Raw genomic sequence first — 72,089 nt, 5'->3', positions numbered from 1 at the left:
TTTATGAAAGGGGTAAATTTACACATCTAATTTGCATATTATGACGTCACTGGATGACAACCACCTCGAATTATGCACATTTCAGTAAATACTGGATGTTGAACATATATTTGAGCAGTTGTGCTTACTTTTTTGTCATTTCACCCACATAACACCTGAACAGGAAAGCAGTCACATGTAAACCAACAATAGTAAACTATTACTATTACCACAAACCTTATTCTACTATACAATAAAGTAGCCTGCAAATCAGTTCCTATCGCGGGTGACTTTGTAGTTCTTCAGAGCCCTATTCTTACTACCCCTGCTGTCTTTACTACGTCCATTGCGGACACTATCATCACCTTTACCACTGGCACCTTCAGCTACGTTTGGCAGAGGGTCGACATAAGCGTGGTATGCTTACCTAGCGTTCATGGGCTTCGTAAAAACCTTTCTCCGAGTGAAAACATCATCATTCCGCGTCATTCACGTCACTTAATGTGTGAGTCAGAGGTCGGAAACTGGGGCTAGATTTTGCTAACAGAGTTGCCCAGTTAGGGGCTCGTCATCACTTTTGTCGTCACGTTGTAGTTCGTTTGTAGTCCATGTGGCCTTTCATGTCCAACAGTTTTAATGTGAACTTGGGAATTTGCCCTTTTTATCACTTGAAAAGCTGCATATCTTTCTTTCACGAGCATCTTACACTATATTTTAAGCAAATATAGTTGTTTGTTTAGGATTAGTGAGTGTATGTTTTAACCTTGTGGCATCCGTGTTTGTCACGCATTCGATGGCAAAGCACTTGAACACTTGCTGTCGGAAAAACAAAGTAGCCATGGGGGCGGTCCTTGTCATTCCGAGGTGCTCTGAATGCACCCTTAGTGAACACTGTCGGAAAGACGCAAATGACGCACCTCCATTCACAGACGCAGCGTGACTAGACGATCGCTCATATTCTCCAAAAGGCAGATATTCTCCTTCAGAATCAGACTAGGTAAATAACAGACCCAAGACTTCATCACATGTTAACTTTTTCTTCAACATTTGGTGTATTTCTGCTTCAATTTGTGCAAAACTATGGCCTGCATTGCTTCCGTGTTATGGAGGAAATGCACGTCTTCTTATGTGTTTCTCGTGTGTAATCGCGTGTATCCTAGCGTTCATGAGCTTCGGAAAAACCTTTCTCCGAGTGAAAACATCATCATTCCGCGTCATTCACGTCACTTAATGTGTGAGTCAGAGGTCGGAAACTGGGGCTAGATTTCGCTAACAGAGTTGCCCAGTTAGGGGCTCGTCATCAGTTTTGTCGTCACGTTGTAGTTCGTTTGTAGTCCATGTGGCCTTGCATGTCCAACAGTTTTAATGTGAACTTGGGAATTTGCCGTTTTTGTCACTTGAAAGCTGCATATCTTTCTTTCACGAGCGTCTTACACTATATTTTAAGCAAATACAGTTGTTTGTTTAGGATTAGTGAGTGTATGTTTTAACCTTTGTTGTGGCATCCGTGTTTGTCACACATTCGATGGCAAAGCACTTGAACACACGGAAAAACAAAGTAGCCATGGGGGCGGTCCTTGTCATTCCGAGGTGCTCTGAATGCGCCCTAATACCACGTCAATTACGGACACTATCATCACTATTACCACTGGCACCTACAGCTATGTTGGGCAGAGGGTCGAAATAAGCATTGTATGCTTACTGAACACTGTCGGAAAGACGCAAATGACGCACCTCCATTCACAGACGCTCCGTGACTATCACTGCCAATAGACGATCGATCATATCCTCCAAAATGCAGATTTTATTCTTTAGAATCAGAATAGATTAATAAAAGACCCGAGACTTCATCACACGTGAATTTTTTTTTCAACATTTGATGTATTTCTGCTTCAATTTGTGCAAAACTATGGCCCGCATCGCTTCCGCGTTATGGAGGAAATGCACGTCTTCTTCGTGTGTTTCTCGCGTGTTTTTCACATGCCTCTTGAAAACTTTGAAAAAAAAGGTTGAGCTTGAATCGAAGCTCTGGGTGTCTGCCAACTAGTGGTCAAGAGTACAAATGTACTCGCGTCTATCGTCTGTTTTAATCAGTGACGTTGTCCACAAGCATTAGGCCTACTTTGCTAATGCAGTCAACTGGAGCGGGCGCTTCTAAGTTTAACTTGATGTTGCCTATCACCCAGCCTGCAATGATGGTTTCTTTCACTGTCGTAACAACAATTTGTGATTAAAATATACAAAATAAGCATTGTTCGCTGCCAAGACACGTCTTTTAAATGTATTTAAAGTGAAACTACGAAGTTGTATGGGTTCACCCGGCCCATTCTTCCCACATTTCATGGGAATTCGGCCAGGGATAGTACAATAATAATAAAAGCTGGATATTCACATTTGTTACTGCTTCAGGATTCTGTCACAATGTAAAAAATATTACAATGTCATAGGCTACGCCTAGCCAGTAATATTCAACAATATCAGTAATGTCCCTGCACGCATATTTAGGCAGCAACGCAACTTTTAAATTCTAAAAAACTGAAAATGATTTCTCTTTCATTATTGACTACAGTTAATCATTTTTATATAGGTCCCATGGCAAATGGAAGGGGTGGGACTTTGACTGAGCAAAATTTAAAATAGATTAACATAGGGCGCCCCAGCTCTCTGATAGTTTGAACAAAGCAGTGTGCTCAAATGAAATAATACTAATAACAAAATGTAGCTCAAATGAAATAATACTAATAAAAAAATAGCATTCCCAAAAGTATTAGCAGGGAGTCCCAAAAGTGTATTTTATTCAAAATGTGTGAACTCTAAATTCTGCGTCTTTGCATACACAGCTCAAGTTGTAAACAAGCAATATCCTACATATAATTTGAAGTTCTCAAACTATGAGAGTTTATGAAGTGCTGGCAAAAACATCTGAAATTACCACTTTCACTCACCTGATGAGAACTTTGTGAATTTGTATGAACATTTGAACGAGTGAATAAAAAATAGAAATAATTATCCCAGAAAGTCCCAGAAATATGACTTGAATAGAAGTTAGTTAGTTATTAACAATTAATTGATAAACTTTTAGAATACTTTGAGCACTGATGCTGTCAGCATAGGCCTCTTACATTGTTTGCAGGTAGGCCTACATTTCATTCCGTTTTCTATGGCAAACGCGAAACAGCGCCAAAACAACCACCAGTGGACAAAAAGAGTATTACATGTGTACTGTTAAGACTCGCCATTGAATGAATGGGGGAAATTACGGAGGTTATAGTTTGACGATGTCGTACTCCCATGCGGGCCAGATGCTATATACCACGGACATGTTTTGGGGGGCCACTCAAAATGAGTTGGCGGGCCGTAGTTTGGGGACCACTGCCCTAGGCCATAGTTACACTAAAAACTAAGCCAAGTCAGTCAGTCACACACTGCCATTTTTGTCTATAGGCAAAATATAGTTAATTGTTTATATCAGTGGGGATTTTTTATATACCGAAACCGTATCATTATCGTGGCCCACAAACCATGATACATAGGCCTACTGAACGGTGGGCACACTGTTCCGTTGTATCCTTGCTAACTGATGTTTAGAAACATTTCATTTTTCTCAGAGCCTTGCTGTTCTGTTATATTGCACTCTCACAGATCACAGTGTGTGCACACATTTTTGAACTTGTATGAGAAGCTAAGAAAACACTCTAAACTGGCTATAAGTACGGAGTTCCTCATAACTGATCTGTTGACAGTTTAAAGATAAAACTATGGAGGAAATTAGGGATGTGGGCAGCACTGAGAACAGTTGAATAAAAGTGTTTGGTCATGTGGAAAATGGCCCCTTGAAGGTTGAAGGCTTTTCCATTACCGAGTTCATTTCTGATCTTTTATTTATTTATTTGCTCATTCACTTATTGCTTGTGCTTCGTGCTGACTCAGGGAAGTGAGGATGTGATTACAGTTTATTTCACCTGCTCTGGACTGGCTCACTTCCAGAAGGTGTCAGATCCCCTCCAAAAGTTAGCCTGTGGTTAGGGGCAGAAATCACATTTGATCTGATAACATCTTATCTAATGACCTTATGAAGTAGTCTATACACTAAAGTAAGTCATGGGGTGTACTGTATTTAAAGAATGTAAAGGGTCATAGTCTGCTGGACTGCCCTGAAGATCTACTGCCCAATTACTGTCCATATTGGAGGTCTCTGGGAGAAGTGTGTGTGTGTGTGCGAGTGTGTGTGTGTATTCCCAGTGGGTGAAGGGTAAGTTAGGACACACTCTTACGAGTCCAGAACCAATACAGGCAAGCAGTTGTGAAAATAGAACCCACAGAGGAAATGGAACTCGGCAACAGCCAAACAAAACAATGGCACAGTTGATGACCTTCACTATCAGGGGAGAGGGACTAGTCAGTTGAATTGTAATGCCTTTTCAAAATTGGACCAGCCACCTGACCAAACCAAATCTGCCACAAGAAATGTAATGTAGAAGAAATGTTTTTATTACCATTACCATTTATTACCAAGAAATGAACCTGTCCTTTAAAGAAACCCCTGAAAATCTGAGTCGGATACATGCCATTTTCTTTGCCAGATCTGTCAGTAACAGTAATACCAGGCTGCTAGATTTGCCTTTGACAGAACAAAATTGCTACACTTGAGGAACACAAACAGCTCTCAGTAAATAGAACATCATGATTACATCTCTCCATGATCACTTCCTCTTAGCAACATGTTAGGCAAAACGTAAATGGGTAATCAAAGAGTAGTTAGTGTTACACCAAATAGCACCTGGAAAGAAAGAAATGATCCATAGTCCCTTGTACATTAAGAGTTTTTGCACTGGAGAGCTGTCATTTTCTTAGGGTTAAAGCAATGGTACAATCAGTATGAATTGACTCTATGAACATAACTGTTATTGGTTGGTAATCATCCAGACTATATTAGATATAACTTGACCAATCTAAAACCCACAAGGCTCAGTATATTAAGCTTCTCCAGCTCATTACCAAGTCTCATAGACTCCCTTTCAAAAGAAGAGAAGTAACTTCAGCTTTGCAATTATGCAGGCACAGAAATTGTGCAAGCACAATATAGTAATAACCAATGCTACTTCCAGCTTTTAAAAATATTGTGAACCCTTCAAGCATAACCAATCAGATAAATCCACCAAGAATCCTCTTGACCTCTCCTGATTTGCCAGTGAAACATCAGTGGGCTTCAGGTATTATTTTGATTAGTCATTGGCTAATCTCACCCGTCCTTCTTCTTCCTGACCCAATCACAGAGCTCATCAGGTTGTGATGATGGTTAGCATGACACCAACTCAGGATACCTGTTGCATGCCTTTATGTTTGGAGAAGGAAAACAAATACATTTGTTATAGACCGTGACCTACTGGTTAGCGCTTCGGACTTGTTACCGAAGGGTTGCTGGTTCGAACCCCGACCAGTAGGCACGGCTGAAGTGCCCTTGAGCAAGGCACCTAACCCCTCACTGCTCCCCTAGCACCACTGTTGTTGCAGGCAGCTCACTGCGCCGGGATTAGTGTGTGTTCACTGTGTGCTGAGTTTGTTTCACTAATTCACAGATTGGGATAAATGCAGAGAGCAAATTTCCCTCACGGGATCAAAAGAGTACTATACTTATTTATTTATAATGCTCAGCAATCACATTTGCATTAAACCTTACAGCCTCGCTCCAAGCATGACCATTAGAGTTGTGCTTGATGAGCATCAACTCGACTTTAAGGGAATGAAACAGTTGTAATCAATGAGGGCTGCTCAGCTGGGTGAACAGTGTCATGTCCAATAGCCGCATCAAATAGATTTTTTCAAAAATTGGTGCAAGCATTGCCGTGACATGGCAATGGGACACGGAGCATTACTGCAAGAGAAGCCTGGGGCTTTACACGGAGAGCCAGCTTACATCCTAGGATTATTTGAAGACAGCAGTTTAGATTGATACCTAGAAAAAACTAATTACAGCAAGACAATAACGAGTGAGATCACACTAATGAATGATTGATGATGCTGTTGCAACTTCTTGCAATTAGGGGCTCAGGTCATTTTTCTACAGTGATGATTCTTTGATATCATGAGCTAGGATAAATGGCTTGCAGAACTAAAATGGCTTTGGAATTAGAACTTCCCGGATGCCCTGACAACACAAAACAATTATGGTTTACCTTACAGTAATGGATGGTTTTGGAAGGGCATCCTTTACGAAGACACAATTATGTACCGTCAGACTAGTTACAGATATGCAATAGCATGCAATTATAAATATGAGGAACATGACTATGCATCCTTGGTTTGGCACACTACTATACTTTCTGAGCACATAATCTGCAGACTGTGTTCAAAAGCTCAGTTAGCGGCAAGCAGTGCACCATTGCCCCACTTGCCATTCTTCCTCTGAAACTGGTATAATAAATCTGACCTTGGTGGTGAAGTGGCTCCAAAGCTCAGCCTGAACTGATGAGATGAAGACTCCATTTTGCAAAACAGGTTTCAGTATCATCACATGTACTAAGTGCCAGTTTACGGGAGGGGTGGGCAGTGAGTGGTTGGTTGGGGTGGGGGGCAGGAGGAAGATGGTGGGAGAGAAGGAGGGACTGGGTTACCCAGATGCAGATCAAAGGCAGTGGGTGGGAATTTCTCAAAGATTAAAGTGAGGCCAAGGACAAACAAAAAACCCCCCCATGTGTTTTAATGAGAAAAAATAAAGGCCACGGATGAGTGGTGCGTCAGACGAATGCAAACAAACACAGTCCACTCCAGTCGCTGCTGCCACAACCAAAAAGCTCTTCAGTTCCACAACCAAAACCACCGAATTCAGACTGGGGGGTTTACCAGGCCCACCACAGGCTGCCGTTTTGGGGGCATTAGCGGGATGAGCACGTAGAGGATTGGACAGCGGGCCGCAGAAACTCCCGCAGATATACAGCTAACATCTGCTCCTGAAAGCAAATAGCTGTTTTTCAATGGTCAACTTCTCTTTGATCGTGTCTCTGTCTTTGATCAGATGGGTTAGCAGCGGGATTAGCAAATAAAGAAGATGCACGTTAGCAGTATTTAAAGAGTTCGGGAATGCCGACATAGCCTTGGAATCTTAAAGGGGTTCGCTTTCATCCTGTAAATGCGCTCCGACTGGAGGGAGGATTGACCAAAGCTCCACACAGCAGGGAGAGAGAGAGAGAGAGTGAGAGAGAGAGAGAGCCAAGGTCCCTCTGTCTGCTCCGTGAGACGAGTGAGAGCCAAAAGTGTGTGTGTTGACTTAACCACTCGAGTGTAGTTTAAAAAGCAATCCTCTCCTCGCACACCTGATCCCTCGCCACACACACACCCCCAGAATACACCAGGCCATGAGACGCAGAGCAGGAGCGTGAGAATGAAGCCAGTCTGAGGAGGAGCAGTCCAGCACAGCAGTGAAGATGACGGGTGGGTGGTTTTTGGGGGTGGGATCCTATTACTGTTGAGGCTCGTGTTTCTGTGCAATTCAGTCGATCTGTGAGATGATGATTAACACCCCACTCTTACACACACACACACACACACACACACACACACACACACACACACACACACAATCAAACACAATCACACACATGCGTAATGGAAATACACTGAAGCCTGATAATCTCCTTGTTAAGTCCTCCGTTAATCAGCCATATCATGTGCACAGAGCGTCTGCATTATCGATCTCTGCCGCTAAACATAGAGGACACAAGGCTACACGCACACACACACACACACTTACTCAATCACAGACACACACAGACACAGCAAACATGCTAGTAATCTCTTTTCATTACACAGGGTTTAGCCAGTTTAAAAAGGCTGTTGTGAGTTATCTGATTCGTTTGGGAGGAGGGCAAATTGAGGATTAATTTGAATGTTGAGTGTTAAGTATACTGTAGGTTTGCTGAGGCTGTTTTCTGCGAGTCTCAGGTTAGATAGAGATAGCAGTCACATTCGTTTACAGTAATGATCATTATAAAGTTCTCACCCAATCGTCTGTGACCTTTGACATGTACACTGACCACACAGAATCTCTGTTTTCCATCTCTCCTTGTCTTTATCTGCAGGGTCCCTTTTTTACGCTTTCTCTGTCTTCTTTTCAAGCTTTCTCTCCTACTTGTCCATCACCCTTCCACTTCTGCCCACTCTCTCTTTTGCTCTCTCACTCACACCATCCCCCCCCCCCCCCCCCCCCACACACACACACACACACACACACATACACCTGCAGGACAAAGGCTCTTGTATGGCACTCTCTTCCCCACGATCAGCCCGTGCTTGTCTGCTGCCACAGTGTAACAAAGGCTGCCCTTTAAAATAATGGCCGCTGCTCTACTCGCTCAGTCAGGTCAGCAGCGAGGGCTCTTCAGAGGTCACACTTGACGGACCCCCGTTGAGAGGCTGATTCATGCTCACCTTTAAAGCATGCACAAATCTACATAATATCCCCACCTGCCTAGTCTAATGGAAGCCATCAAGGCCACGCTGAAGTTTCATGGCACAATTGAGAGCTGCTGACCAGTGGGAGAATCTTCTGTATGTAGGTGTGTGTGTGTGTGCTAGTGTATGTGTATGCTGACTTAGTATAAATGTATTTGTGTATAAGTAAAGTAAGTAAGGGTCTATTCGCACTGACATGCTTTTTCACCTCTAAAATGCATATAATGTAGAGTATTCCAAAGTAGTGAGTGTTAAAAACATGCAATGTAGAAATTGTGTACATGTTGTTGCTGTAATATTTAGCTAAATAGCTAGCTTACTGGCTTAGCTAAGAAAGGCAGCTAAGCGAGCACTCATTGTTTAACTTTGTGCGTCTTGAAGCCTCACTTTTTCTGGTTGCACCTTGCTCGTTTAAAAGCAATGCAATGCAATGGTCAATCACATCGTTCTGTAGGGAAACAATTGAATTTGAACGCCTGGAAAGTTTGGGGTCACTTAGAAATTTCCACTCCACTCTATTACAGAATGGTTCTCCAAAAGGGTTCTCCAATGTTTTCTCAGTTAGCCTTTTAAAATTATATCAGATTAGTAAACAGAATGTGCCTTTGGAACATTGGATGAATGGTTGCTGATAATGGGTAATGTAGATATTGCGTTAAAAATCAGCCATTTCTTTTTACAACAGTCGAGAACCCTTTTGCAATTACAGTATGTAAGTACATAATGTAATCTGAAAACTGCTGCCCTGATTAAAATAGACAATGCAACTGATCTCAGCTGGTATTCTGTCTATAATAGAGTGGAATGTAAATTTCTAAGTGTGTAGCCTGTGTATTGGTCTGAGAGAGATAGAAATGTGTTTGTGTGTGTGTATTATTTTGTGTGTTTGCGTGTGTGTGTGTGTGTGTGTGTGTGGTAATTATACTTGAGCAGGACAAGCAGGCTCTTGACTGGCAGGCCGCGGGGGTGTACACTGTTACGCTGCCGTGGTCGAAAAGGCCAACAGAATGCTCTTCAGGCCTTTTGAGATTTGAATGTGCTGTTAAAAGTAGCCAGTGCGGACATTCCACAAATGACTGCAAGAGTGCCTATCAAGTGAGCACAGTGCCATGGACTCAGCATACAGCACGCTAATGAGCCACAGAGGTTGTGGTTTTACAATACAATACGTAAGATTAGCATTTTATGTAATCAAAATAGTTTTTCAGCTCTCGCTGCAAACGAGATGTCATACAAGTCACTTGTCTGCATTTATAGATAAGCCCATTCAATGAGAATATACCACAAATCCTTTCCTACTTTCAGAAAATACTCTTCAGACCAGGCTTTTAAGCCGTTCACAGTGGACGATCCACTAAAATTTGTCTGAATAATATAGCAAATGCTCGTGAAGGCTACTCTGTGTAGCTTTTATAAGGGCCTGTGGCATTTCAAAAGCCCTGTTGTGATCGCATTTGAGGGTCTAAAATGACTTACTTCTGGTCACACAATGAAAAAAAGCTCCCAATCCTACGCACTATTAACCCTGAAAGAGGTTTCATTGCTCTCGGGCAACTCCCTGAACTTAAAAAGAACAGCAGCCTCCCTAGATGCTCTTTGCACTGACCTCAAAATGAAGGGCTTCCTCATGGAGTCTGTCATGCTCAGTTTCTCTCGAGTGTTCACTTTCCCTCCCTGTCTTACCCACTTACTCTTTTTCTCTCTGCCTCTTTCTCTCTCCTATCTCCCTCCTTCTCTTGCTAACTCCATTTCCCCTCTCTCACTCTATCTCTTCCACTCCCTCACCTCTCTCTCTCACTCTGTCTCTTCCTCTCCCTCACCCCTCTCTCTCACTCTGTCTCTTCCTCACCCCTCTCTCTCTCACTCTATCTCTTCCACTCCCTCACCCCTCTCTCTCACTCTGTCTCTTCCTCACCCCTCTCTCTCTCACTCTATCTCTTCCTCACCCCTCTCTCACTCTGTCTCTTCCTCACCCCTCTCTCTCTCACTCTGTCTCTTCCTCACCCCTCTCTCTCACTCTCTCAGCCCCTTTTTGATGCTTTTCAGAGTAAGGTTGCCACTATATGTTGTCATCCATCGTCAATATCTGAGCCACTTATTTGTCAGCAGCAGATCTGCTGAGTTCAGGAAGGCGCTGATGAAATCACTCTTATCGTGTTCTTCAAGGCTGCCCTGACGTTCTAAACTACCCTGTTTGGCATGCAGCACCAACAGTGAGCTCGGGATATCCTCTGTGATTTTTTAAAACATCCCCAAACTGTTTGTTTATGAGGCAACTCAGCAAGAATTCCACCATCCGCAGAGGGCCTTGCATAGGAGTCTCACAAAGTTTACACCAGCGTGGGCTGGACTTGGCTTCTGTAGACAACAAATTGGGTTGGACATAAAACTGCCGCTCAGAGGTGTCTCTAAATCAGCATGGCTCAACTGGCCTCCCCAGTTTGTTTTGCTGGGATTATGCGCAGTGAGCAGTTTATATATAGCAGGTCAAAACAGGTCAGATATGCACTTTTCAAATAATAATTGATGGAGTTTTGCTACACATTTTATAATCACAGTCATATATATTCCTTTAGCAGCCAGTGCTATAACTTTTATACGTCTGGCTCTGAAAAGATTTAAAAGGTCTTGTTCCTATCTGATGCACCGGGTGTAAAAAAGTATAACTAACGTCTGAGGGTCTACAAGACGTTCTGTGCAAAGTAGGTTTACGAGTCCCCCTGGAACCACTGATGTTCCAGGCTCTTTTTAAAATCAATTTAATTCAGACCCAAATGAGCATTCGTCGAACGAACCGTTTCAGCGTTTGCTCAAAACACGGCAATATTTGTGTCTGACCCTGTAAAGTGCGTTCTAAAGTGCTTACACCACAGAAAGATCAAGTAGGCTTAAAGTGCTCCCTGGACAGGCCTAATGGATCCTGATTTTGCAGCTGTTGTTGTTTTGTTCCCTGGTTAAATGTGCAAATTGCTGAGAGAACATTTTGTTTGACACACAGGAAGAGATGATCATGCAAAGCGTGGCACAGGACCCATCAGTGCATTGGCAGAGTAGGCTGTGCCGTGTGTGCCCTGTGTGCTGGCAGTGCCATGAAACGAGGAAAGGGGAAAAAAACTCCTTAAAGACTTCACACTTCCTCATCACCACCTGCATTTAACAGATTTTGTGCTGTTTTTCTTTCTTTTTTTAAACTTTTTTTTTTTTTTGCAACACCCTGTATTTGCTCCTGAATGTTGTATGGCATGTTGAATTACTGGCAACACAGTACACAGCCCAATTAAAAAGAAACACATACGACTCTCACATGAAGTCTGTGTGTTTCAGCTAGTGTGAGTGAGCACTGATCAGAATATCCCACGGAGCTATAAAGCCTGCTGAGGAAAAAACACACACACACGCATGTACAGTATGCATGCATGCACACACACACCACACAGACACACACATATGCACACACACACAGACACACACACACACACACACAAACAGACTGAGAGCTGATTAAATTCTCACCTCACCTGGTGCTACTCTCCTCGTTATTTGTTCATTCTTTTTTTCTATTTCATTCAGTGTCTCTCTACATTCCTTCTTGCTTTGTTTCATGTTTTCTCCTTTCCATGGTTTTGTCTCCTCATTGTAACAGTGGTGTGCAGAAATAATTCTTTCTTTGAAACAACAAAACCTCTTCAGAGGTCAAACAGAAGTCCCATTCTGTGAGGTTCCTATGACGGGGGTCTGCTGGAAGGGTAATTGGCTAGTACACCCTCATCCTGATTCTTCTGACCCAGAACAAAGACTCGAAAGAGGACTCTGCTAGGCTTCATTCTCCCCCCGCTCAATCAGAGGAGGCTTAGCCGATGTTAGAGGACAGATCCCTGGCCAGATGAAATCTTTTGAATGTCAGTGACTCAACCACAGCTCAATGTCTCACGCGCCCCCGAAGACTCGGAAAGTGATCTGTTAGGATTTTCCTGGGATTTTGATTTCATTTTTTCTTTTTCGCCCCTTAAGTCAAATAGAAAATCAACTGCCTGAGATGAAACAGTGGGCCGGGTGCACATGTAATCCCTTGTGTATTCAGAAATGTATTCTGGGAATTTATCAGACCCTTAAAGAACCGTGTGACAATTGGCATAGACAGTTGGTGTTTTCTACACATTTCCAACAAAAAAGGCAGTGTTTCCCACAGAATTTAATTATATTTGTGGTGGTAGGTGTGCAGAATTAACTTGAATGCAAATGTTTTTAACAAATTAGCACAGCGGGGTTATGATGCTAACCAGATTTAAGCACAATTTAGCCTTCTAGTCGTCTTCTATGCCTTGCACAATTGTTAATGTTGCCTTTAAACATGCATGTAGGTTCGTTGAGAGACGACAGAAACAAGGAGAGGCTTTACAAACATGCACATAGCTCTACAATGAAAGAATTCTATCCAATTGAAATACGTAGTACAACATGGAAAATCATTGTGTGGTGGTCAATGTTGATATTGTGGTGGGCCGCCACAAATAAGTCAATGTATGGGAAACACTGAAAGGATAGTTTTTGGCCTCTTCTGTGGTTTACAGGGTTGTTATGTGTACCTTCAGTCATTTGGAAGGGACTTGCTTAGTTAAGAAACCCATGGTAGAGATAAATAGTAGGGCAAGACAAAGCTGTGCTAACAGAACTCAAGGACATTGAACAAGCAAAATGTGTCACCTTGGAACTGGATTTTTTATGCTAGTGCACATGATGTGTAAAGTGTTTTAGAATGAGAAGATGAATCATTCTATGGATTGCAAGTATGCATCTAGGGAGGCAAAGAAGAGGCATAGGAAGTGGTTTGACATACATCAAACCCTGAGTGCCTTTATGACCTGAGTGCTTTTACACCCCTGCTGAGAGAATTGTGCTGCAGTCTCAGGGGTATAGGGTCTGAGGTCTCTTGTGTTCTCTACATAAACCCAAAAATAACTTAAACATGACTGGTAAAGATGGTCAATAGTCTGGTGGACAAAATAAAGCTAGGTGATATATTGTAGAACAGTGTTTCATAAACTTTTTCAGACGAAGGACCACTTAACCAATAAAAAATAAACGCACGGACCACCTAGCTAAAATTTCAACAGTATGTTTGCCTACACAATAGGCCTACTCACTGAACCACCTTGCTTATTGTCTTTGCACTTTGCTTATTGTGTCAGAGGATTCATATGATTTAAACTGGCATATCTTACAAAGACAGTGTTGCAGAACTGTTTGGATTTAGCCTACATACAAGTTGGTTCAATATTGCAAACAACTCATCTATATTATATATCTACCACGTCTGCTCACGGACCACTTAGGATAGCTTGCGGACCACCAGTGGTCCCCGGACCACACTTTGAGAAACACTGCTGTAGAAGATTGTACCATGAGGCAAACCCAGAAATGTGTTTAAAACGGCAAACAAATAGTGCAGGAGTAAGACAAGCCTGTAAGCTGTACCCTAGAGATAGTGCAGTGTTATAACCTCTGCCTTTTTCTTAGACAAGCGTTGGTGATGTGTGTGACTGCAGAAGTGAGAGTGGGTAATGACTTGGAGGTCATTAGAGACAGCAGAGATCAGAGGGCAGGTGATAGGGTGGCTGGGAGAAGAAGCTCGGAGACACCTCCATCTGCTACAGGGGTCAACATGGAGAGGGACACATTCAGGTGCGGAAGACAAGGCACAGCAGGTCATCAGGTCAAGAGATGACTATGGGGGACAGAGTGCTCGCAGCCATTTAAAAATGTCAAGTGAGGCAAAATACATCACAGGTCAAGAGAAGGAGACCCAAGAGGGGAAACGACTGGGTGGGTGTGAGTGACCAGCAGAAGAAGAAGAGCACAGAGTGTGAAACAGTGAACTGAATCTGATGAGTGCAACGGGTAGACAGTTAGATTGCCTGAGCTGAGATGTGCTTATGCATTTAGATGTGGATGAGCCAGAGTGCAGCGTTGTCAGTGTGAGGGCGCATACCTATTGGAGGTTGAAGGAGGTTAGGAGTAGTGCTGAAATGTTAACGAGAAATGTTTCTCTAATGGGAGAGTACATGCTCTCTCACATCCTCATGTTGACCAGAATTACTAAAGGGCTCTCAGCTTCAGGAAAGTAAGACACCAACTGTCTATTCTGACAAAGTTCCCCAGCTGATCTGGTTAGAATAGAGCAGTCAGTAACCTACATGTACCTACCTGAGTGGTTACATCTCTCGATCCCACTCCCAAACGTCCTCCCTCTCATTTCCTGTCTACTCTTCATTGTCCTATCAATTTACAAAAGAGAGAAAATAGATAAATGCATATTGGTGGCCTCAAAAGGGGACAAACAGCTTCAAACATGTCTGTTCAATTCTGGAATTCTTCAGAGAATTTATGCAAGCATCTAAACAGATGACTGGGTAACAGAAGTTGGGCTTTGGGCTACGTAAGAGAAACACACTGTGCGTAGGAGTCAAGGGTTGAGGTTTGAGTTAATGAAGAAAATCAATTGATCATATGATCCAGTGTGAATGAGCCTATTCAAAGACAGATATTTGAAAGAGACAGACTAGAAGTTCAGTGTTCGAGTTAGAGGAGTTGTGAAAAGGTGAGGAGGTTGGAGTATTAAAGAGAAAAGAAGAAACAGAAGAACATGAAAAGAAGAAGTATCTCAATAGTGTCCTTGTCACTGACTCAGTTAAGTTGTACAGTTCAAATAATGTGCATTATCAAATGTACCGAATTATTTATGAGTGTGGGTTGTGTTACTCAGCAACAGACCAATCTCAATTCAGTCAAGACAAGAATGCCTCCCAACAAACCATGAATATTGTTTAGTGTGGGATTGATTTGGGACTGATTTTGACATTTCAATAAAATGAATGCATATGATTTTAGATAATAGGTTCCAAAATTCCCTATTACCTCCTGCCAAAGACATGGAAATTATAAAGTTAGAAGCACTGGAATAAAATGGAGGCTGATATTATGATGGGCAGAACCTCTTATGATCTGACACATAATTGCAGTACCAATTCAATTTATTAAAATGGAATAGTCACAGTCTATAAAGCCAAGTATTTTCCAACGCTGGTATTCATAGCTGCATTCATCTTATTCTTTGGACACTGCATGGGCACATGCAGTATTTATAATTAAACTGTGAGTCTAAATGTGCAGCTTATGTGTAAATGCAATATAGCATCTTTCATATGTATATGCTCAATATTTCCATATTATAGTGATCCATTATAGTGTGCCCTTGTCAGTCAAATATCTGTTGTTTCTATCTCATGTTTGACCAACATTAAAGGCTCATCTCCCATTTTCATGTACAGTAGGGATCTGTTCTGCTACCACGGGACTCATGCTGTGTCTTGTTTCTTCTCTTTTCTAGACTACTGTGATGACCCTTTGTTGCCCTCTTTGCCTCCAAGCTCTTTTGACAGTTCCTCAAGATTTTCCAGCGATCACCTGCCACAGTTTGCCAAGCTAAAAAACAGAGACGGTGAGTTCATTCATCCTGTGCTACTTCTAAAAGCCTTAAGTGTTTCTCTAATCCTCTTGACCTACATGCTACAGGGTTGAGCTCATGCCCTACCAGTGCAAAAATGCTCTGTCCCTGACCTGACACCACGTCTCCGGAAGTCTCTCCTGTTTGAGCACCAATTTTTACAATTAATTAATTAATTAACTCTAAACTATTCATAACACATTGTTCATGTCAGTCCCCAAGGTGTCTACATATCTTTGCCTCTTCTGCTTTCCATAGTGTTTCCATATAAGTTAGTCTTGGCAGTTTATTTTTTCTTTTCTGTTGTTACTTTGTTCTTATCCTGTATAAAACCTACAGTGTTTAGGGTTTACTTACCAAGAGCAGAGTTTTACTAAACCTGGGCTTGTCCACTGGGTTCTTTCTTTCACTTAGCAGGGTCACAATTCAGTTTGTTGCTTTTTTCAGTCAATGACCAAAAGGTTTTCTCTGATATGCTGTGCCGTGCCAAACACCCACCACCACTGCTGCCAAGTTTCACTGAATGCGAAGACACATCCTCAGGGATTACTAGCTGCTCCTGCCAAGAGACTGATGTTCCCCTGGAGGGCATAGCCAGGATGATTGTTTAACCCCTGAGACGATCATTAGGAAGGAGATGTAGCATTTTAAGATGTCATGTTCACTAACTAGTGACTCAGAGCTAGAAAAATTAATGTCACTTTGAAGGGCTCCCCACTCTTTCCCTGTTTCTTGTCCTACATGGACACTTTAATGGAATGCTTGTTGCAACCACATACACTTTGTGGGGTATGTATATTCCTCAAAATCCCAATTCTTCTATTCCATTTTATTTATGTAGTATCAAAGGCATTTACAGAACCCAGAGTCTGAACACCCCAAAGCAAGGACTAAGGTTGTTCAGAGTGCTTGTTAAGACAGCATTGGGTGGAATTGATCAGAATGGATAGATAGATTATTGATCCCCAGGGGAAATTCAAGATCCTGTAGTCCTGTGTCTCCTGAGATTAATGCATGTGTGTAATCTGACCATGGCTATCCAGCTCACACTGCTCTCAGACTCTCAGCCAATGAATTGACACACAGTCTGCTGAAGAGCACACCAACCTTGCTACACTGCCATGGGACAGGCAAAAGACACGACTCATTTGTGATGCCTCAGCACAATCAGGACTGCACTGAAGCCATATTAATAAGCCGTATAGCTTCGGATGGAGCCCTTGCAGTACGATCAGAGGAAGAGGAAGAGCGCTTCATAGCTCAGCAGGCTAACATACTGGAACCGGTTCAAGAACTAGTTCTCTGGTTCAAAAAAAGTGCTAGCCATGGCCCTGTGACCAGGCAGTGACCCTCCTGTGACTCTGCTGAGCTCCTGACATGACTCCAACACCACCAGCCCACCTCCAAAAAATTACAACAATAAATAAAAACTCCATTCCCTTTTCCTTATTTCCTCCTGCCTCTGCCAGTTCAATTCAGCTTTCCGTTCTCTCTATTCCCCCATCTTGCCTTTGCAATCTAAACTCAATGCGCCAGAAACGCGGCACGCAGCTATTCTCCACGGCCGTGGCTAGCCCCCCCAAACCCCCTCCGCCCCTGCCAAAGCGCTTGACGAATGTGGCTATTTATATTTTCCAGGCTTTATTCCAAGCAAACAAACGAGCCAGAAGGAGACAGGTCTGCAGCAGTACAGTCGCTGAAGCCTTCCACCTACAGGGAGTTTCAGAGGGTGTTTTGCCCTCTTCTCTATCTCTCTCTTCTTATCCCTCTTTCTTTCACCCTCTCCTTCTCTCCCTCCTTCACCTTCTCTCTCTCTTTTTGAGGAAAGGCAAGGGGTAGAGTAAGCAGCATCCCGGGGGGAGTTGGGTTGTGTCTTGTGTTTTTCTGTGAGAGAGTTATAACGGAAGAAATGTGCCAGGGCAGCAGTGGCACATGGGTATTAAAGCGGCAGATGTATGGCACAAATTCACATCTTGCCTGCGAGTGGAGCAGCAAAGGGCCGCAGAGGTGAGGACAGTCCTGGTGCATGGTGACTGAACTCTAAAAACCTCCTTCTACCACGCTTCAGTGATCAGCAGAAACCGGAGATACAGTGCTGTGCCTACATGTTGCAAAAGACTGGGAAAGAAGTGCAATATGAGTCCAATTAATGCAATACAACAGAGAAGTACAAAAGTACAATACAACAAAATACCACAAAATAGCAAGAGTGAATCACAGTTAATTGAAAGAATTTTATTTCAGCAGCACTGGTTGTTCAGATGATTTTTGACTATTCTTACAAAGCCACAAATATGTTATGATTACAGTCTGAATCAACATAGTTTTCAAATACATGTTTCATTTTTTCCTCCAAATTGTGTGCACAGTTGGTCGTCTATTGTGTCTGCTGGTGGTTTGCTCAGTATATTCCCCGTTAGTGAATTGTAATTTCTCCTCCTCTTCTCCTCATATCCCCCACTCCATGTCTTCCTGTCTTGTCTTCCTTGTCCTCCATGCATGTGTACTTCCCAGCTCTCCTGTCCTTGCCCCTGTTCTTTCTTTAGGTTTGCTACCCCCCCCCCCCCTCCATGCCTTTCTAATCCTTCCCATACCTCTTCCTCACCTCATTCGATACTCTCATCTCTCTTTCGTCCTTATCTCCCTCAGCCCATCTTGATCTCCTCCTCTCATTCCACTTTATCTCTCGCTCCATCTATCCCTCCCCTCTGCACTCTCTCACTCCCATTCCCTCGTCTCTACCTCCCACTATTCTGCCCTCTCACTCCATTCTCTCTCTTTATTCTCTTTTCCTCATCTCTCTCTTACTTACCCCTTCTCTCTCTCTCTCTCTCTCTCTCAACACACTTACTCTCTCAACCTTTCTCTTTCTGAACAAACTGACTTTCTCTCACCCTCTCCCTCTCTCTATCACAGCTACTCACTCTCTCTCTCTCTCTCTCTCTAAACACACTTACACTCTCTCTCCCTCCTTCTCTTTCTCTCTCCGGTCCCTCCTCCTTTGATTACAATCTCGCTCTCTGCTCCTGTCCCAGGTGGGGGCGGCTGGTCACCTGCGGGAGAGGACCCGCGCCCGTGGCTGCAGGTGGACCTGCGGGAGCGTGTGGAGGTCAGCGCCCTGGCCACACAGGGCCGCTGGGGCAGTCAGGACTGGGTCGGCCAGTACCAGCTGCTCTACAGTGATTCCGGACGAGCCTGGAGGCAGTACCGCCACAGTGACGTGCTGTGGGTGAGTCAGAGCCGACTTGTGCTGGACTGTATTTCCCTCTCCAAGAGGTGCAGCTGAGAGAAAGAAACATTTGTGTGTGTGCGTGCATATGCGTGCATGTACAGTATGTGTGTGTGTCTCTGTGTGTGTGTGTGCGGGCGTGTGCGGGCGTGTGCGGGCGTGTGCGTGCATGTGTGTGTGTGTGTGTGTGTCTCTGTGTGTGTGTGCGTGTGTGTGTGTGTGTGTGTATCAGCTCTGATCTGACATTCTTGCTAATGGGGCTCGTACCTCAATTACACCATCATCTAAGAACAGCATGTTAGCCTGCTGAGAATGGCATTGTGCTATTAACTTTAACTCAGTCGCTAGTCACAGTACTAAGCGCCTCAGGGAGTTACATTTCTCATAACAACCAATACTGAAGCAACTAGATGTACCGCAGAGCAGTACAAAATATGACCGCCGCCCAGTCCAGCATTTTTTCCACAAAAATAAATCACGCTGAAAGGCATATATGATTCTAACTGTCTCACTAAATTGCATTATGCACACTCAATTCTCACTGGTATCTGCTAGACAACAAGTACCAAAACATGATTAGTTCATAGATTTCACATGTAGATTGGAGATTTCACAGAAGGTCCCCCATGAACGAAAGTTCACGAAACTTGGCATGCATTCGGAGGGTGTCATAATGATCCTACACTTTCAATTTTGTGCAGTTTTGACCATGTCAGCCAGAGATATTGTGATTAAAACACCTAACTTTTACCTAGGTGGCGCTATACATGAAAAAAGTGGTAATGGGATGGGTTGACATGCCCCATTAAGACCAACATACAAAAAAAAGGTGGTCCTCCTAAACCCTGCGGTTCTCGAGATATTCACAGAAAACTGTGTCTACCCTACCCTCCTTTCGGGGGGGGGTCCAGTCCAGTGGGGGGGCTACAACGAAATCGTGTACCCCGGTCTTTCAGTGTCCCGGGAATCCTTGACGGAAATTTGGCCATGTGAAAAAGAAAAAAGAAAAAAAAATCTGACTAAACCTATATGACCGCCGCTTCGCTGCGCTGCGGTCATAATAATTGAGCTCAGCTAGGACTTTCATAAACAACCAGTACATGGGAAAAACTTTTAATATTTACCACGTCCTTATAAATAACTCAATATGCACATATACCATAATTTCTGCTCTAAGAATTGCTCCATAACAAGGCACAGTAAATGGAGGAAAGTCAGATGTTTCTCTCATCACAGCACTTTGACTGGCACAGTGTGAGGTGAACTTTGGGAACAGATATAGTACATGGTTAATTTGCTGCAGTGTCAGTATTGTCTGAATATATCACACTTTAGCTGTCATTGTGGAGTTGATGAGACAAATTACTTGTTAATTAAGTTTTGCTCAAAAAAAGAGTAATTAGCGGCCGTGAGCAGTTGTCCTTCAACAGGGTTGTTTACCTCGAGTAGTTAATCATGTGAAGGTATTTAGCGTTGATGAGGATTTTGGAGACCACTGGAGACTGTTGAAGGGCTTGGCATTTATGAGCTCCTTTTTCATTTCTTTCTTTTCTTTGGTCCTGAGCATGTCATGAGTGGATTATGTTCATGCTTCTGGTCTGACAGCTAGTTCATGTGTATCTTCCACACAAACAGCACAATGACTTTTGTCTTCAGAATAATGACACATTTCCATCTGCTATGACAACGAGTCTGTCTCAGTGAAGCTTGTGTGTGTAGTTTTCTAGATACTGTCCTTGCATTTACTGTACTGTGTAAAACACTACATGATCAGTGCATCTTGCAGCCTACAAAACCCAATGCTACTGTATAAGATAGGGAAGTCTCTTTTGGAGGTGCTAGCTATGCTGCTACGTTAGGTTTGGTGATTTGGCTCAGCTTCAGTAAGTGAATCTAGCACCATCTGTTTGCTGGGCGAGGGTATAGGAAATGCACCGCCCAACAAAAGCATTTAATTAAGAGGCAGCACTGTTGAAATAATCATTAAATACTAAGAAGCTTAGTTATCCAAGTCACAGAACTGTGGTAGCAGCTAGTCCATATCATATGTTTGGTTTTGTACTACAGTGATAACTGCAAGCCATTGTTTAGTCTCCATACTTCTCAGCTATGGTTTGCTTTGTCTGAGCAAACTTGTAAATGCCCCTGAATCAAAGATTAGTCATGGCTCTGTGTCACCCTTGATTGTGGACACATCTCAGTGAACAAACAGCAGACCCACAGTCAGAGATTAAATGAACAGACTCATGATTTCATTTCTACCCTCACTCTTTCGCTCTCTCTCTCTCTCTCTCTCATTCTCCCTCCTCCACCCCCCTGTCTAACACATTCACTCAGTCCTCTACCACTCTCATTCTCTCACTCTTCTCTCTCTCACCCCCCCCCCCCACACACACACACAAACACACCACCTCCATTGACTTTAAACACATTATCATGCAATAAAACACATTTTGCATAATGGTAACCATAGGTGGCAAAAAATAAACACAAATAAAGCTTGTCACAATTGATCACACTTGTTTTAAATTATTTGACACGATCGATATAAGCCAGGTCAGAGTGCCAGAGTGCAAACAGATTATTTAACATTACAGTCGTTTGATTTTGTGACCTGGGTGAACCGGAAAATGGGTGTCAGTGGGATCCTTTCCAGACTGACCTGCAGAGCAAATTCAAATTTGCTAACAGATTTGTCTTGGTTCATGTCCCCCTGCACACACACAGACACACACGACCACACACCACTGAGGGAGACATTCTTAAGGGGATTCAGCTCCCTAAAAGCATCTCTCTGAGGGCAGCCTTCTTATTGGTCATGTGTGCTTTTAAAGCGAGCATTTCCACAGGGCTGTGCACGCACATGCACACGCACACCCACAGACACAGACATGCTCACGGACGGCTTTAGCAGCAGAGACAATTAAAGAGCAGCGTCAGTCATTTCTCACTTCCCTCTCCTTCCCTCCCACTCTCCGGCTGTTTCACCTGCGCGCCGGCGCATTACACCCGCTCCACTGAGCGCATGAGGAGCACTCAGCGCAAGGATGAGTCTGTGCTTGTGTGTGAAGGAGAGAGAGAGAGAGAGAGAGAGAGAGAGAGAGAGAGAGAGAGAGAGAATGCACAAAACGAGCAAAACAATAATGAATGTTTTAGATTTGCTTCGACAAAGTCAACCATGTACGTAGACTTGAGTGTGTGAGTGGTGTGTGTGTGTGTGTGTGTGTGTGTGTGTGTGTGTGTGTGTGTGTGTGTGTGTGTGTGTGTGTGTGTGTGTGTTTGTCCCCCTCTGATTAAAAAGCCGGTTCCTGGATGCCCTTGGTGTGGCTGTTGTGTTGTGTGGGTAATGAGGCGTGTCTGAGGGCGGCATGACTTGTAAAGAGGAACACAGTGCTTCGGTGCCATCCCTCTCTCTACCTTCCTCTTCCCTTTTGTCATCGAACAGATACAGGCAACCCACTGGGCCCACCACAGGCACACATGAAAAGCTGAGAGAGAGAGAGAGAGAGAGAGAGAGAGAGAGAGAGAGAGAGAGGAGAGAGAGGAGAGAGAGAGAGAGAGAGAGAGAGAGAGAGAGAGAGACTTTTCAAGAATGCCATGACCTAGGACAGGGAGGGGTATTTCAGGTTGTTAGAGAACAAAAGATGAATGGGTTATCTAACATAGGGGTTCTCTAAAAAACTGATGTGGTTTTGTAGTTGCTATTGACAGTACTGTATGCCTTGTTGAAATGCACAGTGTGACTAAATACAAGATTGAAATGCAAAATGTAACTATAATGAATCTATGGCAAAAATGGTACACATAAGTGGATGCACATTCATAGAGCAGCTGAAGACTTCTGGTAGTGTCTCACAGTAAAATGTAGCCCATTTGACTATTCAGAGATGCGACAAACTGTGATGGTCTGTTTTTTATATTCATATGTTATGGAATAGTTTGTTATCATAATTGACTAAGGGAGTAAATGATGAAGGCTTAAATACAAGTCCTGTTTGTCACATTGTTATAGCCACGTTTGCATGTAAATTAATATGATCACCCTTTGGTCACCCTTTGGTCATGCACTTTCCCCCATGTTCTTTTTTTCATAATTCATGTTCTTTCAGTTCACTTTGCTCCTATTATATCTCTCCATCTTCACTCTTTCTTTGTCATTTGACATTCTGAATAGCACCAAGTCAACTATACTTAAATAGTTTTTGCTGTTCTCTAAAGGCAACTCATTCAAACATCAGCATATATCAATCTGTCACCATCACAGCTGCATATTCTGAAGTGCCTTTATAAAAGTGTAGAATTCTGTCCACCCCTGAACAACAGTTCAAAATGAAATGCAGAGACGTACGAGGTGCACATTATGTTGACCTACTGGGGGCAGCACAAAGGTTCAGTAAATCACTGGAGCTTTTAACACAGGAACCGTGTAGGTGCCTGAGACTGTAACTTTGCACTGATTTGAAAGGGCACCAGATGACCTGCTGAGAGTGGGGCTGGTAAGCCACAGGTGTGGAGGGAGGTCTATGGTTCTATTAGTGAAAGAAGAAAGTGGTGGAAATAAGCACAAAATCAAATATGGAGACAAACACAGCAGTATGAAGTACCTTTATTCACGTAATGATAGGACAGCTGACCTTGCTAAATGTCCATCTTTTCAACAAAAAAAATGTATCTGACTTTAACTTGATCACCTGCTGAACATCTGTAGGACAAACTGCTAATAGAGGAAAAGTGCTCTTTGAAAGCATTGCCAAGGGTCACTAGTAGATGTTTTAGGTCATTAAATAGTACGTTTTTATAGTAATTGGATTTGGCGGTTCTTGTTTTTGTTGTACAAACCTTTCTTAACCGTTTATATTGACTTTTGTTGGTTTATTTTAGACTGTAAACTGTTTAGACAGTAAAGCTATCTGTAGTAAAGTGGTCTGTGAAGGCCGCTGTGAAACGACAGCATGGCCAGCCGCTGTGGATACTCCTTTCTCGGCAAAGACGGAAGCTTGTTTTCTGCCAGTCGCAAACATGATGCAATACAGACGCAGAGAGAGCGAAAGAGAGGGAGCAAAAGGGAAGGAGAAAGACAGAGAGAGTGATGGACAGAGAGATGGAGGGGGGTAATGAGGTGTGGGCGTTGTAATTCGGCTCTGTGAAGTGGACTCATTTAGGAGGCAGTTTAAAAAAGCGGGCAGAAAGACAAAGAGGCCAGCACTCATCTTAGCCACTGAAAGCTGCCACTGCTGCTGCCTCTGCTGCAACTGCTTCCGATCCCACCAACGCAGTGGCAGCAGCAACCAAATATACCGAATGAAATATTCAAGAGCAGAGTCCCTGTTACTCTGCAACACACACTAAGAAGACTAAGAGGAAAAATATCTGAAATTCTCCGCTATTCAAAACCGTTTTCCAAAGGCTGCCTTCCTTAACTACACTAAAATGCATGCAAATCCATTTAGAGAACATCAACAAAGCCAAATATAGACTTCAGCAAGTTTTCTCCAAATAATGAAGCATATTTAATCTGTGAGGTCATATGAAAATGAATTAGCTTGCCTTAGAGCACTTTGGCAAAAACAAGCACAGGGAGTTCAAAACTATCACTAAAGCGTGACTGTATTACATTTTTTTTTTATTAAATTGCTTAAGTACACCTTTGAAAAGAGGGCTCATTGAATCAAAACATTACACACAGTTCACACAACCACACAGCCATGTAACAGAACACATCAGATCTTTTGCAAAATGAAACACTTTAGTAAAAACGATACAATTGTTTATAACCATTTCGCTACCGTATGGCACACACATGGATCATATGATTTCACTCTGTTGAATTAGTTAGTCACTGAAACACGTAATTCCATACCAAATCCGCAATACCATAAACTAATTCTCAGCCTTTGTTTTCAATTTCATAAAATACTTTTTGCAAAACACAACACACATTTCCCTACCTAACACACAAACATCTAACAGGAAGTTACTTGATTTCCTTTTTCAAACACAACCAATCAAAATGGCACACTTATTTACTAGTGTGTAACACTGTTATCTCACAAGTACAAATAATCATTGTTTTACTGAAAATCAACAAATTATTGCATTCATATAGGCATAGATACAAGCCCAATGCCCCCCTCCCCCCACCACCACCAACATTCAAACAAACACACACACACACACACACACACACACACACACACACTTTTTATAAAATTAAAAACTCAAAGGTCAAAGGTTGATAATTGTTTTATAGTTTTGTAGATTTGGTATGGTTTTTTGATTATGGTGTTTCAGTGACAGGTTACAAAAACTGACATGTAAAGATTTTATATGTAAGTGGTTGAAGAAAGAACTATCAGGGCAAATGATTGCTTTTGAGATGTGTTTATAATATATTTAATGCAGTGTTTCATTTCACAGGAGATATGGGGTATTTTGCATTCTGTTTGTGACCAATATGTGGATTTGTGTGTTGAGCTTTGGAAAACCTGTAAACTGTAACAACCCCACATCTCAGATGTTTTTCTAAATGAAACACTATGAGCTCCCCTTCTCATCCTCACTCTTACTCTCACTCTCGCTGCCATGTTGCTTGCTTTCCATATCTGTTGAAGACAGGTGAACTCACCTGTTGCCTTTTGCAGTTCTTTGATTTTTGTGTTTAAAGTTAAGCGCCAAAGTGTCTTTACACCTGATGGCTGTGTTTGATCAATTGGATCATGAGTGTGGCATTTTGAAAGGCGGTGCTTTAAAGGTACTCTAGGCGATGACTCACGTTTTTTTAGGCTAAAACATTTTTTGTCACATACAGCAAACGTCTCCTCACTATCCACTAGATGCCTGTCTCCTGAACACACTGTAAAAAAATGCGGTCTCTGTAGACAGCCCTGGCTCCGCAAACGGCAACAAAAACAAAAAAAACGAAACATAACAAACAGTGCTCCAGCCAATACGGACAAGATGCGTTCAGAGTTTCAGTTTCAGAGAGGAGAGTTTCAATTGCATTGGAGGGAGGGGGAAGGAGTAGTGAGCTAGCTCTTTGAACGTCAACAGAAGTAACGTTGCCCAACATCGCCTATAGCACCTTTAATATGGCAAAAAAGTGACACTATGTTAGATTGTTGTCTAAAGTAGAGAAGTCTGAATTGTTTTTTGTAAAAATGTGAGGCTGAGAATGTGCTTATAGTTGTGTAGATCTGAGTTGAGGTTTTGCTGTTACGGTTTCATCAATTGTGGGTTTCTTTACATTTCTTCGGGAAAAAAAATAATACAGCTATGTAGCAAGTCTAGTTATTAATGCATACAGTAACTGCTAAATGCAATGGCTCACTGAATTTTAGATATTGAACCAGAGTCCGTAAAAGCCAGAGGCAGGCAAGTTTTTCTTGTGAAACACCTGGACTTTATGGACTTGTTGATGAGCTGCTGGCGGTTCTCTGTGGGGATATCTCCTGATCTACCTCCCTTCTGCCCGCTGCGTCTGAATTGCTGTGACACCCCGTATTGACTTAAAGTGCCTTCCATTTGCTTTGGACTTACTGTGACAGCCTTGGGGATCGATTAAACTTGGCTTGGCAGCACAGACAGTTTGCCCAGAGTTTGCCCCAATACTCCAGGTGTGTCCCACCTGCACAACCACACATACACACACACACACACACACACACACACACACACATGCACACACACATGCACACACACACACATTCGATCAATACATTTCATTTTAGAGAACATTGCTTTCTTTTCTATAACACTGCAGATGTTGGAAAAAGCACTCTTGAGGAAGTTGCAAGGAGCAGATTAACCTGCAGCAAAGCATTAAAAACCCAAACAGAATGAAATAGGGCAATGGAGCATTTCCTTCTTTTAAAAGAATGTCCCCAGAATACCAGTCAGTGTTAAATGTGATATAAAGTGTGCGGATCAATAAGGCTGGCCAGTGCTATTGACCTGAGACTTTGGAACCGTGTGACTTTCGAAAGTTTGCTGAGATTCATTCTCAACGCTCTGACTTTCTTGTGCCACGTTCCATTCAAACGTTCCCTTATTACCCAGCTGCTCTCCGGCCTGGGTGAAGTTAGCAGGTCATGATTTCCAGAAAGGTCAATTGAAAAAAATGAACACTCAATGGCATTTGCCCCGCGGCTCTTCCAGCTGATACATTATTCCAACGCTCCCCTTGTGCACACACTCTGACGGAACACACACCTTTTGTGAAGCCATAATAGGATTTGGGTGTGCGAATTAGCACACGTTGTAAAATCGATGCCATCGACTCGTCCCGTTTTTACCTTGAGATGCGATCAGGGATGGAGTGGCAGCGAACATTCATCATGACGCGACAGGGCCCATTACGTGACGCTAAAAAGGTCAATCAAATCAAAAACATGTTTATGGATATTTCTCATGCCCTTTTCAGAGTGGCGGCTTTCGTATCTGTCTCGCTAAAAAGTCATTTCACAATCCATTACATATGATTAGCGCCTCTCCCCAGCCGAGACAGTCCGAAGAGCGCCCACGACCTCCCAGGGGATATCGATCTGCGTGAGATAATGCTGTCCCCTTCCAAGTAATCAGATAATCGGGCTGCTACACCAGACTATCCTACACTGCCCTGCCCTCCTCCAAGCCTTGAAAGCAGAATAGATTTTCACAACAATGGAGGGATATGAATAAAAAAGACTTAAAGGAATCTCAGACAGACAAACCTATCTGTGTCTATGTTATATTATCTGCTCAATTTCACTCATTCACATCAGTTAGTTAAATAAAGAAAGCTCTCATGTTCCAACTAAAGTTTATTTCAAGGCACCTAATGTCATTGAGATGTAAGGTGCACATCAGAGCTGCAGTGTTACTGTAAGATTGAAGATTGACTTGGACTTTGCTGTCATCATGCTCAGAAAACACAATGTCAAAGAGAGCGATGGTGTTGTGAGAAGACTTTCAGTGGCTGTTGTATAGGTCAGATTCCTTACATGTAATCATTCAGGCAAAATAAAAAATGGTCACAGCAAATATTCTGAGAAATCCTAGTGAGTCTTGTTGATACACATTGTCAGGCTGGATTATCATGGCAAATCTTCCTGCAGATCCCATTCAGTCCGAAACCTTAAAGCTTAATCCCTCCTTCAGAAAGAAAGCCTGGACATGGCCAGACAAATTGACAAATTGGCTTTTTTTTTAAGAGAGACATATGAGTATAATGTGAAGATAGAGAAGTACTCAATTATGAGTGCCGAAGCTCTGTTTGGGTATTAAACCCAGAGCCTTTTCTGTTGTTAGTGGCATGCTCTACCAGCCGCAGAGGAAGGCGCACCCTCACCCTGGGTCTGACCCCTGCTATAATCCTGAGAAGCCTGCCGCTTTCAGCTTCCGCTCGCTCTTTTATTTGATTTTATTTATTTATTTTAGGATAATCCCACCGCGGCTTTTTGTTTCTCTCTTTCTCCCTTTCTTTTCATTCTTCTTTGCCCCTTTATTCCTACACACTTCTTAGGGTTTGTTTCTGCTCCGTATTTTTTTCCCTCCCCGCGCCTTTCTTTCTCTCCATCCACACCTCACTCTCTTTCCTTCTCGCCCTTCATGCATTAAGACTGTTGGAAGCTGATGGAGCTTTTGTTCCGAGTGGAGATTAAGCTCTGAAGTCGGAGGCCTTGAATGGAGGAGGTGAATTATTTGCAAATTAAGTTGCTGTGCCTCTATCTGAGCCAACGTGACGGGGATTTAATGGAAGAATACCACTACACCCCTGCAGATGCATAAAAGCACCAAACTGCTTTCAGCGGCTGCCTAAAAAGCACTTACAGCCATGCCCAACTCCCCACTCATCAGGGACTCAGCCATCCTTTTCATTATCTTAATTCAGAGAGAAATGAATTGTTTTATTCATCTTTTATTCAGTGACAACTGACGGTTAAATGACAGAGCCGCTGCTTGCTACTTTAAATGTACCCAGAAAGATAGACATGCTGATACTCCCAGAACAAGCTCTTTGTGGTGTACAACTGCAGTAACAGAACCTTACACTACACAGTGAACCTGCCTGTGTGGTTGTATTGTATTCTTCATAGATACCATTTTGCATATGAACACCGTTATTATATTCATTGTATGGGTGGTTGAGTGCTCTTACACTGTTCATGTGAAACCCGTCTTTCTTCAGGCCATTTTAGACCCTTGTGAAGTCAGTACAGGATTGTATCCATTGTTGGCATTGAATAGCACCCTTTCTCTTTTTCCTTCTTTCTCTCTGCTTCTGTCCATCAGACTATGAACGTAATGGACTTCTATCTTCCCCTCTGATTCAGCATTCTTTGCTTTGGAGTGAATAGGTCCAATATGCTTGACAGTGGACAAAAGTTAATCTACAAAAAAACTAATCACCAACTAATTAGTTGGTAAATTTAAACTAAGGAGGGGAGCATCGGGGTGTGTGTGGGGGTGGTGTACTTATGTGTGTGTCGGGAGGGTATGTTGCGTGTTTGAGGGGGGGGCTGATGAAATGTGTGTGTGTGTGTGTGTGTGTGTGTGTGTGTGTGTGTGTGTGTGATATTCTATTTGTGCGTGTGTTCGCACCTGAGTGTGTGGGTGTTCGCTCCTGAGTATGTGCACATGTTCATGCATGTGTTTGTGTTCACTTTATGAATGTGTGTGTGTGTATGGGGAGGTATGCTGTGTGTGTGAGTATGGTGTGTGAGTGTGTGTGTGTGGGGGGGGGGAGTGGGGGCGGTGTAATGGTGTGTGTGTGTGTAGGGGGGGGTAATGGTGTGTGTGTGTGTGTGTGTGTGTGTGTGTGTGTGTGTGTGCGTGTTGTAGGAAGAAATGTTTAGCCTTAGAGATGAGTGCTATATATGTGTGTGCTATATTCATCCATTTACTCGTTTGGTGTTGTTTGTGAACTTGGTAAAGATGGAAACAGAAAGAAAAGATTTATGTCCAAAATCTGTGGAATGTCATGTTCAAGGTGTTTGTATAATTATGCTGCTTGTGTTGTGCCTTGGAGAACGTCTTGCCAGGCCTACTCTCAGGAGAATGGGCGCCCTAGGCCTTATTTACTACTTAGGGGTCAATCTTGACTGGATTCCACAGATGTCGGTCGTTAGGGGATACAACCTTATATATATTATCAACTGGTTAAGTAATGAGGTCGTAAAATGGTTTGCCTACCGTTAATGGAGACGTCATGTCCTGTCTGTCTTGTCAGGAGGGTATAAGAAGTGCCTTTGTAGGCCTACTGTAACATCAGACTGTGTCTGTTAGCAACATGACGTGGGTGAATAAATCTCTCTGACGGTGGTGATCCACTGTTGCTACACGACATTCTGTCGTGTCGCATTCCACTCTAATTCCTATGGGTGAAGCAAGGGACTTTAACACGCCCGCAAAGCATTCCGGGAAGGTGGTACTGCATTTGAAAAAAATGTTGCGCATCAAAAAGCTGACCGATGCCATTTTTATGCAAATCAATCCGTTGAACGCGACGCAACTATCCAATGAAAGCACAAGGTTGTAGGTCATTTGTTCTACCACAATGGTGCCTGTGAAACGTTGGTTCCATTTACAAGATAAATGAATGTATTAACGATCTCTTCAACAACCACCTAGTAGTCCATAAAACAAACAAAACTAGGATTTGGATTTAGGATTAAATATTGATGGTTGGTGTTTCTGGTGAGGATTTGAGATTGCTTTGACTAGTTTAAATAAAACAAGATTCCGAAATGGCTTGCATAGTTTAGGCTATTAATAGGCTATTAATATGTTATGGGTGTGGAGTGGGGGGGTTAGTGGCAAGTGCAAAAAAGAGAGAAAAAAAGTGTATAGAATATAGAATGTATAGAAACTGTCTCTGTATCTGCTGGTACAGGTCTGCATGCTCTTGTGCCTTCTACCAGATATCACATTATGTTTGATAATGGGCCCTATCATGACATTCTAAAGTGCATCGTCACTCGTCAAAAGTCTATTCAAATTTAGTAGGATGTCCAGTTCACATTGGGAGGGGTTTCGTTCTCAAAAGTGGAGCGCATGGCGTAACAAGGTGTTCCTAGGTCTTTTAATCAGTCATATGGGTGTGTTTGGGGCGTAACATCATTTTAAACCAATGAGAATGACATCTGTCATTCCCTTTAACGGCGCAACGCGCGATATGTCAAATAAATGCATCGGTATTTTGGCATTCAACGGCGCATTTGAAGGAGGCTGCTTGCGAGACCGTATGGAATAGTCATTCTTAAACCATGCTTTACTAAAACCTAGCATAGCCTTCACGCATTTGCACTCGTCTATTATTTGAACTCATTGGCAAAGTGAAACTAACTTCACCAAGGAGTCAGTCAACGACAAGACAGTTATATGCAGTTACTTTCACTATTGACTGACAATGGGTTACCATAGAAAACATAGGCTGGAAAAAGCAACACTTACCCTAATGTTGCTCAAATGACTAAATAAAACAACATTTATCCTGCAGAGGAGTTGCTTATATCGTGACAGTGCGTCTTCAGCTGTGCTCCATTGTCTCTCGCCTCTCCCCTAATCACTTTTAACCGTCATTACCAATTTGCAAATGATGGTGAATAACTACTCATCATGAGATGTACAGTATTTCGTAATATCTTTATTCTAATTATGTTTACCATTGTAATCGTGCAATTTGTAATGCTTTGCATGGACGTGCGCTGGTGTGCGTTCATGAATGATAGAAGGATGGTGCGTGCACCTGCCAATATGACTGTTGACATGCGCTCTTAAAATAGCATATGAACAACTCGCCATTGACTTCTGACCAGGTTTAGGTGGTGTATGATAGCGATTTTTAGACAATGCGCCAGGTCCCTCCCTAGGTTGTTAATTGCCACACCCCTGGGCGCAATGCTTAAAAAATAAAGGTGCAAAATAACGAATTCAACTTCGCGCCGGTGAATAACGAACTTTACGCCATGCGCTGGTGACCGAAAATACAGCCCAATGACTTTGGAGGGCTTAGAAAGGAAAGATCCGTGCTGGTCCATTAAACCGCACTACAAAGAACCCAGCATCACAGTTATCATGACTCTAATTTAAATGTGACGCTGGAGAATATGTTGTCCCTCTCTCGTCCATTCAGTCTCATTCATAACCCACCACTCCTCATTGCCCCATCTCATAACCTCCATCTCACTCATAACCCACCACTCTCCACTGCTACATCTCATAACCTCCATAACCTCCATCTTACTCATAACCCACCACTCTCCACTGCTCCATCTCATAACCTCCAACTTACTCATAACCCACCACTCTCCACTGCTCCATCTCATAACCTCCATCTTACTCATAACCCACCACTCTCCACTGCTCCATCTCATAACCTCCAACTTACTCATAACCCACCACTCTCCACTGCTCCATCTCAGCCATTCATAGTCCAATTTTCCCTACACAGATGCATGGAAATACAACATTTGTATTGATGTGTACTATTTATGTTAAATAGATGCAGTGAGAAATGTTTTTGTAAGTGATTTTTAACATTATTATATGAGGCAACTACTGTATATTCTGTATACAAATCTCTCCAGATGGAATTTTCATCATAGCAAGGTTCTAACCTTTAAACTGGCAGAGCCCTAGTGCTCTATATGCCAAGTCATACATAATGAAAACGTATTGTATCTATATGCCAAGTCATACATAATGAAAACGTATTGAATAGGACAAGTAATAAAAAGTTAGATTTAAATGTGAGTGAAACAACAGTGCATGGTTGGTTTCAGCTCTGTAATGACCAGCATGATTTAGAGAGAGCCAGCTTTCCTGTCTACTTAGAACAGGTGAGACAGCCTTCAATCGCATTACGCTAAAAAAGACATATACTAACAGCATTGGAAACAGCACTTTGACAGCAGATCATCCCTATATAGCAGACATAATGTCAGATTTGTTTTTTTGGGGGCGGCGTGGGGGGGTGGGGGGTGGAGGGTGAGTTGGGGAGGTGAAGACTTGTGTCAGGATTGGCAGCCATATTCTCGTTCTTTGGCTTGGTGGAATGATTTATGAGGCAGGACGTCTTAATAAAGCTGCCAAAACAAAGCAGGCCGGCGGAGACGAATTAGCTCGGGGAGAGAGACAGAGAGACGAGGAAGGGAGAGAGACCATCACCATCACCGTCAGACATCATTCAGACTAATCATCGCCCAGAGAGGACCATTAGCTCCAGGCAGTCCATGAATATCTCATTCATACTTCTTTCACGTTACACCAACCTCCACAATGTGTGGCTGGAGCCAGCCCACCAAAAAGCTCGCTAAATGATAATTATGTCAATGTTCCTCAGTGCAGGGCTAATATTGAGACGATGCAATAATCTCAGCGGGACAAGTTATGCATCAATTCAGAGTTTCAGTATCGATGTTGTCCTGGGGCAAATTGATTCATTCTACTTGTCTTGTGTGTGTGTGCACTGTGATGTGCAGACTTTTCCAGGAAACACAGACGTGGACTCTGTGGTCCACCACAAGCTGCCCCACCCTATACGAACCCGTTTCCTGAGGCTGGTGCCCCTTAAGGGAAACCCCAGAGGAGGCATTGGCCTGAGAGTAGAAGTATACGGCTGCACTTATAGTGAGTATTCCCATCATTTAAATTGCAACCCTCACAACCACAAGCCCAACCTAGAAAATGTATATAATTCATATGTAGTATCCTACAATAAGCTCTCTCAGTATTCTGCTAAAATACTACACTGTAGCATGAGACATGAAACAACAGGCTGAGATTTTATAAGCACTAGGCAGGTGTTCTGCCAACTTTGTGACCCATTTATGCAATTTATGCCACATACCTTAATTTGTATATTGGCTGTTTGTATCAGCTATCATGGAAGAGCTAACACATCTGTCATCTTCACTATAGAGTCGGATGTGGCAGACTTCGATGGTCGCAGCGCGTTGCTCTACCGGTTCAACCAGAAGTCGATGAGCACAGTAAAGGACGTGATTTCGCTGCGCTTCAAGAGCCAGCAGGCCGACGGGGTGCTGGTCCATGGCGAGGGCCAGAAGGGGGACTACATCACCCTGGAGCTCCAGCAGGCCAGGCTCATTCTACAGCTAAACCTGGGTAAGAGTGCCACGCTATCTACAGAAACATGGAGGAGAAATGAAAGATGCACACATGGTCTGTTGGCATTTAGTACATTAATGGACTCACACCAACTCAGCCTTAGATGCCATAATCTCATCTAACACAATTACTCACACTGTCTAGGCCATCACTTCATCTGGGTGCATGTATCACATAGAGGTTGTTAGATGAGTAATCTAAGCGATACTGTACATAAGGATTTTCTGGGGTATCTAGTGAGTGCCTATCATAACAGCAGACGTACTCCCAATTCATCACTCAACTTCATCCACTTCCTGCAGATGAGTCTAAGCCCCGTAGAGGCAGCACTCGTTCAGCCGTGACCCTGGGCAGCCTGTTGGATGACCACCACTGGCACTCGGTCCTGATTGAGCGCTTCAGCCGATGGGTGAACTTCACTGTAGACCACCACACCCAGCACTTCCAGACCCAGGGGGAGGAGGACTCTCTGGAGGTGAACTACGAGGTGAATACCTACCAAATGCTTCACAACATACAGTACAGCCTCGTGTTATGTGTCTATTTATAAGTATTTGTCAGATGCTTTTGTCCACTGAGCTTTAGGTCTTTTCCATGTCACTGTAACTCTGTTGGTATGGGTATTGGGCAATTGCACGCAAAACTGTCACATCCATAACGCCAACACAATGCCATAGTATGGTATGATGATTACTTGAAATTTGAGCATTCACTCTTCTAGGTTGAGGAACTTACATGAAAAAATGTTCACATAATCATTCGCATCATACAAATACCATGGCATTATTTGCCGTTATGTACGTGACAGTTTTGTGTGGAGTTGCCCTATTGAGGAATTCATATGTGAGGCTACTGTATATTCAGCATTTACCACCATAGTCCCCCTCCAAACTTGACATCAAGCACAGGAGTCTTGGTCAGGAGTTGGATCCTGAACTTCCTGTTGGGTTGACGTCCAGGTATTGAGATGGGCTCCAACACTTCAGCCACCTTGATCCTCAACACAGGTTCCTCCCGGCCTGAGCCCTCTCCTCTACGCCCAGTATACCCATGACTGCATGGCTATGCATAGCACCAACTTGGTTGTTCAATTTGCTGACGACACCACTGTGGTGAAAAGCCAACAATGCCAACAATGATGAAATGGCCTATTGGAATGAGGTCAACAAATTGACACAGTGGTGCCAGGAGAAAACTCTCTCTCTCTATCTCTCTCTCTCTCTCTCTTTCTCTCTCTCTCTCTCAGACCAAACAGTGTATTGTGAACTTCAGGAGAAAGAAAGATTGGCTGAACCCCATCACCATTAATGGCTTTACTGTAGAGAGTCAGCAACCTCAAGTTCAAGACCTTATGATATATGCACACTGACCATGTATAGTAGTTAAAAAGCCCCAGCAACACCTTATACGACTAAGAAAGTTTGGTATGAGATCTAAGATCATAAGGACCTTCTACAGAGGCACTAGGGAGAGTAATTTGACCGGAGGCCTCACTGCATAGTACGGAACCTGCACTGCCATCCAACGCAAAGCACTGCAAAAGGTTCTGCGTACAGCTCAAGGCATCTGTGGATGTGAGCTGCCCTCCATCCAGGACTTGTACAATAGACCATGCATCAGTAAAGCCAAAATAATCATTATGGACCCCAGCCATCCTAACCACAGACTGTTTCAACTGTTTCCATCTGGCAAGCAGAATCGTAGCCTCAAGGCTCGGACCTGCAGACTGACTCGGCAACAGCTTTTTCCACCAGGCAACCAGACCTATGAATATTGGACAGTGAGAGCCTGTGCCTGCCTGATCATGCACTCCCTCTCTTCCTATTTATCTCACACTCATTTTCTACACTTAGTGCTTACTGTATACTGTTACTATTTATTTATCAATCATATGTTATGGTTCTGTTTTGAGAGGCTTGTACATAGTAATGAGTATAACCTTATCAAGACAACCAAAAGTGGTTTTGTTTTGTGAGGTTAATTCATGAAATGCACAACTTCAATTGAAGCAGTAATATGACTTAATGGTTATGAGGACCTTACCATTTCAAGTGGATTTGGACATTGTATGCCACAAAAAAAAAAATCTTATTTGTGATAAATACAGTTATTTGCATTTGCATGCAGTCAATTCTATGCCTGCCCACTTTAGGCCAAATAGAATTACAGAATGGGTCCCATATCAAATAGTGAGGCTACAACTCTCCCTTCTCTTCTTAAAGCAGGGATATTCATTGTGATGAGCCACGTAAAGGTACCCCCAACACCATACATCCTTTAGAAACGTGAGGTACCCCCAACACCATACATCCTTTAGAAACGTGAGGTACACTTTCCCATTTCACTGCCCTCTTAGGTTTTATGGGTTATTTATCAACTCGGCTTTGAGCGACTGGTGATTTATTATGCATTAAGTCCTCCTTCACCAAACAACTTAAATATTAACAGTTTCTTGTGGCTGGTTTCAACCTTGACAGAAAATTACTTTATGTATTATTAACCAGCAAATTGTCAGTTCGCAAAACGGGCACGTTCAAAGACAATACCTTAGAGAATGACAGCAAGTGCTCCATTTATTCATGAAAAAATAAACTCCAAAGCTGCCACTTTTTAATGTAAAGAGGTCAACTAGACAACTACACATTTGTTGATGGCATAAGGCCATAGAAATTATATCAGACTGAGGTTTTTATTGACGTCTAGAAGTCTAGGTATGGGGGGGTTTTCCTGCCATTAATAAAATTAAAATGAAAACAGTGAAATTAAAATGAAAAACTCGTTTTGCCATTTAATTTTCAAAGTGTCAGTGCAATTATCCTGCCAAATTTAAAAATAAAATGAAATATATACATTTGGCTTTTAATTTTCCTGATAAACACGATAAATTTGTGACAAAAATAAAAATAAATTGATAACGTCTATTTGTCATTTCATTTTCATTACCATCCTGGTATATTACTGCCGAAAATGAAAATGTTAGTTGGAAAATGAAAATGCAAACTTCACTTTGACTTTGCCTTTTCCTGACAATGCGCACAATGTATGCCAAAATGATAAATAAAATGAAAACTGACACCTGCTTGCGATTTATTTTCCATTTCTCGATTTTCATTTTCATTTTCAAGTTCACAACATGCAAATGAGCTGCATTGTTAATGAGATGTATGTGGGTGGTGCTCTGGTGACGAGTAGGTACTGTCCTCTCCGACGAATTGAGCAGGCTCGCGATTTTTGTTGCTGTCATTCCTAACTGCACATAGGCTGTAATCCTCCATAGGGATATCCTGCCTGGGCCGGCCTCGTGTGATACAAGGGGACTCTAGGGCCGCTACGGCCTCGTCTTGGACCGATCTGGCTGCCGTCTTGCCGTCAACCAACCGCGTTTATTGATCTAAAGCTAAATCATGATCATTGTAGGCGCATTTAATTTGTCGTCACCAGAGCACCACCCACATACATCTCATTAACAATGCAGCTCATTTGCATGTTGTGAACTTGAAAATGAAAATGAAAATCGAAAAATGGAAAATAAATCGCAAGCAGGTGTCAGTTTTCATTTTATTTATCATTTTGGCATACATTGTGCGCATTGTCAGGAAAAGGCAAAGTCAAAGTGAAGTTTGCATTTTCATTTTCCAACTAACATTTTCATTTTCAGGAAAAAACCCCCATAGTCTAGGTTCATAGAAATAAAATCAGCCGTGGTTCCTGAAATGACAAAAAAAGATGAAAATACATTTCTGTTAAGTGCAGGGTATTACAGGTCACATTAAATGGCATTACTCATAATATGCATGTAGAATACAGTCAGGAGTTTTCTTTGAATAGGCATGATAATAGAGGGCTGATGTTTGAGTGTGTGTATATGTACGTGTGTGTGTTTCTTTCCCACTTCACTCAAGCTCAGCTTTGGGGGAATCCCTTTACCTGGCAAGCCAGGAACTTTCCTGAAGGAGAACTTCCATGGCTGTATGGAGAACCTGTACTACAATGGAGTGAATATAATTGACCTGGCAAAGAGACGCAAGCCACAGATCTACAGCACGGTATGCACACGGACACAGACACACACACACACACACACACACACACACACACACACACACACACACACACACACACACACACACAAAGAGAGAGAGAGTGTGTGTGAGAGAGAGAGAGAAAGAGAGAGAGAGATTAAAGCACCATCTTGCTGTGGAATCTATGATAAAAACTTACTACTTTTAGAATATGACTCTAAGTGACTACCGGTATGCTAAAAGATTGGGGCAACTTTATATTTCCCTGCTGTGCTTTCTGTGAATATTATCCTATAATAGAGAGGAAAAAATACCAGAGTAATTGACTTCATTACCTTATCATACATATGTCTTCCCTTTCAGTAATTCCAGTGCTGTAAACACTTATAAAACACGCCTGGGTTTATCACAAAGTTGTTAATGAATGTTAAATGAAATACAACTAATTATATTGCAGTACTACTTGCTGATATACTCTATGATCGACTGGTAAACTGTAAAATATCATTCTGGTGTGTGTGCGTGCGTGCGTGGATGCTTCCGTTTGCTGGAGCCAAGTGTGTTTTTTGATTGCTTATGTCAGATTTTAGTCCAATTAGCAAAAGCAGCAGGCAGTGAAGCATACTGGCCCCATCGCATTTCTTCCACTCTCGTGTTGAGAATGCACAAAGTGGGCAAGAATTATATAGATGTCTGCACACACACGCATGCACACACACACACACACACACACACACACACACACACACACAGTCAGCATTGCCAACTAGATCAGCTTCCTCTCTTCCCTGATAAACAGCCTAACCCTGACAGACATTCTCTGTCAATCACTGTGTTTGGCATAACTTAAGTAGGACAATTAGTGAAAAGACAAGTCCCAGTATCACCTCCTCGACCCACAAACTGGAGAAGACAAGCATCCTCAAAGAGAAATCTTTAGTCTGCATATTATAATTTGCATGATAAAAGCACAGTGTATGGGCTCTCTGTCTCTGATGGTAAAATGTTAGAGAACCTTTATTCTAAAAAAAAAAATGTTCTTTAAAAAAAAAACTTGTGCAGACACTATAATGTGCCTTGGCAGTTATGATGGAGATGGAATGGAAAGGTGGCAGCGCATCTGACTGACAAATTAATTGGAGAGGCAGACCAGCAATTGCAAGCACTCACACTTATTCTTCTTTTTGATCATTATAATCCAGCAAGTCCTCACCATCACGCAATGACAAGCTGTCTGCTTCACGCCCGGCTTTTTACAATGTAATAATATGGGAGGAAATTACCTGAAAAAAGATACTAGTGAGACAAATCTTCAAGTGAGTGAAATGACCAGGTGTCAGTCAAGTGGAGAACTAAGTTAAAGATATTTATTCTCATTAGAGGACTCAAAGGACGTAGCAGCATTTTAGGATACCTTTTATCCACAAAGAGCCTTGACAAGTGGTTCTACCCTTTCATTTCCCCCTTGGTCCTTTTTAATTTCCTTCCTTCCCCATTTGCACCTTCTCCCACAACTGTGTTTTCTTTTTTTGTCCCTGTGTCTACTCTACCCTTCTCTTTTTCGCTCCCTAGGGGAATGTGACGTTCCATTGTTCCGAGGCTCAGCCGCTGTCGGTGACGTTCCGCAGCCTCGACAGCTTCCTGACAGTGCCCGCCGACCTTGGAACGGAGAGCTTCTCCGCTCGCCTCCAGATCCGCACGTGGAACCGCGAGGGACTCATTGTCACCGCCCCGCTGGCATGGGAACCGCAGCAGCAGCAGCTGCACCTGCGGCTTGTCTTACAGCTCCAGGGGGGGCGAGTGCTCCTCTCCCTCCACAGCCACTCTGACCCCCCCACACAACTCTACTCAGGTGAGACAGAAAAACACTGAGCAATTATAGTCATCATCTTGGTAATAAAGGTGCTAACACTTGGTCTCTGGTAACACTATAAAAATCAAGTGTCCATATGGCATTATAAATGCACTCATGCAAGATTATAGGCTATTGATAAAGCTTTATTATATCTGAGACGATTAGCCATAATTGTACTTGAATATTAATAATTTTCACATATAAAATGTTGTAAAGCTGAAATCTCATTATACCACAGTGTCATTTTATGCATGAAAAAATGCATTATTTATTTTATTCATGACAAGCATTGGTATTGCGTGAAATAAAAAGTACAAATACGTATACGTCTTGTCACCAGCACATGGCATGACCTATATTCTGTCAAATGCCATTAACACACACATACGAATGAATTATTACGTAAGATTAGGCTCTTATAGTATATTGAAACGGCAACATGCTAAGTCGTAGTGCATCAAATAGTACAATTGGTGGTTAGTAACCTAGCCATGTCAGTGCTGACTGGGTTTGTGCTGGGTGTGGTGTCCTCCAGAGCAGACCGTGAGTGACGGCCAGTGGCACTCCCTGAGAGTGGAGATGAAGGGGCCACAGGTGTTTCTGACTGTGGACAACCAGGGGTCCGTCATCTCTGAGGCCAAGCATCAGGTCACCAGTGGGAAAAGGCCGGCCGTTGTGTTGTTTGGAGGTAAGAATAGGCCTAGGCTACATTGTTTTGTATTGCTTGTCTAAGTTATTGACATAAAGCATTAGGGCAGGGTTAAGGCATTTATGGAGTGACTGGGGACAGAGTATTTAATTTCTTTAAAATAATTAATTAAAGGAAAACTTTGAAAATAAATTATTTTAAATTCTTAAATACTTTATCTGTATTTCCTTGTTTTATTCCCACATGTTGCAATGTGGCAGTTATTAGCTTCCCTTGACGTAGTACATTCTATAAAAGCATTATTCCATGCAACAATACCCCATTTATATCTGCTTTTACCTCTAAGCTCACTTTTCAAAGGTCCCGTATTAGACTGTCACCTGTGGTTGCCACTTTAAGAACAGCACATTCAAAAACACTCTCGTCTTGGCCAAAAGTAATCATTTTAAAACCCTTGGGTTGAGAATTGTAAAATGCCATTGTAAAATGAATAGACATTCTGCCTTGAAATAATCCTTGGTAATCTTACTCCACTCCGCGGTTCAAGACTAACCTGAATCTACCTGCTTTTTTGGTGGAGAGCCAACATGCCAGTTTTCATAATTCACACATTCAAAGAACCTGTCAAAGATTAATTTACCAAAAACCTACTTTGCGGAAAGTTGCTTGGAGTTCAAAATGCAATTACTGCTGAGAAAGACATGCGTTCTCCACTGTGCCATTTACTGTAATCTCTGGCCTCAACCCTCAACACCAAAGTAAGGCTTTTAAATCCTCCAATTCCGATGGCTGCTTTAGGAGACAAGACAATTCGGCTAAGATGTTCTAAGCAGCTTTGCGCACACTTCGAACAGAATTTGATTTTGGAGAGCCCGGGCCATGTTGAAAATCGTGTTTGTTTTAATGGTGTATTCATTTTTTTCCCTCCATTTCATATTTTCTAAGGAAAAGAGCCATTTCTGTGTTTTTGTGTTGTTGTGTCATTCAAGGATGTGCCACGTCCTTACCCAACCTTGTATGCGAGAGTGGTGCTTTGGGATTGCAGGGCTGCATGCGGCTCATGTTCGTAAACAATTACCCCGTCAACCTGCTCCATGTGCAGCAAAGGACTCTGGGAAACTACAGCCAACTAGATTTTGATGTTTGTGGGATACGAGACAGGTGAGGAATGTACAAGTTCCAGATACATGACAGCAAGTGCTTTATCTTCGCTCCTCAGCAGCCTAGTCACACCACCCCCACCCATAACCCAGCCTGCTCCACTCAGAGCCAACGCAAAACCTAAACACCCAGCCAAATATTTGATTTGATTTAGACAGAACATGGGGTGTCCCATCTCCTTTTTTTTGTGGCTGTGTTGGTGACGTCAAAGCGTTTCTGAGATATATCGTTGTAATCAGAACTGATTTGCTGAAAAACACTCACCACAGCACCAACCAGACTTATAAAAACACAATCTCAGTCTTGATTTTGATTTGAGCTCATCTTGGATTGCAATAGCAAATGTTTTTTCCTAGCCTGACTTTGTCTGTCTCTCAGGTGCACGCCTAACTACTGTGAGCATGGAGGCCAGTGCACCCAAAGCTGGAGCCAGTTTTACTGCAACTGCTCGGGGACAAGCTACACAGGAGCTACCTGCCACAGCCGTCAGTTCACTTACTCAACTATACCCTTAGCTCTGAGCTTGTGCTTACACTGACAGTGTGTTAAACGTTTAGTTCATGTTCGCTGTTTGCCCTTTATTACGGCTTTTTATTAGCATTAGCATTTATTAGTCATGTGCCTTAATGAGCTGAAATGTTGCTGGTACGGCATGCTTCAATATTATGTAGAATTTCATGAGTTGGATTTCTTACGATATTCTAGCCTATAAAGTGGTTTTCTGATTAACCAAGGCATGGGAAACACAAAATACAAGATATTGAATATTCTGAACATTTTTGATCTTATCAAATAATAAATGTTATCTCACAGGAAAGATTCACTTCAAAGCTGTATCAGAGCAAAGAACATCTTCAGTCGATATCCATTCATAACAAAGGATGTGTTTTCTGTTTTGTCATTTAGTGGATGGTATCCATCCGAAACATCAGCCAGTTCAGATTTCAAAAGCACATAATGCCACTCCAAAAACGGAAACATCAAAAAGTTTATAATCAAATTGTTCCATCCTCCAGTACTTCCGTCTCCTGCCAGATGTAAAAAGCTTTAAAGATCTCTTTTCCCACTCAAAGCGATGCAGTGACTGAAACCTCCCCAACCATTTTTTTTTTCAGCCGTCTTCTCTTTTTTTCCTAACACGAGGCTGTAAAGAGAGAGACGTGTTTAATCAAGAGATTACTTTAATCAATATGGGTATTTGCCGCCAATGTTCTTTCAGCTGCGGGAGCACGCTTGTTTTTCTTCTGGCAAGCTGATGGCCCCAGACAGGCCCCCTGTAAGGAGACCGGGATCGGCCACGGTCTGTCGGCGAGATGCATCGCATTACGGGGCGAGAGCGAAGAGGAGGAGGAGGAGGAGGAATGAGAGGCGTTTTTCATTGCTTTCCCCCACAGTGCTGCCACCCATGCAGTAACGACAAGGAAACTAAGCGCAGGAGGAGAAGAGTTAGGAAGGGTCTCTTCAGGGCTGCTGGTTATTGCCCTGAGAGAGGGGGATGAGGAAGAGGAGGATGAGGAAGATAAGATGACAAATCGATGAGGGTTTACTGTGGTTTAAACTGGCAGAGTATTTCAGGACAAGGGAAGTTAATAGAGAGGATAACTCACTGTTCATGTTCACACACACACACACACACACACACACACACACCTGTGCACAATGTGTGCCCATTTTACTGTGATTGGCTGCTGTTCCATCATGACAATGTTCTTTCGATGGCAGCAACCGTATGCTAACAGAAAGGTGAACACAGTCACCTTCCGACTAGGGTGAGCATGTTTCAGATCAAAGGGGTGTCATAGTCAAATGGATGTGACATTTCCAACTGACTTCAGATCCTGTGCATGCCTTTAAATTGACAGCTGAAAGAGAATAGCTGAGGTGAGGGAATGTAATGAGTCATGTTATCATTTCCACAGCTCTGTACGAGCGATCGTGTGAAGCGCACCGCGACAAAGCTGACCCCTCGGGCACGTACACCCTCGACCTGGATGGAAGTGGACCTCTGGAGAGCACACCTGTGACTTGTAGCCAAACAGGTAACACAAACACACAAACACACACACAAACACAAACACACACACACACACACACACACACCACACACACACACACACACACACACACACACACACACAGTGAGTGAGAGAGAAAGAAAAAGACATACATGCAAATACAGATTGGTTTGCCTTGAGTACCCTCCAACCCTCACACGTACAAAGCACACATACACAGTGACCCAAACACACACATTCACAAGCACACACAGAGACACACTCATTTGTAGAGATTATGGATGGGAGTGCATTCAGCTCAGAGAGTGGGCCTGGTAATTAAGCACTCTAGGCCTTCTGGCCACTCTGCTTTTATAACCATTGATCAGCACCAGAGCCAGTTGACCAGTTGTTAATAGCAGGAAAACAGACTATTTAACTACTGCAGAGGCAGAGGCACCATGCAGAGCCAAACCTGCACAGCTGCATAATCACCGGGAGTTATATTGTATGCTCTTGGGTTTTGACCACGCAGGGCCATACCCAGCAGGCATAGACATGTCTGCTTGCGTGATTGTTGACATTGCATAGACCCCATGCCAAGTACACAATCACAGGTCACAGTGTGTATAATGATGGGGTATTTATGTCTCTTAAGAATTATTATACAATACTAATGGCTGTAGGTCTAGTAGTAAATAAGGTAGTGATTCATTAAAAACAGACCATTGCATTATCATATTTACCTTCTAGGAAGCTAAGGGAATGTGCAGAATAGATCCTCTTGCTGGATGTTCCAAGAGTACCTAATATCAGTCTTCTCTATAGTTATTGCCTGGACATGCTTGACAGAGAAGAGCTAACAGATTTGTAGCAACTAATCAGTGAGCCCAGGGAGGTGGTCACACACACACACACACACACACACACACACACACACACACACACACACACACACACACAGTGGTGTTAAAGTACACTATTGACTACACCAATGAAATTACATATTGTACAGTTTTACTATAATATGTTGTTATAGGTCAACCTCTTCTTTATTTCAAGTGCAAAATTCAATGTGCACATGTCCACCCATCTACCCTAATACTATGATAACTCATAGACAGACAAGTGGGCAAACAGAGAAATATAGTATTGTATGACATGACTAAGTAGATGGAGTACAGTACATGCAGATGAACATAACAGTATATAACGTTTATTATTATGCATATTACAATAACCTAGTGCAGTCATATAAACTCTGTTGATCTTGCTCTGACAACAGCTACAAAACATAAAAAGCTGTGCTGGAAACTGTATTGATACTGAATACAAACAGAGCCTATTTGTGTATTAAAATACAGCAGTATGTATCAGCATAGTATTTGGTTTGGGGGAGTAAAGTGAAACTGTTGGGACTATGTCCTACAGATAGAGACAGCTGCTGTGCATCTGCTGCGCTAGCTGGAGCTTACGTACAGGACATGTCCAAACAGACCAGTGCCTCGAGCCGGCCTGTACCACCAAGCCAGCCAAGTTTGACCAAGGCTCACCCCAATTACCAGGCTGTTGACCATGCAAATTTCCCAGGCCTTGGCAAACAGACAACCCATCCCCTTTTTTTGGGAAGAGAGAAGGTGGAGTGGGTACAGGACAGGAGGGCTGGTGCTCTGATGGAGGGAGGTATGTAAATGAAGAGGGTGAATTTGCATGGAGAGGGACGGAGAGAGAGAGGGAGGGAGGGAGGGAGGGAGAGAGAGAGGGGGAAGCGGAGAGGTAGGGCCCTCATCATTCCTAAGCGCAGGCTGGGTGACCTTTTGTTCCTGAATTAATATTCATCAGGTATTTGCGCTTCACTCAATCACGCAGGTAATCTCCCAGCCGGATTCACGCGCACACACTCTCACCGGGGGAGGGTCAGCCCAGGCACTTGAAAGCTGGAGCATCGTTTTTATTCCTGGCGTTCCCTAAAAGCAGCTCTTTTGGCCCCCTCATTTTGTGTGTGTGTGTGTGTGTGTGTGTGTGTGTGTGTGTGTGTGTGTGTGTGTGTGTGTCTTTATTTCTCCTATGTTTAGAGGACAAAGTTTGGACTGTGGTCAACCATGACCAAATGGGGCCCGTCCGAGTGCGGGGATCCACGCTGGAGAACCCTTACACTAGGTCCTTGAACTACAGCCTCCCCCCAAGCCACATACAGAGCCTGGTCACCACCTCCCTGCATTGCCAACAGGAAGTCATCTACCAATGCAGGAAGTCCCGCCTATTCAACACCTGGGGTGAGTCCTGATATCTGAGTTAAATGCACCTGCTAACACTGGGACAATGTTAGTTGCTCTGTGGTCTTGATTTGTGTGTCATGAAAAATGTACATAGTGTATGTCATCACAAAATGTTTTGAAATACATTGAATGCAGAATGAATCTGACACTTGTGTGGGATAATAGCTTTCTTAGAAAAAAAGAAGTATCGCACACCAATAAAGTCTTTCCCGAGGTGCTATAATAGCTTTCTAACAGATTGTTTTAATATGCTACTCTGTTAATTGGGGGGAAAGGAAACATGCTCCATTGAGTGTAACAGGATGTGTTTACATATGATATATTAGTGCCTGAGATACTAATATATCAGACAGAGTTAATTATGTGGAGTCATCAGGCTGGAGCTAACAGCCTGTGTTCTCACTTCACCTGCATGGCACTTGGCTGGCCAGAACGGGAATAATAGTCTTGTGTAATCCGTGACTTGCACTGATTCTCAGGTTCTACACAATCCCTACACACACACAAACAAGCATGGATACACACAGACACACGCATGGACACACACACACACCTGCCCTGTCTTTAAGAACTAATCAGAAGCAGCACCAGATTTGCTGAAAGCCCCTCTGCCAAACAGGTTTCGAGTTGGCCACTGAGCCGTGTAAAATTTCATCAATCCTCCACAAAACAACGCCGAAGCAAACATGTCCAAAATTGTTGGTACACAAAGCGAAGTGAACTGGATCGCCGGACATCTTGTGTCAACAGATTGTCTCGGCAGGACCGGCAAGTTGGCAGCAGCTCGCATCCTGTTGAGCTGGCACAACAAATGCCCACTCATACTCTCATCGCCGGCACTGTATACACATACACACACACACACACACACACACACACACACACACACACACACACATACCTCTGACACCACTGCCCATAGTTACCACAGGCCACCTGCTGCTAGGGGTGCGGTTCTGCTCCGTCTGATGAGGGATTTACGGAGGGGTTTACGTCTGGCTTATGCAGAACTAGCTGGGTGTTTATGTTCGTGCACACGTGGGGTACTCTCCGTGCTCCCCCGGTGCTTGTGTTTTTGGAGCGTGTTTTGGCTGTCCAACACCATGACTTCGCATTACAGTGCTCAGGACGCCCAGAGACAGGGTCTTTCAGAGAGCAGGGGAGGCATGTTGTCTAGCCTGTATCACAGAGATTATGCTGCCACTTTAAAATGTGTTTGGCAGATTCAAATGGGAAAAAGCATGTTTTGAATAGATTGTTATTGCCAGGGCCTGCTTTTTACCCTGCCTCTTACAGAAACTTGAGTCATTGTGGGTCTGCATGTCTACAAGTTATTGTAGCTCTGTGAAGTGATGGTGTTAAAGTGGGCCAGTTGTGTGAGGTCACAACAGCCATGAAACATGGTGTGAAAACAAGGAGCGGAGATTCTTGACGTCTTTGCTATCTCTTGACCTTTTTATTCTCTCTCTTTGTCCGTCTATTAGTCTGTCTCTCTCACACAAACAAACGTTACGTTCTTTGATTATGATTAGCAGAATCGCATTCAAAGCCATTGGAAAACGTAAGGTCATGAAGTTGACCCAAATTCTCTGTAGGAGAACACATAAGAAAGAACTTTCTATAAGAAAGGTCGACCAGGGCACAGAGCAGGCAACCAACATGCAAGCAATGTCCAGGTTATAGAATCGGGCAGAGGTTATTTACATGCTTGACCAATGTAATAGCAAGCAACAGGGCTGTTTTTAGGGACAATATCTTAAGCTTGATATTGCTTAGGGGCGCACTGACACAAGCTTTTAGCACCACCGTTACATCTCATAGGGGCATTGAGGCTGTACAGGGTAGCCAAAGGCTCAGCCCACCCCTTTAGAAAGTGGAACACTAGAGGCTGAGCCCCCTGTGTCACGCCAGACCAACCTGAGTGACAGGCTGAGATTGCCGTCAGGTACAGTTTGAGTGTGGAGGCGGAGCGTCCCTGCTTAAACAGATGCTGTAAGAATGTGAGTACCAGTTCAATGGGACACGAGAATGGGTCACAATCGTTATCGGGACACCAGTTGGCAAACACCCACCACTTTAAAGAGTAGAGAGACCAGGTGTACTGTATTCTCACACTGAATAGCTTTTTCAGGAGCCAGGCAGTCGAGTCCTTTGTGAGGTCTCAGGATGTCAGGGGCCACAACATCGACCCGAGGTCCCACATCCAAGTTCAGGGGTCCGCTTCACACTGTGCCTAACAATGCCCTTTAGCTGTTCTACAATCACTGGAACCTAAAGCCACGCGGCTTACTGCTTAATTTGTTTTCAGGGTGAAATTGTTACAGTGACATTTTTGTGACATCTTTCTCAGCAATATTGAAGTTCTGCAGGTGAATCACATGGATTCTACACACAGTCAAACTGCAGAGAATGTCCATGTTTGACAGGTTTTTGGCTTTCTTACTTTTATTACTTACACTGTTACTCTTAACGCTTTCATACAAATTCATACAGACAATATAAATCCAACCTCTGGTGACCCTGTCTAATCAAAAACTCTCACCCAAGCATACCACATCATGAATGTCTAAAAACATCTTAGGAAAAAAATAACTTGGCAGTATGGCAATGGCAGTAATTTACTGACAGTGAACAGTAACTAAAGTGGAAAGGAGATTACGTATTTCAGAGGCTTGAAACCTAATCACTGAATGCAACCAGAAGGTTTCCATTCCCCCCGAAAATGGTTTCATTGTTTCATGTATTTTGAAACTGATGATATATAATAGCCTATAGAAATGTCACATTGTCGCATGTTAACAGCATGAGGTATGAAGTGTTTTCTGACCCATAGTGCATAACAAACAAATCCAACACTGCTTTATTACCACCCACTTGCTAGCCTATACCCGTAGTTTGTTGGAAAATGACTTTGTATTTCTGTCATTTTTCTGCATGATGCTTGCTTTATTTTCTTGACTCTTATCTTTTATTTAAATTATCTATATATTAACACACAGTCATATATGTCTATATTCATGCTAGAATCTGATTGTTTTTACTTCTGGACAATTCCACGGAAAATGGACTTTTTGTCACATCCATAACGCCAGTGAAATGCCTTTGCATTTGTATGATGTGAATGACATTCATTTTTTGTGCATTTTTTTCATGTACATTCTTTAGCCAAAAATAGCAAATGCTCAAATTTCATGTAATCATTCACATCATACCATACAATCACATTTTATTGGCATTATGGATGTTACAAAAAAAATAATTTTCCATGGAATTGCCCTTCTATGAAGATGTTTAAATGTTCTTCAAGTTTCTCCATTTCCTTCGGCATAGGTTACTGCCCCTCACAAGGGGGAAGGCATGCTAACAGCACACCATTGAGTCAATGGGGAAAATCGCTAGCAGTTACACTTTTTACACTTAGATCAATTCAGATAGGGGTCAGCTTGTTTGTGAACACAGTGGTTTCAAAAAATTAAGTTTACTTAACTGCCCAATGTATGCTACCAACCTAATTCCCCCTGAATTCCTGATGTCGACGATAAAGTCTGGTATCAATTCATATGGATATTCTATGGAATGTGCATTCCTGTGAGACAAATTAAGGTGCACCTTAATAGCATAAGGCTTAGCTTAGCTAGTCTGTGACAGTTCTACAATGAGTCCACTCAAGATAGTTCTCGCACAAAACTTGGGAACGTAACGTTACCCTTAACCCTGCTGACACACATATGACTCTCATTCCAAACTTTTCTTGTGCCCTTTATTGATGTTTGCTAAAAGATTTAATCTTGTTAAGGTGTTTTCTGTAGGCCTATTCATGCAGGTGCACCTCCATTACGTTACATTCAATCGAATCAAACGCTTTTCCCTACATTGGGGTTTTATCCACCAATTTGGGGGCGGTAACCACGATTATGACTAGATGTCAGCGTATCCATACCAAGCACTGACAGTTCCCACCTTTTTTGTATTTTGGCTTGTGATTGGCTGGAGTCAGACGGCACACCTCTGTCATGGTGGCTGGACCGGGATGGGGTGAAAAGGACGTACTGGGGGGGCTTCCTTCCTGGGGTGCAGCAGTGTTCCTGCAGCCTGGAGGGGAACTGCATGGACATGAACTACTTCTGCAACTGTGATGCCGACCGTGACACATGGTAAACTCAACTCCACAACCCCCTCGCCACATTTAGACAGGCAATGTTGGAGACTGTAGTTTAAAAACATTCAAACACAAAGCTACCTGTCTCTGATTATTTAATGAATATAAGAAGTGTGCTCATGCAAATCACAGGATCAATATGAACTTGATGAATTGCAGTGTCAAATTTTCAAGTGCAAAATTTGAATGGTGTTGAATGATTTGTAAATCATGGTGCTAATTATATAGTTATTTCGCTACCGAAGTACTGACTTTCCTGTCTGCAGCTATTATGCCAAATACAATGCAAGTGAAAAATTCACTCACTTAACAGTCTCTTAACAGTGTTATAAAACATAAGAGGGCTACATCCTTGATAAATATAAAAACATTTTAAAACACCTACTGAAACCTGTTAAAGCTATGCATCTTCATGTATACAGGGAACACAAGTTATAGATGCAAATAACAAAACAATGGGTATGAGATACTCAAAGATGCAGAGAAACTGCTTAGATCCCACTGATGGTACCTACTGTACAGTACGTCAGTCTGGAAATCATGAGTCACACATTGCCATAGTGACGGTAAACACATCAGGATCTGGATCACTGCATTTCTTTTTTGGCTCTGTATCCAATGAAAGCTTTTGGTCTGTGTGCTCACCCACTACACACCTACTTTGCCTTCTTTTTTATCTCTCTCTCTCTCTCTCTGTGTCTCTTTCTCTCTTTGTGCCTGCAACTTTCTCACCAGGGTAAATGATACTGGCCTGCTGTCTTATAAAGACCATTTGCCTCTAAGGGAAATTGCCATTGGTGACACGAACAGGACTGGCTCTGAGGTGGTGTTCAAAATTGGACCACTGCGTTGTTACGGCAACAGTAAGATATTTTTTCATCACATGGGACACTGACAGAAATATTACCAACCTCCTCCAACCATTTCATTTTATTTTAATACAGCTGCAAGCAGCAATGTGTTGTCCTAGCAGCCTAGCTAAACATCCATGCTTAGCTGATATGTTTCTCTCATCTTTTCACATAGGATTCTTGTGGAACTCTGCATCCTTCTACCAGGAGACGTCCTACCTCCACTTTCCTCCTCTCCAAGCGGAGCTAACCCTTGACCTTTCTTTCTATTTCAAGACCAGCACCCTCTCAGGTGTCTTCCTGGAGAATCTTGGGGTCCAGTCTTTCATCAGGTTGGAGTTAAGCTGTAAGTCAGCAGACTGCACCACTGAGTGGCTATTTATCAAATGAGGTGTAACGCACAGACAGACTGGACATGGGCGTGAACATAGATGTGTCATGTTCCATGTTGCCGTTAAAGGGACACCAGGCAACGTTTTCGTGTTAATTAATCATCTTCGTAAGTTGGTATATGGTTAAATGACTCATTACAGGATGAATGAAGAATCTCTCGCCCGCCCCTACTGCCTGTAGGAAGAATATCCTGCTTGCAAGTTCGGTGTATCCGACCAGCCGACCTTCAGTCTCACAAAGACTCAGACATCGCAAGAAGCAGGATCAGTTTACATCCTGCATCCCCAGCACAGAGGCAGGCTAACAAAACGCTAGAGATTGTTGCAAACGTGTGTATAATGGCAGAGCCGTTAATGGCAGAAGCAGCGAAAACCCTTGATGGAAGATGCAAAGAAAAGGAAAAGAGCTTCAGACCGAGCGAGGGCTCGCACGAGTATTGACACGTACAGACGCTAGGGGGAGCTTCGTAGAGAAAAAGCATCAGGCTTGCCTGGTGTCCCTTTAATTGCTATCAATCACTTTGAATGGTTCATGCAGTGATTTGCTGACCTTTCTGTTGGTTATATTGCTTTGCTTTTCTAGCATTGCTTGAACCAGAAAGTTGACAAAAGTTCAATGTCCCAAGCACCAGCCAATCAGGCTTTATGCACATGACAGAGCACTGGATGGCCATATTTATATACATTTTGACTTTTTATTTTAGATTTTGTAAAATGTAATGAGAAATAGGCATTGTACCATCTAAAAATCATGTTATTGTAACCAAAAAATACTTCGAAGGTGAGTTTGTGATGTGTATACTAGCCAACCCACAGCTTGCTAGCAGCGATTCCTAAAGGCATGATAAGTTGTTGAGCCATCAATCTTGGTCCACCGCTCATGCGTCAGTCAAGCCCAGAGTCAAGTGTAAACACCGAAGCCCCGTGTGAATGCACTGTGAGAGTGAATACACAAGTGAACGAGAGAGTGATCATGTGAATAATGATGAATGAGAGAATGAGCGTAAACGATAAAGTGGACATGAGAGTGAATGGGACAGTGAACCTTAGAATGAATGAACATTCATAAGTGCGAGAGTGAATGGCCAAAACAACTGAGGAGACTAGTCTAAGTAGGTTATAATATAGCTAGCTCACAACTATTACATTTGCTACATGACCTATGATTATGTGAGAGCTGATGTACGACTGATGGGTGACATGTCTGGAGGTCACTACCATGCTCCTTTAAACTGAACTACAACTTACAGGAAAAGGATGTTTGGGCTGTTAAAAGATTATATTGAATCTCTTTCTTTCTGTCTTTCTTAATCTCTCTCTTCCATCTCTTCTTCCCTTTTCTTCTTTTCCAACCATCCCTGTCTCACACACAGCTCCGTCCTCTGTAACGTTCACCTTTGACCTCGGCAACGGCCCTGTCCAACTCACTGTCAGCTCCCCTGTTGCCCTGAATGACCGGCAGTGGCATCAGGTGCGCGTGGAGCGCAACCTGAAGGGGGCATTGCTGCAGGTGGACCAGCTACCCCTGCGTCGCGTCGCCGCACCACCCGAGGGAAACCTGTTCCTGCAGCTCAGTGGACAGCTGTTTGTAGGTAAAGAACCATCCGAACCAGGAGCATCTATCTCTCTCTCTCTTTCTCTCTCTCTCTCTCTCTCTCTCTCTCTCTCCTAGAACCACATAGAACCATTGTAGGTAAAGAATCGTCGGAAAAGTGTTGCTGTTACCGCAATTTTCTTAATACGGATACTTTAAGAATGTTATTTTAATCAGTTTTTAATAAAAGCTGCATTTGTTATCAGTTTAAAGAATTTTAAGTTCCATTTTTCTGTCATCTATTACTTACATCTAGTACTGATGTTTAAAGGAACCGTATGTAAGAAAAATATTTCAATTAATCATAAAATGGCCCTGATATGTCACTAGACATTAAGAAATCATGTTCATTTCAAATACTTATATCACTGCCAACAGTAGTCCAGCCAGGATATTGTCATTTAAAAAGTGAAGTTGCAGCCCTCAACTGTTGTTGAGGTTGTGTTTTGTCATGCCATGTTGTGTTTTGGCCTGATGCGCCACCCTCCACCTATCTACTAATCACAAAGTCAGTAGTGTTTTGCCATCCGCGTGTGCAACCTCGAGTCAGGGGGGAGGGGGAGGGGATACACCGCTCTTCAGTATTTTGAAAGTGATTGCAGTACCAGTTTTGGCCACAATCTTACATATGGTTCCTTTAATGATTTACTGTGGTATCATTTCAGTATTGGTATCAAGATACTTATCATCATATCATATCATCATCATCATAATTTTGGTATTGTGACACTACATCCGAATCAGGAACACCTCTCTCTCTCTCTGATATCTATAATCGCTTAGAACCCTCTAGCATTCCTGAACTTGTGTTCCCTTTCAAAGTTCCTTTTTAAGTTATTTCCTTCCAGCCTCTGGTGAATCTGTCCTTGTAAGATTGCTTTTGATGTCTCTTGGCTTCAGAGCAATGTTCTGACTCAAACAAGCTAAAGTTATTTCAGGCTAGACAAACCCCTCTGGTAAAATGGGGGTTCTTAGTTTTCCACAGCCCAATTCATGGAGAGGCCGTTTTCCAAGTGGAGCAGCCCACATATGTTCCAGAAAGCTGTCAGTAGTTGTGTTTACCGCACAGGTGGTCTGAGTGTTGACCACAGGCAGGCTGGACTGCCAGGAATTTGTCTGCCGTCAGGTGGAACACAAACTTACCACACAGCACCAGCACCAGCCTCTGCATCTGTTCACACTCATTAACAATGGAGTGTGGTCAGAACCCTCTAACTCTCTTTTGGGATGTCAAACATGTAGATCATAGTAAAAACGTATGGATGTTTTGACATTTTTACTTGAAAATCCAGTTTATTCAAACAGACTAAGCTATGTTACGCTGTCTCTGTCGTGTCCTGAAACATAAGACATGTTCAAACCTGTCCAGCGCTGCACCCATGTAATTACATCAGCAAAGTGACAGAGCTAACTAGTCAAATACATCATCTGATTTGCGGGCGATGGACTAGTGGGTAGTTTATCATGGCCTACCCCTTCACAGTAATCAATGTGCTATTGGTGACAAATGTGCACCAGGACCCTGGAGAGAGAAATAGTGTCTCTTCCTGGATAGCCCCCACAACTCATTTCCTCATTGTTTTAGACTATGCTACTCCTAAATTGAGATGCCACAAAATGTAATTAGTGTTTATCAATCATGGCCCTGGAGCATGCCTTTTTTTTGGAGTGCGTGTTATTGGATCATTACGTTCCGCCCTCCCACCTTCTCACTTTCTACAAACTCCTAAAACAAGTGGCTAGTGTGTGCGGGGGGAAAAGTTCTCAATCGCTGTGGTTAAAGTTTGTTTACAGTGTGAGTGCAAAGTGGAATGGTATCCATGGGATGTAAGTCTGAGATTGGAGTTCAGCCACAGTTGTGAATTTCCTGAGCTCATTTGAAAAATAGTCTGGAGGAGCAAATAGCCAAAGAAGCCATCCAAGCACTGTAGCTTACTGGCAAAAGCAATTGAAGTTACAGTCATAGAAATTCAGTTGCTTTCTAGGCTCAGTGTTGGGGGAATGAGAAGAGCTCAAGAGATTGGGGAAATTGTGTACACACACACACACACACACACACACACACACACATACACACACACACACACACACACACACACAGCTTTGAACGAGATAGGAAAGTACGCAGAAGTGAGCAGAGGGATTTACACCATCTGAATCTAAGTGTACGCTCAACTCAAAAAAATCTCTTTGTTGATCGCGTTGAAGCCTTGGAGATCAGACTGTGCAAGGGAGATAATCGGCGCACATTTTGTGAAGTTTTTGAAATGATTCAACTGTTGTTTGTGGTAAAGAAATATGCACACGCCCGAACTAAGCGAACCAAACAACACCTGCAGCAGAAATGGATGTTCTCTCAGAGTGCTGCTGGTCATGTCTGCTAAAGCAGATTCACTTTGATGGGAAGGTGAAGTTGAACTCCTGAACTCAAACGGTGTTGTGCTTATGCTCGTGGGATGTTAACAGTCTCCGTGGCGGATCTGGGGTGGACTAAGCTCGGACTGTGCAAATTACAGAATGGCCAGCTAGAGGGCTGTGAGGAGGAATAGAGAAATTCTGTAGATTAAAATTGCATGCTTTACATTAAATTCTTTGTCTGTATGACCTCTCATCAGTATCTTCTCCACATTCACAGGCCGATAAGAAAGAACTTTACAACTCGACAAACCCATTTGTTGTTTTCATTCCATCATATTGCATTATACACCACACCACAAAACCCCAAGAGTCACTACCATCAGATACAATCCATAATGGTCGTCAACATGACTAGTCTTTCTTTTGTACCGAGGGGTTTACATTAATGCAGCTCTACACCTGACCTCTCTTGTGAACAGGTGGGACTGCCTCGCGACAGGGGGGCTTTCAGGGTTGCCTGCGTGCTCTGACCGTGAACGGCGTGGCCTTTGACCTTGAGGAGCGGGCCAAGACCACTCCAGGGGTGTCCCCTGCCTGCCCAGGTCACTGCAATGGTGACAGCATCTGTCACCACGGCGGAAAGTGTGTAGAGGAGAGGAATGGCTACGTGTGTGACTGCTCACAGACAGCCTTTGGAGGCCCTCACTGCAGCACAGGTGAGTGTGTGTGTGTGTGTGTGTGTGTGTGTGTGTGTGTGTGTGTGTGCGTGTGTGTGTGTGTGTGTGTGTGTGTGTGTGTGTGTGCGTGTGCGTGTGTGTGTGTGTGTGTGTGTGTGTGTGTGTGTGTGTGTGTGTGTGTGTGTGATGTGTTTGTACCCATGCAGGCTTGACAGTTTTTATGTATAAACATGTAACATTCTACAAATTATTACACATGTACATTAATTATTTTACATATAAGTAAATACGTAAATCAGTAATTTGACATATCTTAACACGAATGCACTGCTTTGCCACTTTTGCATGCTTCCACCATTCTAAGCAAGAAAGTCACTCTCTAATGCAGAGGAGAATAATATAGAGCAGAGAAACTGCTTTGGCTTTGGAGAATTGAATACACAATATACAAGCTGTATTGTTGGAACCTACATCAGCATCTTAGTATCTAGTAGGAGTTTAATTCCTACTTACTACATCACTTGTTGTGTATGCCTTCATGCACTTAAATAAGTGAATATGAATAATATATGACGGATTAGCAAAAAGACAGCGGGGTAAGGCATAATACTGTATGCATGAACTGACACTTGATGGAGCCTTGCCAAAACTGTGTTGTGGAGATCAATCTGCATATCCCCAAAAAATTGCACAAAATATAAATATATATATCAAATGAAGATGGTTTGACAGTGAACTCCCACATCACCACAGATGATCAAACTATGCTGGGAAGTTTTTTCCCTTCTTTTCGAGTGTCTGTATGGATATGGTAATCCATAAGAACAAGGGAACACTGCACAATTCCACGTTGCTAAATGCGTCTGTGCTCTTGTGATGCGAGGCGCTGCCTCCGTCTGCCAAACTGAATTTCATTAGCGTGGGTGTTCTGACTCAAGCCCTCCCCTACGCCTGTCAATCTAACGAGCTAAGCATTAGCCAGGCCCTGAATGTGATTTAGAAGGAGTTCTTGGAAACTGTGCACTCAGACAGACACACACACACACACACACACACATAAACACGTACAGGCGTACACTCACGTACGCACACATGCACACACCACACACGCACAAACACACTCATACACATTAAACACACACACACACAGACACACCGTTATTCGTTCCCAGATGAAATAAAACTTTAGATGGAGGAGGGGAAGAACAAAGACAAAGTAGTGTTAATGTCCGGGAGATTGAGCTGTAAGTTGATTGTACATCGAGTGAGAAATGATTTAGGGCCTGGCAGTGAAATGCTAATGCCCTCTGCGCTGGGAATGATTAAAAGTGGGGGGATTTGGGTTTGGCGTCTCCACTGGTTTGACTGCTAGCCCGTCTGCATTTGCATAGATATCTCTTTTTTTTTTTTTGTTCTTGCCGCCTCAAGATGATAATTTTCCTCCTGCACCCCCCACTTCTCTCAGTGATGGCAACGGCGTTTGATGGAGGCTCCTCACTCACCTACTCCTCCCAGGAGACGCTGTCAGGGATCCGGGACAGGGAATCCAAGATATCCCCCGTCAAGGAGGACGCCGGGGTCACGGGTCAGTCACTGGACAGCGTGACGCTGGGCTTCCAGACGAGACATGCGCCCGCGCTGCTCCTGGTGGCGCAGGGGCTCGGACGGCGCTACGTGGCCATCATCTTGACCAGAGCCGGTACTGAAACCACCACACACACACATCCGTTTTCAGACTTTTAGGAAGCCCAACCCACCATACACTACTGGCTTTGTAGAGGCCAGATGGATAAATCAAATCAGGTGGAGACATCACACATGCACACACACACACACACACACACACACACACACCTGAGCAGTCTGGATTGGATACATGCTGCAGACCAGCCTGAGTGATTTGAAGTAGCTCTGGCCAGCCCCATCTACAGTACATCTATTTTTAGAGATGTAATAGTGGATTGATTTAATTGAAGGCTTTTTTATCTTTTCATTTGGTGGTCCATCATAGGACACAGAACTTCATTGTGTTATAGTCTGAACAATTGGAAGGGACGATATGTGTGTTTATTTTGTCCATAACATAACCATATACCGTCAGAATAAATGTAAAATTTATACCAAATCTAGTTGCCTGATAAAAGTGTCCAATGGCTGCCTGCTATTTCTGTATGCCAGGAGGAGCAGTGAGAATATTTTCACCCTTTTCAAGGTGCAATGTCAAGAGAGCAAGAGTGTATCTGAGCAAAACATTTTCAATGCCGTCTCTGGAAATGATGTTCCACTTCAGTGCAAAAGTTGTGTGCTGATCCTGAGAGGGTGAACTCTCAAGTGCCGCTATGGTCCCCTTAGGAAGTATGCAGATCAAGTATCGTCTAGACGAGGATAAGGAGCCAGACTCACTGAGCCCCAGGTCCCCAAGTTTATCTAACGGCCAGCTACACTGGCTCCGACTGAGTCGTGAAGGAAAGGATGTGTTTGTTCAAGTAAGTTCACTTTTTAAATAATTTACTTTTTCAAGTTGTTTTTTTTGCTAACATATATTTTAAGCTGATTCTGTTCTCCTAAATCCATATGCATTACCCAAAACGAGGAAAATGTGGTGTTGGCGAGATAACTTAACCTAATTTTGCCCTGAGATTAGTGACACTTGTTTTCACATCCAAACAGAAGGGAAGCAGCCTTAAAAGCCTATGCTGGTGGGGACGTATTGGTCACTTAGCTGAAGCCTAACTGCCTGTGCCTCTCGTGGGGGAACTCTCCTTTCAGATAGATGATGGCCTGACACAAATCTTCACACTCACATCTGCGTCTGCCCTGAGACCTTTGAAGAGTGTGACACTCGGCAAACTCTCTGGTGAGTGACTGTGTGTGTGACTGTGTGTGTGTGTGTGTGACTGTGTGTGTGTGTGTGTGACTGTGTGTGTGTGTGTGTGTGTGTGTGTGTCTCTCTGGCTGAGAGAGATAGTCAGGCAGCCTATATAACTCCACCTGTTGCCAGTTCTCGCTTCGGCACTTCAACTCATCACCCAGGATTTACATCTGTCAGACCTCTGGCAATATAATTCTCCATGAATTTTAATGAAGAAAAGATATTCTCCAGCACTCTCTCTCCGCTCCTCTCCTCTGGTCTCCCTTTCTCCCTCTCTCAACCTAATGTGGATAAGGCTGTTTTCCTCATCCCCTCACTAAAAGGAGATGGCAAGAGTTAACACTAGGAGAAGGGGGGGGGGGGCATTCTCTTGGAGTGCCAGTAGAACAGCAGAAGAGGTTGAGTGAAGGCTAAATTGATTTGCCAGGCGTTGCCTTGGAGACCCCTTCTTCCTCTAATCTGCAGACTGATGGGATGGCATGCCATGGCAAGGGACTTGAGCGAATGTTTCAGATAAATCAACAATAAGGCCTTCAACAGAATACTCCACACTGGCTCGTCATAAAGCAACACAGGTGAGTGAGAGTGAATGAAAGTGTTGGAGGTAAAGAGAGAGAGGAAGAGAGGGAGGGATGAACACATCGATTCTGTCTCCTCTGGTTTCCACCTATCAGCTGCCTAAATGAAATTAGAAAAGATTCAACATTGAGTTCACCACCTCTAAGGCATTAGTCCATGTCAAAAGCACAGACGAAACATCTGACATGCTTTGAATGGAACTTCAGTGTGTCTAATGTGTTTATGTATGTTGACAGTTGCATTTGGACATGAAATCGGATCCAAATACTAAGGCAATAGCAGTGAGACACTCTGGAAAGTGTTTTTAAAGACAAAGCCTTAATGGGACACTCACCATTTTAGAAAGATTACTTACATAATATCATGTTTTTCTCCACTATTTCTACTGCAGGAAGTGACATCATGGATGAAGAGGTGGTTGAAGCAGGACTAAGTGGTTTCATTGGCTGTCTGTCCTCAGTCCAGTTCAATCAGGTCGCCCCTCTGAAGGAGGCTCTGGGTCACAGAAGCTCGTTGGTCAGCATCAGCGGCCATCTGTCTGAGTCCAGCTGCAGTTCTCTTTCCACTCCAAACACTCTGGCCACAACACACTCACTTGCAGGTCAGAAGCCACAGTGACCTCAGAGTGGCACTGGCTAACACACACGCACTGTTACCAAAATTGACACGGTTACACTCAAGGCTTAGCTAATACTGAAAAGCAGCCAAACAAAAGTGCCTTGTGGAGGAAGACTATGTATTTTCAAAATACACACTATTTCATCAAGGTTAGTCTTAGGGACGAGACATAAATTCAATAGACTGTCTCAGACACTCATGCTGGGGGTTCACAGCCTGGTAAAAAAAATCATTGACATTGTAGACGTGAAGTGTGACAAAAAATACATACTAATAAGGCTATGCCTACAGGCTCTAGATACCTCATGCATACTCCATCTCTGTGTCTTCAATCCCCCTTTGACACCACCGTGAGGACACATTTGCGTTAAAATCTCGGAATACTCTTAATGCTGTTATGTTTAATATTCACACTCATGTAGTCCCCATTTTCACCATGGTTCTCACACTCTTTTTACTTGTTGAGATCACACCAAAGTTAATGCATATTTAACTTTTGTATCATTTTCAAACTGCCAGGCTCATTATACTGTCTCAGTATGCTTAAGATGTCACTAAGCAGACATAAGCACTGTGAGTGAAAAATACTGATGAGTACTGGAATACACATAGTAAACTGACAAAACACTGTCAACCAATTCTGCTTTAATCTCAGACACTCATTCTCAAGCCCCAGCCGCCAGATGTTGGAAACCTTCATTTTTTCCCCTTGTAAGATCTGGCTATCGATCAGTGATGACACTAATAACATGATATGGCCATTGCCTCTCAAGTCTAATTTAATTATATGTTTTTGTCGGCATTTTTTTATTTATTAGTATTTTCCTTTGATGATCGGTGATGACTGTGATAGCATGACATGGAAGTTGTTTATACCAGCTAATTTAAATGTTTATATAAGCATTTTGTTTTTGCATTTCTTAATGTGCCATGTTCTCTGTGGTCCCATTTCTTCCCAGACCACTCAGAGAAAGGAGGCCGAGGCAAAGAGCCCCTAAAGGAGACGGAGCACAATGAGTCAGCAGTCATTGGAGGTATGCTGGTCAGCTATGTTGAAGGAGACTTGTCTATGCTTATCCTCATGACACTGACCTACAGACACCTCAGCACACCATTCCAATTTTACCTGTCCCTGATGCCCCCTCAGATTTTGGAACAAAGGGGTTGAAAATATTGATTTTGAGTGCTTCAAAAGAGGTATCATTATTCACCACCACTTACACTGCTATCTGATCACTTGCCAACTCTGCAGTGTGGTGATGATGATGGATTTGCCGGCTGCTCTTTTGTTTTTCGCAGGTGTGGTGGCTGCGGTGGTGTTCACCACCCTCTGCGCTATGGGGGTAATCATCCGCTTCCTGTACCAGCACCGGAGGCCTCCGCCCGCACCCGTCATGGCTGAAAAGAAGGAGCACCGCGGCAGCCTGGACCCCCACCCTCCACACCCCCCGCATCTGTATCGGACTGAGCTGGAGCCCCACAAGTCCACCAGGGACCATAAGGAGTATTTCATCTGAGTGCATTGGGGGTTCTGCTATCATAGCAAATCTCATGGTCCTAAATAAGGCAAGAAAACAGAACTGTTTGCCACTCATAGAAAATGCCACCCAAAAGCCTTCTAACTCTCCCTATTTTCTGCTGTTGTTATTTTGGGCTAGCCCAGGAAAGGGGCGTGGCACTACCTGAGATGGGGGGGGTCCCTCACCATGGAGATTATGGATACTTTCCAGTGGTATTGTGGGATGTGAAGTCCTTTTTTGCATCTGTTACTATCTAACTTAGTCATGAGTAAATCATACAACATGCCAGTACAGATATGCAGGTTTTTCATCCACCAAGTTGCATCTTCAGAGTCAAACAGTGTTTGGTGTCCGAGCATGGGCATATACTATTCTATCTTTCAGTCGCTTGTCATGGTTTTTGTACGTTGGAGCAAAGCTTGTAAAGAATGTCAAAGACTTGCATACTGGAAAGCCGAAGAGCTATGATGGTACTTAATGTTTTGAAAAAAGATGAAAACCTCAACTGAACTCATCAACCAAGCCAACTTGAAAACTTCAAGTACTCTACAGGGAGAGAGAATATACAAATACTAGAGAGTGACTTTGAGTGTGTTGACAACATTATTAACAAGTGTTCATAAAATTACACATCCCCGCAATGTCTTATAATCAGATATCCTGTTTGGTGGTAGGTGACAATCATGTTTGTCATGTCAACATGCAGTGGGGGTGTAGTCATATTCAGAGCATCGTTGTTACTTATCGGATTGCTGGCCTGGCATAGTAGAAAAAGCAAAGACCCCTGTACAGTGGCTCTTTGTGTTAGCAAAGTCTAAGCAAACCTGTGCCTGGGCCTGGTGTCCTCTTCTTCAAGTGCATTAAGAGTCTGAGAAAACAGCTCTATTACAAAACAACCCACCTCCTTATTTTAGTCGTGTTCATATGGACATTTATTTCTTTATTCATTTTTCGTTTCTTTGTGTGTGTACGTATGATTAGGGTTGTTTTTATGGCTACTACTGTAAATGTTCAATGTAAATAGATTTCATAATTATATTTAATAAATTAAGCTTTTCTACAGCTTTATGTGCATAATGTACATCCCCAGAGTGTTTTTAGTGTCATTATTGTGACGACCAACTAGCACGGTCATATAGGTTTTTGTTATGTTTTTTCTTGATGGGCATGTAGCTCTATTAGGCTGCCTTTGGTCCCCAAGAAGCTAAAAGCAGTTTTCGGGGAATAACTTGCCATTCGTTGTGCCTCAAGGAGGTCTGAGGGAGGCACAAGTTTATGAAATATGACTTGCTGAATTACTGCTGCAATCTTTTCATGCACTCCAAATCAACCAAATTCAAATATCCCGCTATCCAACAGTAATACATGCATCGCAGCTAATGAAAATGTGTCTGTGTGTGTGTGTGTGTGTCTGTGGTAAGCTGTTACTTTTGTGACAGTAAGTATCTTAATGTCTGAATTGGACAAAATCTTTTAATGTCTGGATTAGACATGTTTGTGACATTAGAGGGATTATTAAGGAAGATCAGTGCCACATTTGACAGCTTAAACGGTGTAGTGAAATCATTACCCAAAGCAGCAATCTTACGCAGTTATTTTAAGAGCCTAAGATATAACAAACTTACCGGGTATATTTTTGAGGGGTCATGCAGTTTTGCTCTGGTACCTACACTATTACTTTTAATGAGACACTGAAAAGTCCTAACATGGTTGTCTCATCCTTGGCCTCGCTGGTATGTTTTCCTGCCTCTTTTGAGCATGGCAGATCGTTTTTATTTCTCCTCTAGGGAAAAAACTTTCTCTCCTATTAAATTCTCAGCTTTCCTCAGTGACATAACAATAATTGACATTGGTAAATGTGTGTGCGTGTGCATGTGCGTGTGTCTGTTTGAATGCATAAATTAAATTCGGCACAGCTCTGTACATGTTTACTAAACATTTCTCCAAGGATTTCCATGCAAGTTAATCAACCTGAAAGAGGCACCCTGCACATATTCTCTGTGCTACATTCCGATGACTCTACCCAACGCCATCTGCCTGCTTCTTCAAGCTCTCCCTACACCAGCAGCACGACAACCCAACATGTACTGTATACATATATCAATCTATCACTGAATCAGATCAGATGCCTTAAGCCGTAGGGAGGCTTATCAGCAAGCATCACACTGTCACAGCGTCATCATCACACCACCGGAGAGAAACTGAAATGTGCCAGTTCTGATCTGGGGCAAGGAGTCTTGGGTAAGGACAGGTGAAGAGAGGGAGAGAGAGAGAGATGTGTTGCTCATCAGGTGTTAATTAAATGCCCTCAGAATTGTGTGGTAACGACACACACATACACTTTCTTCAGTCTCTGATCTCAGGCAGGGGAAAAATACACCCCGGCATAATCGGGGCTCTAAAACTCAAAGTTCACACCTCATAGCTAATCAAACCGTGCATGGCCCTAAAAGTTCTCTCTGCAGAAGTGGAAAAGTGTAGGTGTCATTTTACACCTTGAATTGTGAACCATGATGTGGAAATGAGCCATGTCAAGAGAGCAATGAACAGCACCACTGCACTCTGTCCAACTCGAGTCTTCTGCCGACATCAATTTCAAAGCATGACAAAATACAAAAAAGGAGGAAATATAGAAGAAGTATGCCTGAATTATTGACAAACTCAAGCTCATTATGTCCAAGTAGCGCATCTCACAAGGAGGAATCAAAAGGAAGGGAGGAGGGAGGATTTATCATTAGCTTCCCTGGGAGGCACATTCACAGAGGAGATCATTTCGCAGAGAGAGAGAAAAGAGAGACAGGACACTTGGCAAAGAGTGAGGGATGAGGGGAACCCTGTTATTACGTTTGGGATGTGCCCATGAAAAATGAGCGCAGGACAGAACAGTCATCTGAGAGAACTCCTTCCCCAGTGCAGTAGTTCACCCTCCTTTGCACAAGGCCAGCACTCACTCTGGGTTCACCCTCCTTTGCCAGTACATAGATTCATCACTAGACCCAGAGAAAGTAGTAGTGTGAAGGCATCCAAAATCCCTTGCACTATACTGTGGGGCTTGGTACCATGAGCATCTCAGTATAAAAAGTAAAAACCTGATGAGCAATGCAATCTCACCCACTCAGCATTTTATTCCCAGGCTTCCTATTCGGCTGATGCTTGAGTGTTGTTCCTCAATTGTAAATCCTTTTTGATTAAAACAAATCTGACAAATGAGAGTTTATCTGAGTAAATGTAAATTGGCAGATGCTTTTATCCAAAGCGATGTTCAAGTGAGAAACCACACTTGTCCGTGTAGTAGGAGGGTAAATGTGAATGTAAATGGTGTGTCTAAGTTTTAACATTTACTTTGGTCTATTCGCCCAACGTAAGGGGAAAATGAAATCTGGTCATATTTGATGTGTTCAGACAAGACAGGTATGTGTACACAGTGGTCAGTCATTAGCTCAAATGTCTGTCCACAATGTCTAGGACAAAATCTGTGAAGTCTTCAGATTCTGGTAACTTAGTGCTCATTGATTTATATTGCACCATTAACAAGGAGACAAACAGAACTGGTCTCAAATCAGAATTCCTTGAAACAAACATTAGTTTGGGGAGAATCACAGCTTGACAATCATGCTGGACAGATTGCTTAAATGTCTATCAATGGATCCACCAATCACCAGCAGGAGGGCTAATTGATTTATAATAAAGTGACTAATTAAAATAGGAAATACAATTATGTCTCGCCTTGATTGCAATCGATTGTGTGGGAGACCAGCTTGTCTGGAACACATGGTCAGAGCTCACCCTGCAGAACACCCAACACCCCCCCCCCCCCCACTTCCCACACACACACACACACACACACAGTCCCTGCTTATCATACTGATTCAATCAAGTCTCCCACTCCCCTTTTGTAAACATCTCAACGTGACGACACACACATTTCACCACTTAACAATTACACACACGTCCTGTGGCCTGAAGGGACACAGAGGCAGTTAATTAACCTTGACTGACATTTATACAAGGACAGCAGACTGGAGCCTGCATACAGTATGTGTGTGTGTGTGTGTGTGTGTTTGTGTGTGTGTGTGTGTTTGTGTAGGTATGTGTACAAAGGATAATCAACAACACAGAGTGTGTACCTTCAATTCCTATGTGCATCTGTGTGTGTGTGTGTGTGTGTGTGTGTGTGTGTGTGTGTGTGTGTGTGTGTGTGTGTGTTTGGGTGTGTACACATGTGCATCTCTACCCTGTGTGCCAGCATAAAAGCTGGACAGAGAACCTCATAATTGAATTACTTTCTGGCATTTTTACCTTGACAAAGCCAGACAGGCACACCAACCTCACAGCAGCTGGGAGCGACGGGCACGGTGCCAGGCGACTGGTAAACTGGCTAATGATGAGCATCAGTCAGGGGCTAATGGGCAGATCGGCTGAGCCCAACGGCTCGGTGGCGGCGGCGACACCAACACTCAAGAGAACGGCAGGCAGCATATGCCAGGTCCCCGCATACATACATATGTAGATGCACACTTTAGATTACAGGTCCCCATTTTCAAATCACACTGTTGCAGAGTCAGGTCTGTGAGGAGACTGTGGAACACGCTGTCTTTAATGCCTGAAATGGGACACCATCTGTTCCTTACTTTGGCTTACAGTTGGCTGCTTTGTGCTCAAATGAAGGGAGGGCGGGATGCTGTGCAATGCACACTTTCTTTGAGATGTGTGTGTCCCAGGCCTGGAGTGCTGACTGGAATTTGATGTGGACATGCCTTAAATAAACAAATAAAAATCACATACTGGTCTGCAGGGACTTTCGACATTCAAGAAGTGCAGTTCAAGGCCTATAGGTGTGATGTTCATGTGTGGGGGATTTATAATAGGACACTCTGAGAGTCTTTGTATTCCTGACACAGCTTCCTGCCTCTAGATTGCTGCTCCATTACATGAAAATGTGGCAGGTGTGATTTTTTCACAAATTCGTCAGAGGGTTTCTCCCTATCTGAGTGAGTAGGGCCCCCACCACCATCACCACTGCCACCCATCCTCACCCCAACACAGACAGACACACACACACACACACACACACACACACACACACACACACACACACACACACACACATCACACATCACACATCACACATCACACATATACACTCAACCTTGCCCCAAAACCTGCATGTCTGCACTTTCTGTGCTCACTTTATGGAGGGTGTTGGGCATCATTTATAACCAGCGGCGGTGCAATTGTATGAATCTCCAAACGTTGCAGCAGCCCTGCCTTGACCAGCCCAGCAGCCTCTTTACTGATGACTTGTCAGGGGAGGTGTGCTGAGCACAGCGCAGCCCGACAGCATGGAGGTGAAAGCAGAAAGCACATAGACACACAGAGCCCTCACTCACTCACTCACTGGCTCCCCGCAACCACTCAGGATAGAGAGACAGACAGTACAGCATGTTCCCTGTTATGTCTGAATGGTCGTACATGGTACGTAATGGTATCTATAAATGTGTTGACACGATTCAACCATTTCAAGTGGTTGCATAAGTCTCGTCAAATGGTGATTTGGATTTTCAAGTCATGCTGCACTTCATATTTTACCTGCCACAGAATTATCCCCATTAATAAAACATTTTATGTACTATCCCAACTGCCTATTTGTGGTAAAATGTATCAATGACCTTTTTTACAACTTCAGCAATACTAGCCTTAGAAGTATAATGATCAAGTCAGTATTTTGGATTTGCAATGACATAACTTACTTACTAAAGAAAAATGACGCACTCCAAATCTCTCCTGCTTCAGGAAAGATCTACTTTAAAAACAAACAGTCATCCAACTCAAGCTGCTCTTGACATCTTTGTGTAGGTGGCAGAAACACTTTGCATTAATACTGCCTTATACTGTGCATGTTAAAACAACAATACCTAGAGTACAGACAATCTATAAAAATATGTACTCATGGAGGTCAAGGGTCAGGATTGTTTCCATCATCTTCAACATGCAATGCAACAACGGCTGCTCTTTAACAATACAAAACAGAGATTGTGTAGCATCTCATGTGGCTCAACACTCACCTCAAATAAAAGCAAGTACTACACCTGGGAGGCAAGCTGGATGAAAACTGCACCCCTAAGCCCCACATCAGTCTCTAAAAGACTCTCACAGTGTGTCCCATGGTCCCATGATGTGTAACAATCACATGCATCACAACAAAAAAAATACACAAAAGTATGTCACTTGAGTACCTCAAGATCAGAAAAGGCTCTCTGAGATAAGCTATTATGTCAACATGGCCAAGCAAACAAGCTAATAAATACAAAACAATGGAATGAATGCATTTTATAACCAGCACCTAAACTATGGGTACCATGTACCATCTAAACTCTTGATATAGAAGGCTGTCCTCCCTAATGGTATGTCCCTGTCTCACCTCCATCACCATAACACACATAAAGCCATTGGCATACCTGTGAATACCTACGTACTGTTTTGGACTCAACAAGAAGTATTGAAGTTTACCTTTGTGGTCAATGAAAGGAAAGGGTCAATGAAAGCGTATGTGTGTTAGCTCAATGAAAACTAGCTGAGTCCAATCACTTTGTCTGTGTTTGACCTGCAGTCACTTTTAAACGATGTTCAAAGAGCCCGCAGCATGGGCTTTGCTGTGTCTGAGACAGGCTGTACAGGGTGAGCACTTAGCATGATGCAGACCATAGGTATATATACATGCAGTATAGGAAGTTCCACTGACTTTCATCTGTTTCAAACAAATCCCATCTGATGAGCATGTCTGTATGGATACCGAACAAGTAGCCCTTGAGGTACAAGTGCAGAGACTCATAATGTAAGGAGATGAATACCTCAGTTTAGACTTTTCATCTACAGTCATACTGTTCATTATTTTGTTTCATCTCCATTTTTGAAGTTGCAAGCATGTGCATAGGTTTCTAATAAATATGAAAAAAAAGAAAGAATGTAAAGGCCTCAAGACCTCACAGCATCAATACGCACTTCAAGAGAACATAGCAGACATCAGTGAAGACCTCTCCTGGACCACCAACACTGCATCACTGGCGAAGAAAGCTCAGCGCCGCCTCTACTTCCTGCGAAAACTCAGGCGAGCAAGTGCTCCACCAGCCATCATGACCACATTCTACCGAGGCACCATTGAGAGCATCCTCTCCAGCTGTATCGCTGTGTGGGGCGGAAGCTGCACTGAATACAACAGGAAAGCCCTGCAGCGCATAGTGAACACAGCTGGAAGGATCATTGGTGCTTCACTCCCCTCCCTGAAAGACATTTACACCACCCGCAAGGCGACCACAATTGTTTTTTTTTTTTTTTTAAGTATATTTTTTTGGGCTTTTTATGCCTTTAATTATAGGACAGTGGAGAGTGACAGGAAGTGAATGGGAGAGAGAGCAGGGGTGGGATCCGGAAAGGACCACGGGGCAGAAATTGAACCCGGGTCGCCGGCGTACGGCACAGGTGCCCCAGCCAGTTGTGCCACAGCTGGGGCAGTGACCACAATTGTGAGTGATGCAAGTCACCCCGCTCAAAATTTGTTTGATCTACTGCCCTCTGGGAAGAGGTACAGAAGCCTGCGCTCCCGCACCACCAGACTCACCAACAGCTTCATACACCAGGCTGTTAGGATGCTGAACTCTCTCCCCCCTCCACCCTCAGCTACATAACATCCTGGACTTTGGACCCACAATGGCTGCCTTGCACTACTCCACTTGCACTACTCCACTTGTACACTTGCACACTTTGCACACTTTCAACTTGTTGTTGTCCTGTTGTCCTGAAAACACAACACACTTCTGCTGCTCTTACATAACTTGCACCACTATGCCACTTGCTTACTTAGGTCAAACAGAACTACCTCAGCCATTTATTGGCCTGACTTTGCACTATTATATTGACTGTCTATGCACAATTGCACAATTTCAACCCAATTTTGCTGCTCTTATTTCTTCATTGTATGTGCCTTCTTATTTACTCTTTTATTGTTTACTTGAATGTTATGTTTGTCTGTGGACTTAAATTGGTAGAATATGTCTTGTCTCCACCGTGGGATAGTGAGAAATGTAATTTCGATCTCTTTGTATGTCTTGGCATGTGAAGAAATTGACAATAAAGCAGACTTTGACTTTGACTTTGACTGGCAACAAATAGCAGCATGGATTAACTAAACATTAAGTAGTAAAGTAATCAGGCCAGTGAACATTAAGGTTTTTCCTCCCTGTGATTGTGTACTCAGAAAATCAGGTCAGAAAACCAGACATTATTTGGTCTATCTGACATGATTATAAAATATTAGGTTATGTTGTATCCATTAAACTCAGATTGAACATTCTATTAGGCAAATAGCCCATATGATGTATTATGGAACATAGGCTACTTGCCATCCATATGTTGTAACCCTTCCTGGTCATATGTTGTAGTCAGTCCAACCCTTCCTGATCATACGCACTGATGTGTTGTGTTTGACTTCATGGCAACATGCAATAGTGCCCTAGGCAGTTTGTTGTGACAAATAATAGCAAGAGTATGAACTGCAAAGTATATTGCAGAATCATTGAATCGTGATATTGTCAAAATACTATGATAATGATAATATCAATTTGTCAGTTACTCTACCACCCCTAGTGTAGATTAGATTAACATGCTATGAATTTCATAGTTTCACTAAAGAAATTACAAAAACAATGAAAGCAATGGTATTGTAAAAATAATAAATAAACTAAATAAAACAAGAACACTAAGATATGTGGATGTTGGAAGCAGTGGCTCACCTCAGCTGTGATTAAAAATGTGAGGAGCTTTCAAGTTCAAGAAAAACAATGGTATATAGTTAAGTGGGTGGAAAAAAACACTCCCCATAATTTTGACAGTACACACTCCTCAAAGTCACCTACCTGACTCGATTATTGGCTAATGAACTCTGGCCCCTTCACACTAACTGTACGCACTTAAGTTACAGCTGCAGCGCACCTTTTAGTTTTCACTTTAGGTTAGCACCTTTTATTTCTTACCTTGGTTAGATCCCAAGGTAAAAACTTCTCCCCCCACCTCCCCCCCTTTTTTATTGAATTTCCTGTTGCTGGCGCACCGTTATTATCGTAAGTACTGTTCCTTTCAACTGAACAGAAGATAAATGTTCCACCACAGGAAGCTGACATTTGCCAAGTAATCACCGGGAGGTCACCCAGGTGCAGAATCATGGCCAACACTGGAACTGAGCGGAGCAGTACCCTCAGAATGCCACACTGCTTAGGTTTATGGGCCTTACCTGAAATTAGCAATGTGACTCCCTTTGTTGCCTAAACTGTTCAAATAAACACCTGGGTCACATAACCTTTCGCGAAGGTCAATCTAATCTGTGTGTATGATTTGCGAGTCTAGAGAAACTTTTCAGCTTTGCTCTCAGTGACTGGTGCAATCTAGTTTTCTTTTTTTGGCCTCAGCACAAATGTTTTGGCAAATACCAGGTTTTACATCATCCCCGGAAAGACTCCTGGGCTGGCCTCTGCTAGATCTGATGACTAAGGACAATAATTATAGGCTATTGGATGTCAGTGTGATTTACTGTTAAAATAATGAGAAGTTGATTTCAAGGAACATTCAGAGGGGATTAAAAGATTTAAAAAGCAACCATTATTCAATGCCAGTCTGATGAAGCCTAATATTTATTATTTGTTTTATTTATAAGATACATCCAATCATTCATGACCTTTTTTGCCGAATAATGACAAACAGACTTTTTTTCAGGGCTCACTTAAATTGTTTACAATGGCTCCCCAGCTAAAGTCTGATGACAAAGAGGTATATTGAGGCCCTGGTCTGTCCTGTTTATATGGATACTCACTGTTACCTTGAATCTAGAATTACTGTATTTGTGCAAAGATCCAAAGACATATCATGTTTCTTTACCAATGGTCCAATACAGCACCTTCTACAGGCATACAAGACAAATACAACTCTCAGTTCATTTGAGATTACAGTCTGGTAATCCTGTTTGTAGTAGCGTTCACTCAGCCACCAGGATGGCGGACCAATCAGGGACCAGTGGGAATGACATTACAGTGATCTGCTGTAGGAGTGGGATTCTTGTCCCTCCAGCTGTCATTTTCAAGGGGTCCTCTGAGTTCTCTGAGTCCCTCATAAGATCTGAGATATATCATAAAGAATTTTATTTTTTTCAGAGCCATTTAAAAAAAATGTTTTACATATGAATCCAAGCTTTT

The 72,089-nt window shown here is 42.9% G+C and overlaps 1 protein-coding gene across 1 annotated transcript; it reads left to right on the top strand.

Moving 5' to 3' along the window:
• The first annotated feature begins 13,396 nt into the window (after window positions 1-13,396).
• cntnap5l (contactin associated protein family member 5 like) lies at window positions 13,397-61,845 on the top strand. The gene is made up of 24 exons (XM_076302547.1): window positions 13,397-13,403; window positions 15,818-15,928; window positions 18,970-19,163; window positions 33,623-33,770; window positions 34,062-34,265; window positions 34,571-34,755; window positions 38,171-38,314; window positions 39,863-40,142; window positions 40,681-40,833; window positions 41,784-41,955; window positions 42,334-42,440; window positions 43,875-43,994; window positions 46,025-46,225; window positions 50,226-50,382; window positions 51,123-51,250; window positions 51,414-51,584; window positions 53,004-53,222; window positions 56,062-56,298; window positions 57,725-57,958; window positions 58,612-58,745; window positions 59,029-59,116; window positions 60,102-60,311; window positions 61,288-61,362; window positions 61,628-61,845. Exons 1-24 carry the CDS (start codon window positions 13,397-13,399, stop codon window positions 61,843-61,845), a joined length of 3,897 nt encoding a protein of 1,298 aa, XP_076158662.1.
• The last annotated feature ends 10,244 nt before the right edge of the window (window positions 61,846-72,089 follow it).

This window comes from Alosa pseudoharengus, unplaced genomic scaffold (genome assembly GCF_046254945.1).
Source record: "Alosa pseudoharengus isolate Yale_2024_CS ecotype anadromous, Long Island Sound unplaced genomic scaffold, YU_APseudo_1.1 YU_APseudo_1.1_scf_24, whole genome shotgun sequence".
In the NCBI taxonomy this organism is placed as follows: domain Eukaryota; kingdom Metazoa; phylum Chordata; class Actinopteri; order Clupeiformes; family Clupeidae; genus Alosa; species Alosa pseudoharengus.
The sequence above is the reverse complement of the archived record's forward strand: the minus strand, read 5'-3'. Positions and strand labels throughout refer to the sequence as shown.

What these genes read in the sequence shown, in the direction of transcription:
- cntnap5l (XM_076302547.1), top strand. An exon ending in CAAGCTAAAAAACAGAGACG is followed by an intron (nt 15,929 to 18,969) that starts GTGAGTTCATTC and finishes CTCCTGTCCCAG; the next exon opens with GTGGGGGCGGCTGGTCACCT. An exon ending in CTCTGGAGGTGAACTACGAG is followed by an intron (nt 34,756 to 38,170) that starts GTGAATACCTAC and finishes ACTTCACTCAAG; the next exon opens with CTCAGCTTTGGGGGAATCCC.